General features: G+C 55.4%; 1 protein-coding gene across 1 annotated transcript; it reads left to right on the forward strand.

Annotated features, from left to right (window-relative positions):
* The first annotated feature begins 44,885 nt into the window (after window positions 1-44,885).
* On the forward strand, window positions 44,886-58,547 carry LOC140398680 (keratin, type I cytoskeletal 19-like). The gene is made up of 8 exons (XM_072487661.1): window positions 44,886-45,432; window positions 46,222-46,304; window positions 49,636-49,792; window positions 50,833-50,994; window positions 51,753-51,878; window positions 52,257-52,477; window positions 53,836-53,870; window positions 58,316-58,547. Exons 1-8 carry the CDS (start codon window positions 45,010-45,012, stop codon window positions 58,411-58,413), a joined length of 1,305 nt encoding a protein of 434 aa, XP_072343762.1. The 5' UTR covers window positions 44,886-45,009; the 3' UTR covers window positions 58,414-58,547.
* The last annotated feature ends 3,069 nt before the right edge of the window (window positions 58,548-61,616 follow it).

A 61,616-nucleotide genomic window follows, 5' to 3' on the forward strand; every position in this document is an offset into this window, starting at 1 on the left:
TCTACCTGCTCTCCATCTACCTGCTCTCCATCTACCCGCTCTCCATCTTCCTGCTCTCCATCTACCAGCACTCCATCTACCTGCTCTCCATCTACCTGCTCTCCATCCACCTGCTCTCCATCTACCTGCTTTCCATCTACCTGCTCTCCATCTACCCGCTCTCCATCTACCTGCTGTTCATCTACCTGCTCTCCATCTACCTGCTCTCCATCTACCTGCTCTCCATCTAACTGCTTTCCATCGACCCGCTCTCCATCTACCTGCTCTCCATCTACCTGCACTCCATCTACCTGCTCTCCATCTACCTGCTCTCCATCTTCCTGCTCTCCATCTACCTGCTCTCCATCTACTTGCACTCCATCGACCTGCTCTCCATCTACCTGCTGTCCATCTTCCTGCTCTCCATCTACCCGCTCTCCATCTACCTGCTCTCCATCCAACTGCTCTCCATCTACCTGCTGTCCATCTACCTGCTCTCCATCTACCTGCTCTCCATCTACCTGCTCTCCATCTACCAGCTCTCCATCTACCTGCTCTCCATCCAACTGCTCTCCATCTACATGCTGTCCATCTACCTGCTCTACATCTACCTGCTCTCCATCTACCTGCTCTCCATCTACCCGCTCTCCATCTACCTGCTCTCCATCTACCTGCTCTCCATCTACCCGCTCTCCATCTCCCTTCTCGCCATCTACCTGCTCTCCATCTACCCGCTCTCCATCTTCCTGCTCTCCATCTACCAGCACTCCATCTACCTGCTCTCCATCTACCTGCTCTCCATCCACCTGCTCTCCATCTACCTGCTCTCCATCTACCTGCTCTCCATCTACCTGCTGTTCATCTACCTGCTGTTCATCTACCTGCTCTCCATCTACCTGCTCTCCATCTACCTGCTCTCCATCTACCTGCTTTCCATCGACCCGCTCTCCATCTACCTGCTCTCCATCTACCTGCACTCCATCTACCTGCTCTCCATCTACCTGCTCTCCATCTGCCCGTTCTCCATCTACCCGCTCTCCATCTACCTGCTCTCCATCTTCCCGCTCTCCATCTACCTGCTCTCCATCTACCTGCTCTCCATCTACCCGCTCTCCATCTACCTGCTCTCCATCTACCTGCTCTCCATCTACCTGCTCTCCATCTACCTGCTCTCCATCTACCTGCTCTCCATCTACCCGCTCTCCATCTACCTGCTCTCCATCTTCCCGCTCTCCATCTACCTGCTCTCCATCTACCTGCTCTCCATCTACCCGCTCTCCATCTACCTGCTCTCCATCTACCCGCTCTCCATCTACCTGCTCTCCATCTACCCGCTCTCCATCTACCTGCTCTCCATCTACCTGCACTCCATCTACCTGCTCTCCATCTACCTGCTCTCCATCTGCCCGTTCTCCATCTACCCGCTCTCCATCTATCTGCTCTCAATCTTCCCGCTCTCCATCTACCTGCTCTCCATCTACCTGCTCTCCATCTACCTGCTCTCCATCTACCTGCTCTCCATCTACCCGCTCTCCATCTACCTGCTCTCCATCTACCTGCTCTCCATCTACCTGCTCTCCATCTTCCTGCTCTCCATCTACCTGCTCTCCATCGACCTGCTCTCCATCTACCTGCTCTCCATCTACCTGCTCTCCATCCACCTGCTCTCCATCTACCTGCTATCCATCTTCCTGCTCTCCGTCTACCTGCTCTCCATCTACCTGCTGTTCATCTACCTGCTGTTCATCTACCTGCTCTCCATCTACCTGCTCTCCATCTACCTCTCTCCATCTTCCTGCTCTCCATCTACCTGCTGTTCATCTACCTGCTGTTCATCTACCTGCTCTCCATCTACCTGCTCTCCATCTACCTCTCTCCATCTACCTCTCTCCATCTTCCTGCTCTCCATCTACCTGCTCTCCATCTACCTGCTCTCCATCTTCCTGCTCTCCATCTACCTGCTCTCCATCTTCCTGCTCTCCATCTGCCTGCTCTCCATCTACCTGCTGTTCATCTACCTGCTGTTCATCTACCTGCTCTCCATCTACCTGCTCTCCATCTTCCTGCTCTCCATCTACCTGCTCTCCATCTTCCTGCTCTCCATCTTCCTGCTCTCCATCTACCTGCTGTTCATCTACCTGCTGTTCATCTACCTGCTCTCCATCTACCTGCTCTCCATCTTCCTGCTCTCCATCTTCCTGCTCTCCATCTACCTGCTCTCCATCTTCCTGCTCTCCATCTACCTGCTCTCCATCTACCTGCTCTCCATCTACCTGCTCTCCATCTACATGCTCTCCATCTACCTGCTGTCCATCTACCTGCTCTCCATCTACATGCACTCCATCTACCTGCTGTTCATCTCCCTTCTCTCCATCTACCTGCTCTCCGTCTACCTGCTCTCCGTCTTCCTGCTCTCCATCTACCTGCTGTTCATCTACCTGCTCTCCGTCTACCTGCTCTCCATCTACCTGCTGTTCATCTATCTGCTCTCCATCTACCTGCTCTCCATCTTCCTGCTCTCCATCTACCTGCTCTCCATCTACCTGCTCTCCATCTACCTGCTCTCCATCTACCTGCTCTCCATCTACATGCTCTCCATCTACCTGCTGTCCATCTACCTGCTCTCCATCTACATACTCACCATCTACCTGCTGTTCATCTCCCTTCTCTCCATCTACCTGCTCTCCATCTACCTGCTGTCCATCTACCCGCTTTCCATCTACCTGCTCTCCATCTACCTTCTGTTCAGCTACCTGCTCTCCATCTACCTGCTCTCCATCTATCTGCTCTCCATCTACCTGCTCTCCATCTACCTGCTCTCCATCTACCTGCTCTCCATCCACCTGTTCTCCATCTACCTGCTGTCCAACTACCTGCTCTCCATCCACCTGCTCTCCATCTACCTGCTCTCCATCTACCTGCTCTCCATCTACCTGCTGTTCATCTACCTGCTGTCCATCCACCAGCTCGCCATCTACCTGCTCTCCATCTACCTGCTCTCCATCTACCTGCTCTCCAGCTACCTGCTGTCCATCTACCTGCTCTCCATCTACCTGCTGTTCATCTCCCTTCTCTCCATCTACCTGCTCTCCATCTACCTGCTCTCCATCTACCTGCTCTCCATCTACCTGCTCTCCATCTACCTGCTGTTCATCTCCCTTCTCTCCATCCACCTGCTCTCCATCTACCTGCTCTCCAGCTACCTGCTCTCCATCTACCTGCTCTCCATCCACCTGCTCTCCATCTTCCTGCTCTCCATCTACCTGCTCTCCAGCTACCTGCTCTCCATCTACCTGCTGTTTATCTACCTGGTCTCCATCTTCCTGCTCTCCATCTACCTGCTCTCCATCTACCTGCTCTCCATCTTCCTGCTGTTCATCTACCTGCTCTCCATCTACCTGCTGTCAATCTACCTGCTCTCCATCTACCTGCTCTCCATCTACCTGCTCTGCATCTACCTGCTCTCCATCTTCCTGCTCTCCATCTACCTGCTGTTCATCTACCTGCTCTCCATCTACCTGCTCTCCATCTACCTGCTCTCCATCTACCTGCTCTCCATCTACCTGCTCTCCATCTACATGTTCTCCATCTACCTGCTCTCCATCTACCTGCTCTCCATCTACCTGCTCTCCATCTTCCTGCTCTCCATCTACCTGCTCGCCATCTTCCTGCTCTCCATCTACCTGCACTCCATCTACCCGCTCTCCATCTACCTGCTCACCATCTACCTGCTCTGCATCTACCTGCTGTTCATCTACCTGCTCTCCATCTACCTGCTCTCCATCTACCTGCTCTCCATCTACCTGCTCTCCATCTTCCTGCTCTCCATCTACCTGCTGTTCATCTACCTGCTCTCCATCTACCTTCTCTCCATCTACCTGCTGTTCATCTACCTGCTGTTCATCTACCTGCTCTCCACCTACCTGCTCTCCATCTACCTGCTCTCCATCTACCTGCTGTTCATCTACCTGCTCTCCATCTACCTGCTCTCCATCTTTCTGCTCTCCATCTACCTGCTGTTCATCTACCTGCTGTTCATCTACCTGCTCTCCATCTACCTGCTCTCCATCTTCCTGCTCTCCATCTACCTGCTGTTCATCTACCTGCTGTTCATCTACCTGCTCTCGATCTACCTGCTCTCCATCTACCTGCTCTCCATCTACCTGCTCTCCATCTACCTGCTCTCCATCAACCTGCTCTCCATCTTCCCGCTCTCCATTTACCTGCTCTCCATCTACCTGCTCTCCATCTACCTGCTGTTCATCTACCTGCTGTTCATCTACCTGCTCTCCATCTACCTGCTCTCCATCTAACTGCTCTCCATCTTCCTGCTCTCCATCTACCTGCTCTCCATCTTCCTGCTCTCCATCTACCTGCTCTCCATCTACCTGCTGTTCATCTACCTGCTCTCCATCTTCCTGCTCTCCATCTACCTGCTCTCCATCCACCTGCTCTCCATCTACCTGCTCTCCATCTACCTGCTGTTCATCTACCTGCTCTCCATCTTCCTGCTCTCCATCTTCCTGCTCTCCATCTACCTGCTCTCCATCTACCTGCTCTCCATCTACCTGCTCTCCATCTAACTGCTCTCCATCTTCCTGCTCTCCATCTACCTGCTCTCCATCTTCCTGCTCTCCATCTACCTGCTCTCCATCTTCCTGCTCTCCATCTTCCTGCTCTCCATCTTCCTGCTCTCCATCTACCTGCTCTCCATCTAACTGCTCTCCATCTTCCTGCTCTCCATCTACCTGCTCTCTATCTACCTGCTCTCCATCTACCTGCTGTCCATCTACCTGCTCTCCATCTATATGCTATCCATCTACCTGCTGTTCATCTCCCTTCTCTCCATCTACCTGCTATCCATCTACCTGCTGTTCATCTCCCTTCTCTCCATCTACCTGCTCTCCATCTACCTGCTCTCCGTCTTCCTGCTCTCCATCTACCTGCTCTCCATCTTCCTGCTCTCCATCTACCTGCTCTCCATCTACCTGCTCTCCATCTACCTGCTCTCCATCTTCCTGCTCTCCATCTACCTGCTCTCCATCTACCTGCTCTCCATCTACCTGCTGTCCATCTACCTGCTCTCCATCTACCTGCTCTCCATCTACCTGCTCTCCATCTACCTGCTCTCCATCTACCTGCTGTTCATCTCCCTTCTCTCCGTCTTCCTGCTCTCCATCTACCCGCTTTCCATCTACCTGCTCTCCATCTACCTGCTCTCCATCTACCTGCTCTCCATCTACCCGCTCTCCATCTATCCGCTCTCCATCTACCTGCTCTCCATCTACCTGCTCTCCATCTACCTGCTCTCCATCTACCTGCCCTCCATCTACCTGCTGTTCATCTACCTGCTGTCCATCCACCAGCTCGCCATCTACCTGCTCTCCATCTACCTGCTCTCCATCTACCTGCTCTCCATCTTCCCGCTCTCCATCTACCTGCTCTCCATCTACCTGCTCTCCAGCTACCTGCTGTCCATCTACCTGCTCTCCATCTACCTGGTCTCCATCTTCCTGCTCTCCATCTACCTGCTGTTCATCTACCTGCTCTCCATCTACCTGCTCTCCATCTTCCTGCTCTCCATCTACCTGCTCTCCATCTACCCGCTCTCCATCTACCTGCTCTCCATCTACCTGCTCTCCATCTACCTGCTCTCCATCTACCTGCTCTCCATCTACCTGCTGTCCATCTACCTGCTCTCCATCTACCTGCTCTCCATCTACCCGCTCTCCATCTACCTGCTCTCCATCTACCTGCTGTTCATCTACCTGCTCTCCATCTACCTGCTCTCCATCTACCCGCTCTCCATCTACCTGCTCTCCATCTACCTGCTCTCCATCTACCTGCTCTCCATCCACCTGTTCTCCATCTACCTGCTGTCCAACTACCTGCTCTCCATCCACCTGCTCTCCATCTACCTGCTCTCCATCTACCTGCTCTCCATCCACCTGTTCTCCATCTACCTGCTCTCCATCTCCCTTCTCTCCATCCACCTGTTCTCCATCTACCCGCTCTCCATCTACCTGCTCTCCATCTAACTGCTCTCCATCTACCTGCTCTCCACCTACCCGCTCTCCATCTACCTGCTCTCCATCTACCTGCTCTCCATCTACCTGCTCTCCATCTACCTGCTCTCCATCTACCTGCTCTCCATCTACCTGCTCTCCATCCAACTGCTCTCCATCTACCTGCTCTCCATCTACCTGCTCTACATCTACCTGTTCTCCATCTACCTGTTCTTCATCCAACTGCTCTGCATCTACCTGCTCTCCATCTACCTGCTCTACATCTACCTGCTCTCCATCTACCTGCTCTCCATCTCGCTGCTCTCCATCTACCTGCTCTACATCTACCTGCTCTCCATCTACCTGTTCTTCATCCACCTGCTCTTTTTCTTCTACCTCCCTTTTTGAATAGTGGAGTTACATTAGCTGCACTAATAGAATCCTGGAAGGTGACGACCAATGCATCCACTATTTCTAGAGCCACCTCCTTCAGTTCTCTGGAATGTAGAATATCTGGCCTGTTTTGTTGGCTGTTCGATGTCCAGAAACGAATCTACCCAATGACTTGAGTCTTGCGCAAACCAGGATAATTGGGCAGCACACTGGCACAAGTGGCTCGCATTGTGGTTTCACAGTGCCAGGGTCCCAGTTTTGATTCCCCGCTGGGTCACTGTCTGTGCGGAGTCTTCACATCCTCCCCGTGTGTGCGTGGGTTTCCTCCGGGTGCTCCGGTTTCCTCCCACAGTCCAACGACGTTCAGGTTAGGTGGATTGGCCGTGGTAAATTGCCCTTAGTGTCCAAAGTGTTAGGAGGGGTTATTGGGTTATGGGGATAGGGCGGATCTGAAGGCTAAAGTGGGTCGGTGCTGCCTCGATGGGCCGAATGGCCTCCTTCTGCACTGTATGTTCTATGTTTATTGAAATACAAGTGGCAAGATAATGATCTGTTACAGAGCAAGTTATCATAGTGTTTCTCTGTACTCCTCTGGAACTACATCGAGCACGACTGTCCACCTGTACCTTTTAGAACCATGGCCTGTGACCGGATATGCCCCCACTTATATGGGAGTACTTGTCACATGACCACTGTCTTGAGAACGCACCAGCAACCATCTATGATATTGCTGACAGGCATATCACCACATCCTGCTTCCTCAGAGAACATTAACATTTGTTCACACCCATCAGTGTTATTTTGTCTTTATACATTCATGGTATGTCTAACAATGTGAATACGTTTAACTAGAGTATCCATAAGGATGATATGCCTGGCTAATGCCCGTCTCTTTCGCACAGTTCATGGTGCCTCCCTCTCTGGAAGGCCTGTGTCCGAGATTGCAATGTTTGCATCTCCTGCCACCAGGCTGTTTGATGCTTCTCTTTGTTTCTGGTTGGTCAGTCATGACCCTCATCTTCTTCTTTCCTACTTTTGTCAGTGGGATGAGCTAGCTCTCCCAGTCTGCTCCTCTTTCATCATATTCTATTGACCATGGGATGACAAACACTCTTGTGTTTCTGTTGAGACTTCACAGTCTCTGGTTGGCTGCTGGTCTACACCCTGTGCTCGGGGGTCTGCACCCTGTGCTCGGGGGTCTGCACCCTGTGCTCGGGGGTCTGCACCCTGTGCTCGGGGGTCTGCACCCTGTGCTCAGGGGTCTGCACCCTGTGCTCGGGGGTCTGTACCCTGTGCTCGGGGGTCCGCACCCTGTGCTCGGGGGTCTGCACCCTGTGCTCAGGGGTCTGCACCCTGTGCTCGGGGGTCTGTACCCTGTGCTCAGGGGTCTGCACCCTGTGCTCGAAGGTCTGCACCCTGTGTTCGGGGGTCTGCACCCTGTGCTCGGGGGTCTGCACCCTGTGCTCGGGGGTCCGCACCCTGTGCTCGGGGGTCTGCGCCCTGTGCTCGGGGGTCTGCACCCTGTGCTCGGGGGTCTGCACCCTGTGCTCGGGGGTCTGCACCCTGTGCTCGGGGGTCTGCACCCTGTGCTCGGGGGTCCGCACCCTGTGCTCGGGGGTCTGCACCCTGTGCTCAGGGGTCTGCACCCTGTGCTCGGGGGTCTGTACCCTGTGCTCAGGGGTCTGCACCCTGTGCTCGAAGGTCTGCACCCTGTGTTCGGGGGTCTGCACCCTGTGCTCGGGGGTCTGCACCCTGTGCTCGGGGGTCTGCACCCTGTGCTCGGGGGTCCGCACCCTGTGCTCGGGGGTCTGCGCCCTGTGCTCGGGGGTCTGCACCCTGTGCTCGGGGGTCTGCACCCTGTGCTCGGGGGTCTGCACCCTGTGCTCGGGGGTCTGCACCCTGTGCTCGAAGGTCTGCATCCTGTGCTCGGGGGTCTGTATCCTGTGCTCGGGGGTCTGCACCCTGTGCTCGGGGGTCCGCACCCTGTGCTCGGGGGTCTGCACCCTGTGCTCGGGGGTCTGCACCCTGTGCTCGGGGGTCTGTACCCTGTGCTCGGGGGTCTGCACCCTGTGCTCGGGGGTCTGCACCCTGTGCTCGGGGGTCTGCACCCTGTGCTCGGAGCTGGTCTGCACCCTGTGTTCGGGGGTCTGCACACTGTGCTCGGGGGTCTGCACCCTGTGCTCAGGGGTCTGCACCCTGTGCTCGGGGGTCTGTACCCTGTGCTCAGGGGTCTGCACCCTGTGCTCGAAGGTCTGCACCCTGTGTTCGGGGGTCTGCACCCTGTGCTCGGGGGTCTGCACCCTGTGCTCGGGGGTCTGCACCCTGTGCTCGGGGGTCCGCACCCTGTGCTCGGGGGTCTGCGCCCTGTGCTCGGGGGTCTGCACCCTGTGCTCGGGGGTCTGCACCCTGTGCTCGGGGGTCTGCACCCTGTGCTCGGGGGTCTGCACCCTGTGCTCGAAGGTCTGCATCCTGTGCTCGGGGGTCTGTACCCTGTGCTCGGGGGTCTGCACCCTGTGCTCGGGGGTCCGCACCCTGTGCTCGGGGGTCCGCACCCTGTGCTCGGGGGTCTGCACCCTGTGCTCGGGGGTCTGTACCCTGTGCTCGGGGGTCTGCACCCTGTGCTCGGGGGTCTGCACCCTGTGCTCGGGGGTCTGCACCCTGTGCTCGGAGCTGGTCTGCACCCTGTGTTCGGGGGTCTGCACCCTGTGCTCGGGGGTCTTCACCCTGTGCCCGGGGGTCTGCACCCTGTGCCCGGGGGTCTGCACCCTGTGCTCGGGGGTCTGCACCCTGTGCTCGGGGGTCTGCACCCTGTGCTCGGGGGTCTGCACCCTGTGCTCGGGGGTCTGCACCCTGTGTTCGGGGGTCCGCACCCTGTGCTCGGACGTCTGCACCCTGTGCTCGGGGGTCTGTACCCTGTGCTCGGGGGTCTGTACCCTGTGCTCGGGGGTCCGCACCCTGTGCTCGGGGGTCTGTACCCTGTGCTCGGGGGGTCTGCACCCTGTGCTCGGGGGTCTGCACCCTGTGCTCGGGGGTCTGCACCCTGTGCTCGGGGGTCTGCACCCTGTGCTCGGGGTTCTGCACCCTGTGCTTGAGGGTTTGCACCCTGCGCTCGGGGGTCTGCACCCTGTGCTCGGGGGTCTGCACCCTGTGCTTGAGGGTATGCACCCTGTGCTCGGGGGTCTGCACCCTGTGCTCGGGGGTCTGCACCCTGTGCTCGGGGGTCTGCACCCTGTGCTCGGGGGTCTGCACCCTGTGCTCGGGGGTCTGCATCCTGTGTTCGGGGGGTCCGCACCCTGTGCTCGGACGTCTGCACCCTGTGCTCGGGGGTCTGTACCCTGTGCTCGGGGGTCTGTACCCTGTGCTCGGGGGTCTGTACCCTGTGCTCGGGGGGTCTGCACCCTGTGCTCGGGGGTCTGCACCCTGTGCTCGGGGGTCTGCACCCTGTGCTCGGGGGTCTGCACCCTGTGCTCGGGGGTCTGCACCCTGTGCTTGAGGGTTTGCACCCTGCGCTCGGGGGTCTGCACCCTGTGCTCGGGGGTCTGCACCCTGTGCTTGAGGGTATGCACCCTGTGCTCGGGGGTCTGCACCCTGTGCTCGGGGGTCTGCACCCTGTGCTCGGGGGGTCTGCACCCTGTGCTCGGGGGTCTGCACCCTGTGCTCGGGGGGTCTGCACCCTGTGCTCGGGGGTCTGCACCCTGTGCTCGGGGGTCTGCACCCTGTGCTCGGGGGTCTGCACCCTGTGCTCGGGGGTCTGCACCCTGTGCTTGAGGGTCTGCACCCTGCGCTCGGGGGTCTGCACCCTGTGCTCGGGGGTCTGCACCCTGTGCTTGAGGGTATGCACCCTGTGCTCGGGGGTCTGCACCCTGTGCTCGGGGGTCTGCACCCTGTGCTCGGGGGTCTGCACCCTGTGCTCGGGGGTCTGCACCCTGTGCTCGGAGTTCTGCACCCTGTGCTTGAGGGTCTGCACCCTGTGCTCGGGGGTCTGTACCCTGTGCTCGGGGGTCTGTACCCTGTGCTCGGGGGTCCGCACCCTGCGCTCGGAGGTCTGCACCCTGTGCCCGGGGGTCTGCACCCTGTGCTCGGGGGTCTGCACCCTGTGCCCGGGGGTCTGCACCCTGTGCTCGGGGGTCTGTTCCCTGTGCTCGGGGGTCTGTTCCCTGTGCTCGGAGATCTGCACCCTGTGTTCGGGGGTCTGCACCCTGTGCTCGGGGGTCTGCACCCTGTGCTCGGGGGTCTGCACCCTGTGCTCGGGGGTCTGCACCCTGTGCTCGGGGGTCTGCACCCTGTACTCGGGGGTCTGCACCCTGTGCTTGAGGGTCTGCACCCTGTGCCCGGGGGTCTGCACCCTGTGCCCGGGGGTCTGCACCCTGTGCTTGAGGGTCTGCACCCTGTGCTCGGGGGTCTGTACCCTGTGCTCGGGGGTCTGCACCCTGTGCTCGGGGTCTGCACCCTGTGCTCGGGGGTCTGTACCCTGTGCTCGGGGGTCTGCATCCTGTGCTCGGGGGTCTGCACCCTGTGCTCGGGGGTCTGCACCCTGTGCTCGGGGGTCTGTTCCCTGTGCTCGGGGGTCTGCACCCTGTGCTCGGGGGTCTGCACCCTGTGCTCGGGGGTCTGCACCCTGTGCTCGGGGGTCTGCACCCTGTGCTTGAGGGTCTGCACCCTGTGCTCGGGGGTCTGTACCCTGTGCTCGGGGGTCCGCACCCTGCGCTCGGAGGTCTACACCCTGTGCTCGGGGGTCTGCACCCTGTGCTCGGGGGTCTGTACCCTGTGCTCGGGGGTCCGCACCCTGCGCTCGGAGGTCTGCACCCTGTGCTCGGGGGTCTGCACCCTGTGCTCGGGGGTCTACACCCTGTGCTCGGGGGTCCGCACCCTGCGCTCGGAGGTCTGCACCCTGTGCTCGGGGGTCTGTACCCTGTGCTCGGGGGTCCGCACCCTGCGCTCGGAGGTCTGCACCCTGTGCTCGGGGGTCTGTACCCTGTGCTCGGGGGTCCGCACCCTGCGCTCGGAGGTCTGCACCCTGTGCTCGGGGGTCTGTACCCTGTGCCCGGGGGTCTGCACCCTGTGCTCGGGGGTCTGTACCCTGTGCCCGGGGGTCTGCACCCTGTGCTCGGGGGTCTGTTCCCTGTGCTCGGGGGTCTGCTCCCTGTGCTCGGAGATCTGCACCCTGTGTTCGGGGGTCTGCACCCTGTGCTCGGGGGTCTGCACCCTGTGCTCGGTGGTCTGCAGCCTGTGCTCGGGGGTCTGCACCCTGTGCTCGGGGGTCTGCACCCGGTGCTCGGGGGTCTGCACCCTGTGCTCGGGAGTCTGCACCCTGTGCTCGGGGGTCTGCACCCTGTGCTCGGAGCTGGTCTTCACCCTGTGCTCGGGGGTCTGCACGCTGTGCTCGGGGGTCTGCACCCTGTGCTCGGGGGTCTGCACCCTGTGCTCGGGGGTCTGCACCCTGTGCTCGGAGCTGGTCTTCACCCTGTGCTCGGGGGTCTGCACCCTGTGCTCGGAGCTGGTCTTCACCCTGTGCTCGGGGGTCTGCACGCTGTGCTCGGGGGTCTGCACCCTGTGCTCGGGGCTGGTCTTCACCCTGTGCTCGGGGGTCTGCACCCTGTGCTCGGGGGTCTGCATCCAGTGCTAGGGGCTGGTCTGCACCCTGTGCTCGGGGGTCTTCACCCTGTGCTCGGGGGTCTGCAACCTGTGCTCGGGGGCCTGCACCCTGTGCTCTGGGGTCTGCACCCTGTGCTCGGGGGTCTTCACCCTGTGCTCGGGGGTCTGCATCCTGTGTTCGGGGGTCTGCACCCTGTGCTCGGGGGTCTGCACCCTGTGCTCGGGGGTCTTCACCCTGTGCTCGGGGGTCTGTACCCTGTGTTCGGGGGTCTGCACCCTGTGCTCGGGGGTCTTCACCCTGTGCTCGGGGGTCTGCACCCTGTGCTCGGGGGTCTGCATCTAGTGCTAGGGGCTGGTCTGCACCCTGTGCTCGGGGGTCTTCACCCTGTGCTCGGGGGTCTACACCCTGTGCTCGGGGGTCTGCAGCCTGTGCTCGGGGGTCTGCACCCTGTGCTCGGGGGTCTTCACCCTGTGCTCGGGGGTCTGCACCCTGTGCTTGAGGGTCTGCACCCTGTGCTCGGGGGTCTGTACCCTGTGCTCGGGGGTCCGCACCCTGCGCTCGGAGGTCTGCACCCTGTGCTCGGGGGTCTGTACCCTGTGCTCGGGGGTCTGTACCCTGTGCTCGGGGGTCCGCACCCTGCGCTCGGAGGTCTGCACCCTGTGCTCGGGGGTCTGTACCCTGTGCTCGGGGGTCCGCACCCTGCGCTCGGAGGTCTGCACCCTGTGCCCGGGGGTCTGCACCCTGTGCTCGGGGGTCTGTTCCCTGTGCTCGGGGGTCTGCTCCCTGTGCTCGGAGATCTGCACCCTGTGTTCGGGGGTCTGCACCCTGTGCTCGGGGGTCTGCACCCTGTGCTCGGGGGTCTGCACCCTGTGCTCGGGGGTCTGCACCCTGTGCTCGGGGGTCTGCACCCTGTGCTCGGGGGTCTGCACCCTGTGCTCGGGGGTCTGCACCCTGTGCTCGGGAGTCTGCACCCTGTGCTCGGGGGTCTGCACCCTGTGCTCGGAGCTGGTCTTCACCCTGTGCTCGGGGGTCTGCACCCTGTGCTCGGGGGTCTGCACCCTGTGCTCGGGGGTCTGCACCCTGTGCTCGGAGCTGGTCTTCACCCTATGCTCGGGGGTCTGCACCCTGTGCTCGGGGGTCTGCACCCTGTGCTCGGATCTGGTCTTCACCCTGTGCTCGGGGGTCTGCACGCTGTGCTCGGGGGCCTGTACCCTGTGCTCGAAGGTCTGCACCCTGGGCTCGGGGGTCTGCACCCTGTGCTCGGGGGTCTGCACCCTGTGCTCGGAGCTGGTCTTCACCCTGTGCTCGGGGGTCTGCACGCTGTGCTCGGGGGTCTGCACCCTGTGCTCGGGGGTCTGCACCCTGTGCTCGGGGGTCTGCATCCAGTGCTAGGGGCTGGTCTGCACCCTGTGCTCGGGGGTCTTCACCCTGTGCTCGGGGGTCTGCACCCTGTGCTCGGGGGCCTGCACCCTGTGCTCTGGGGTCTGCACCCTGTGCGCGGGGGTCTTCACCCTGTGCTCGGGGGTCTGCATCCTGTGTTCGGGGGTCTGCACCCTGTGCTCGGGGGTCTGCACCCTGTGCTCGGGGGTCTTCACCCTGTGCTCGTGGGTCTGTACCCTGTGTTCGGGGGTCTGCACCCTGTGCTCGGGGGTCTTCACCCTGTGCTCGGGGGTCTGCACCCTGTGCTCGGGGGTCTGCATCTAGTGCTAGGGGCTGGTCTGCACCCTGTGCTCGGGGGTCTTCACCCTGTGCTCGGGGGTCTACACCCTGTGCTCGGGGGTCTGCACCCTGTGCTCGGGGGTCTTCACCCTGTGCTCGGGGGTCTGCACCCTGTGCTCGGGGATCTGCACCCTGTGCTCGGGGGTCCGCACCCTGTGCTCAGGGGTCTGCGCCCTGTGCTCGGGGGTCTGCACCCTGTGCTCGGGGGTCTGCACCCTGTGCTCGGGGGTCTGCACCCTGTGCTCGGGGGTCTGCACCCTGTGCTCGGGGGTCTGCACCCTGTGCTCGGGGGTCTGCACCCTGTGCTCGGGGGTCGGCACCCTGTGCTCGGGGGTCTGCACCCTGTGCTCGGAGCTGGTCTGCACCCTGTGCTCGGGGGTCTGCACCCTGTGCTCGGGGGTCTGCACCCTGTGCTCGGGGGTCTGCACCCTGTGCTCGGGGGTCTTCACCCTGTGCTCGGGGGTCTGCACCCTGTGCTCGGGGGTCCGCACCCTGTGCTCAGGGGTCTGCGCCCTGTGCTCGGGGGTCTGCACCCTGTGCTCGGGGGTCTGCACCCTGTGCTCGGGGGTCTGCACCCTGTGCTCGGGGGTCTGTACCCTGTGCTCGGGGGTCTGCACCCTGTGCTCGGGGGTCTGCACCCTGTGCTCGGGGGTCTGCACCCTGTGCTCGGGGGTCGGCACCCTGTGCTCGGGGGTCTGCACCCTGTGCTCGGAGCTGGTCTGCACCCTGTGCTCGGGGGTCTGCACCCTGTGCTCGGGGGGTCTGCACCCTGTGCTCGGGGGTCTGCACCCTGTGCTCGGGGGTCTGCACCCTGTGCTTGAGGGTCTGCACCCTGTGCCCGGGGGTCTGCACCCTGTGCCCGGGGGTCTGCACCCTGTGCTTGAGGGTCTGCACCCTGCGCTCGGGGGTCTGCACCCTGTGCTCGGAGATCTGTTCCCTGTGCTCGGGGGTCTGTACCCTGTGCTCGGGGGTCTGCACCCTGTGCTCGGGGGTCTGCACCCTGTGCTCGGGGGTCTGCACCCTGTGCTCGGGGGTCTGCACCCTGTGCTGTAGGGTCTGCACCCTGTGCTCGGGGGTCTGTACCCTGTGCTCGGGGGTCCGCACCCTGCGCTCGGAGGTCTGCACCCTGTGCTCGGGGGTCTGTACCCTGTGCTCGGGGGTCCGCACCCTGCGCTCGGAGGTCTGCACCCTGTGACCGGGGGTCTGCACCCTGTGCTCGGGGGTCTGCACCCTGTGCTCGGAGATCTGCACCCTGTGTTCGGGGGTCTGCACCCTGTGCTCGGGGGTCCGCACCCTGTGCTCGGGGGTCTGTACCCTGTGCTCGGGGGTCTGCACCCTGTGCTCGGGGGTCTGTTCCCTGTGCTCGGGGGTCTGCACCCTGTGCTCGGGGGTCTGTACCCTGTGCCCGGGGGTCTGCACCCTGTGCTCGGGGGTCTGCACCCTGTGCTCGGGGGTCTGCACCCTGTGCTCGGGGGTCTGCACCCTGTGCTTGAGGGTCTGCACCCTGTGCTCGGGGGTCTGTACCCTGTGCTCGGGGGTCTGTACCCTGTGCTCGGGGGTCCGCACCCTGCGCTCGGAGGTCTGCACCCTGTGCCCGGGGGTCTGCACCCTGTGCTCGGGGGTCTGCACCCTGTGCTCGGGGGTCCGTTCCCTGTGCTCGGGGGTCTGTTCCCTGTGCTCGGAGATCTGCACCCTGTGTTCGGGGGTCTGCACCCTGTGCTCGGAGGTCTGCACCCTGTGCTCGGGGGTCTGCACCCTGTGCTCGGGGGTCTGCACCCTGTGCTCGGGGGTCTGCACCCTGTGCTCGGGGGTCTGCACCCTGTGCTCGGTGGTCTGCACCCTGTGCTCGGGGGTCTGCACCCTGTGCTCGGGGGTCTGCACCCTGTGCTCGGGGGTCTGTACCCTGTGCTCGGGGGTCTGTACCCTGTGCTCGGGGGTCTGCACCCTGTGCTCGGGGGTCTGTACCCTGTGCTCGGGGGTCTGCATCCAGTGCTAGGGGCTGGTCTGCACCCTGTGCTCGGGGGTCTTCACCCTGTGCTCGGGGGTCTGCACCCTGTGCTCGGGGGTCTGCACCCTGTGCTCGGGGGTCTGCACCCTGTGCTCGGGGGTCTTCACCCTGTGCTCGGGGGTCTGCACCGTGTGCTCGGAGATCTGTTCCCTGTGCTCGGGGGTCTGCACCCTGTGCTCGGGGGTCTGCACCCTGTGCTCGGGGGTCTGCACCCTGTGCTCGGGGGTCTGCACCCTGTGCTCGGGGGTCTGCACCCTGTGCTCGGGGGTCTGCACCCTGTGCTCGGGGGTCTGTACCCTGTGCTCGGGGGTCCGCACCCTGCGCTCGGGGGTCTGCACCCTGTGCTCGGGGGTCTGCACCCTGTGCTCGGGGGTCTGCACCCTGTGCTCGGGGGTCTGCACCCTGTGCTCGGGGGTCTGTACCCTGTGCTCGGGGGTCTGCACCCTGTGCTCGGGGGTCTGCATCCAGTGCTAGTGGCTGGTCTGCACCCTGTGCTCGGGGGTCTTCACCCTGTGCTCGGGGGTCTGCACCCTGTGCTCGGGGGTCTGCACCCTGTGCTCGGGGGTCTGCATCCAGTGCTAGGGGCTGGTCTGCACCCTGTGCTCGGGGGTCTTCACCCTGTGCTCGGGGGTATGCACCCTGTGCTCGGGGGTCTGCACCCTGTGCTCGGGGGTCTGCATCCAGTGCTAGGGGCTGGTCTGCACCCTGTGCTCAGGGGTCTGCGCCCTGTGCTCGGAGATCTGCACCCTGTGTTCGGGGGTCTGCACCCTGTGCTCGGGGGTCCGCACCCTGTGCTCGGGGGTCTGTACCCTGTGCTCGGGGGTCTGCACCCTGTGTTCGGGGGTCTGCACCCTGTGCTCGGGGGTCTTCACCCTGTGCTCGGGGGTCTGCACCCTGTGCTCGGGGGTCTTCACCCTGTGCTCGGGGGTCTGCACCCTGTGCTCGGGGGTCTGCACCCTGTGCTCGGGGGTCTGCATCCAGTGCTAGGGGCTGGTCTGCACCCTGTGCTCGGGGGTCTTCACCCTGTGCTCGGGGGTCTGCACCCTGTGCTCGGGGGTCTGCACCCTGTGCTCGGGGGTCTGCATCCAGTGCTAGGGGCTGGTCTGCACCCTGTGCTCAGGGGTCTGCGCCCTGTGCTCGGGGGTCTGCACCCTGTGCTCGGGGGTCTGCACCCTGTGCTCGGGGGTCTGTACCCTGTGCTCGGGGGTCTGCACCCTGTGCTCGGGGGTCTGCACCCTGTGCTCGGGGGTCTGCACCCTGTGCTCGGGGGTCGGCACCCTGTGCTCGGGGGTCTGCACCCTGTGCTCGGAGCTGGTCTGCACCCTGTGCTCGGGGGTCTGCACCCTGTGCTCGGGGGTCTGCACCCTGTGTTCGGGGGTCTGCACCCTGTGCTCGGGAGTCCTCACCCTGTGCTCGGGGGTCTGCACCCTGTGCTCGGGGGTCTGCACCCTGTGCTCGGGGGTCTGCACCCTGTGCTCGGGGGTCTGCACCCTGTGCTCGGGGGTCTGCACCCTGTGCTCGGGGATCTGCACCCTGTGCTCGGGGGTCTGCACCCTGTGCTCGGGGGGTCTGCACCCTGTGCTCGGGGGTCTGCACCGTGTGCTCGGGGGTCTGCACCCTGTGCTCGGGGGTCTGCACCCTGTGCCCGGGGGACTGCACCCTGTGCCCGGGGGTCTGCACCCTGTGCTTGAGGGTCTGCACCCTGCGCTCGGGGGTCTGCACCCTGTGCTCGGAGATCTGTTCCCTGTGCTCGGGGGTCTGTACCCTGTGCTCGGGGGTCTGCACCCTGTGCTCGGGGGTCTGCACCCTGTGCTCGGGGGTCTGCACCCTGTGCTCGGGGGTCTGCACCCTGTGCTTGAGGGTCTGCACCCTGTGCTCGGGGGTCTGTACCCTGTGCTCGGGGGTCCGCACCCTGCGCTCGGAGGTCTGCACCCTGTGCTCGGGGGTCTGTACCCTGTGCTCGGGGGTCCGCACCCTGCGCTCGGAGGTCTGCACCCTGTGCCCGGGGGTCTGCACCTGTGCTCGGGGGTCTGCCCCCTGTGCTCGGAGATCTGCACCCTGTGTTCGGGGGTCTGCACCCTGTGCTCGGGGGTCCGCACCCTGTGCTCGGGGGTCTGTACCCTGTGCTCGGGGGTCTGCACCCTGTGCTCGGGGGTCTGCACCCTGTGCTCGGGGGTCTGTTCCCTGTGCTCGGGGGTCTGCACCCTGTGCTCGGGGGTCTGTACCCTGTGCCCGGGGGTCTGCACCCTGTGCTCGGGGGTCTGCACCCTGTGCTCGGGGGTCTGCACCCTGTGCTCGGGGGTCTGTGCCCTGTGCTCGGGGGTCTGTTCCCTGTGCTCGGGGGTCTGCACCCTGTGCTCGGGGGTCTGTACCCTGTGCTCGGGGGCCTGTACCCTGTGCTCGAAGGTCTGCACCCTGTGCTCGGGGGTCTGCACCCTGTGCTCCGGGGTCTGCACCCTGTGCTCGGGGGTCTGCACCCTGTGCTCGGGGGTCTGCACCCTGTGCTCAGAGCTGGTCTTCACCCTGTGCTCGGGGGTCTGCACGCTGTGCTCGGGGGTCTGCACCCTGTGCTCGGGGGTCTGCACCCTGTGCTCGGGGGTCTGCATCCAGTGCTAGGGGCTGGTCTGCACCCTGTGCTCGGGGGTCTTCACCCTGTGCTCGGGGATCTGCACCCTGTGCTCGGGGGTCTGCACCCTGTGCTCGGGGGTCTGCACCCTGTGCTCGGGGGTCTTCACCCTGTGCTCGGGGGTCTGCACCCTGTGCTCGGAGATCTGTTCCCTGTGCTCGGGGGTCTGCACCCTGTGCTCGGGGGTCTGCACCCTGTGCTCGGGGGTCTGCACCCTGTGCTCGGACGTCTGTACCCTGTGCTCGGGGGTCTGCACCCTGTGCTCGGGGGTCTGCACCCTGTGCTCGGGGGTCGGCACCCTGTGCTCGGGGGTCTGCACCCTGTGCTCGGAGCTGGTCTGCACCCTGTGCTCGGGGGTCTGCACCCTGTGCTCGGGGGGTCTGCACCCTGTGCTCGGGGGTCTGCACCCTGTGCTCGGGGGTCTGCACCCTGTGCTCGGGGGTCTGCACCCTGTGCTCGGGGGTCTTCACCCTGTGCTCGGGGGTCTGCACCCTGTGCTCGGGGGTCCGCACCCTGTGCTCAGGGGTCTGCGCCCTGTGCTCGGGGGTCTGCACCCTGTGCTCGGGGGTCTGCACCCTGTGCTCGGGGGTCTGCACCCTGTGCTCGGGGGTCTGTACCCTGTGCTCGGGGGTCTGCACCCTGTGCTCGGGGGTCTGCACCCTGTGCTCGGGGGTCTGCACCCTGTGCTCGGGGGTCGGCACCCTGTGCTCGGGGGTCTGCACCCTGTGCTCGGAGCTGGTCTGCACCCTGTGCTCGGGGGTCTGCACCCTGTGCTCGGGGGGTCTGCACCCTGTGCTCGGGGGTCTGCACCCTGTGCTCGGGGGTCTGCACCCTGTGCTTGAGGGTCTGCACCCTGTGCCCGGGGGTCTGCACCCTGTGCCCGGGGGTCTGCACCCTGTGCTTGAGGGTCTGCACCCTGCGCTCGGGGGTCTGCACCCTGTGCTCGGAGATCTGTTCCCTGTGCTCGGGGGTCTGTACCCTGTGCTCGGGGGTCTGCACCCTGTGCTCGGGGGTCTGCACCCTGTGCTCGGGGGTCTGCACCCTGTGCTCGGGGGTCTGCACCCTGTGCTGTAGGGTCTGCACCCTGTGCTCGGGGGTCTGTACCCTGTGCTCGGGGGTCCGCACCCTGCGCTCGGAGGTCTGCACCCTGTGCTCGGGGGTCTGTACCCTGTGCTCGGGGGTCCGCACCCTGCGCTCGGAGGTCTGCACCCTGTGACCGGGGGTCTGCACCCTGTGCTCGGGGGTCTGCACCCTGTGCTCGGAGATCTGCACCCTGTGTTCGGGGGTCTGCACCCTGTGCTCGGGGGTCCGCACCCTGTGCTCGGGGGTCTGTACCCTGTGCTCGGGGGTCTGCACCCTGTGCTCGGGGGTCTGTTCCCTGTGCTCGGGGGTCTGCACCCTGTGCTCGGGGGTCTGTACCCTGTGCCCGGGGGTCTGCACCCTGTGCTCGGGGGTCTGCACCCTGTGCTCGGGGGTCTGCACCCTGTGCTCGGGGGTCTGCACCCTGTGCTCGGGGGTCTGCACCCTGTGCTTGAGGGTCTGCACCCTGTGCTCGGGGGTCTGTACCCTGTGCTCGGGGGTCTGTACCCTGTGCTCGGGGGTCCGCACCCTGCGCTCGGAGGTCTGCACCCTGTGCCCGGGGGTCTGCACCCTGTGCTCGGGGGTCTGCACCCTGTGCTCGGGGGTCCGTTCCCTGTGCTCGGGGGTCTGTTCCCTGTGCTCGGAGATCTGCACCCTGTGTTCGGGGGTCTGCACCCTGTGCTCGGAGGTCTGCACCCTGTGCTCGGGGGTCTGCACCCTGTGCTCGGGGGTCTGCACCCTGTGCTCGGGGGTCTGCACCCTGTGCTCGGGGGTCTGCACCCTGTGCTCGGGGGTCTGCACCCTGTGCTCGGTGGTCTGCACCCTGTGCTCGGGGGTCTGCACCCTGTGCTCGGGGGTCTGCACCCTGTGCTCGGGGGTCTGTACCCTGTGCTCGGGGGTCTGTACCCTGTGCTCGGGGGTCTGCACCCTGTGCTCGGGGGTCTGTACCCTGTGCTCGGGGGTCTGCATCCAGTGCTAGGGGCTGGTCTGCACCCTGTGCTCGGGGGTCTTCACCCTGTGCTCGGGGGTCTGCACCCTGTGCTCGGGGGTCTGCACCCTGTGCTCGGGGGTCTGCACCCTGTGCTCGGGGGTCTTCACCCTGTGCTCGGGGGTCTGCACCGTGTGCTCGGAGATCTGTTCCCTGTGCTCGGGGGTCTGCACCCTGTGCTCGGGGGTCTGCACCCTGTGCTCGGGGGTCTGCACCCTGTGCTCGGGGGTCTGCACCCTGTGCTCGGGGGTCTGCACCCTGTGCTCGGGGGTCTGCACCCTGTGCTCGGGGGTCTGTACCCTGTGCTCGGGGGTCCGCACCCTGCGCTCGGGGGTCTGCACCCTGTGCTCGGGGGTCTGCACCCTGTGCTCGGGGGTCTGCACCCTGTGCTCGGGGGTCTGCACCCTGTGCTCGGGGGTCTGTACCCTGTGCTCGGGGGTCTGCACCCTGTGCTCGGGGGTCTGCATCCAGTGCTAGTGGCTGGTCTGCACCCTGTGCTCGGGGGTCTTCACCCTGTGCTCGGGGGTCTGCACCCTGTGCTCGGGGGTCTGCACCCTGTGCTCGGGGGTCTGCATCCAGTGCTAGGGGCTGGTCTGCACCCTGTGCTCGGGGGTCTTCACCCTGTGCTCGGGGGTATGCACCCTGTGCTCGGGGGTCTGCACCCTGTGCTCGGGGGTCTGCATCCAGTGCTAGGGGCTGGTCTGCACCCTGTGCTCAGGGGTCTGCGCCCTGTGCTCGGAGATCTGCACCCTGTGTTCGGGGGTCTGCACCCTGTGCTCGGGGGTCCGCACCCTGTGCTCGGGGGTCTGTACCCTGTGCTCGGGGGTCTGCACCCTGTGTTCGGGGGTCTGCACCCTGTGCTCGGGGGTCTTCACCCTGTGCTCGGGGGTCTGCACCCTGTGCTCGGGGGTCTTCACCCTGTGCTCGGGGGTCTGCACCCTGTGCTCGGGGGTCTGCACCCTGTGCTCGGGGGTCTGCATCCAGTGCTAGGGGCTGGTCTGCACCCTGTGCTCGGGGGTCTTCACCCTGTGCTCGGGGGTCTGCACCCTGTGCTCGGGGGTCTGCACCCTGTGCTCGGGGGTCTGCATCCAGTGCTAGGGGCTGGTCTGCACCCTGTGCTCAGGGGTCTGCGCCCTGTGCTCGGGGGTCTGCACCCTGTGCTCGGGGGTCTGCACCCTGTGCTCGGGGGTCTGTACCCTGTGCTCGGGGGTCTGCACCCTGTGCTCGGGGGTCTGCACCCTGTGCTCGGGGGTCTGCACCCTGTGCTCGGGGGTCGGCACCCTGTGCTCGGGGGTCTGCACCCTGTGCTCGGAGCTGGTCTGCACCCTGTGCTCGGGGGTCTGCACCCTGTGCTCGGGGGTCTGCACCCTGTGTTCGGGGGTCTGCACCCTGTGCTCGGGAGTCCTCACCCTGTGCTCGGGGGTCTGCACCCTGTGCTCGGGGGTCTGCACCCTGTGCTCGGGGGTCTGCACCCTGTGCTCGGGGGTCTGCACCCTGTGCTCGGGGGTCTGCACCCTGTGCTCGGGGATCTGCACCCTGTGCTCGGGGGTCTGCACCCTGTGCTCGGGGGGTCTGCACCCTGTGCTCGGGGGTCTGCACCGTGTGCTCGGGGGTCTGCACCCTGTGCTCGGGGGTCTGCACCCTGTGCCCGGGGGTCTGCACCCTGTGCCCGGGGGTCTGCACCCTGTGCTTGAGGGTCTGCACCCTGCGCTCGGGGGTCTGCACCCTGTGCTCGGAGATCTGTTCCCTGTGCTCGGGGGTCTGTACCCTGTGCTCGGGGGTCTGCACCCTGTGCTCGGGGGTCTGCACCCTGTGCTCGGGGGTCTGCACCCTGTGCTCGGGGGTCTGCACCCTGTGCTTGAGGGTCTGCACCCTGTGCTCGGGGGTCTGTACCCTGTGCTCGGGGGTCCGCACCCTGCGCTCGGAGGTCTGCACCCTGTGCTCGGGGGTCTGTACCCTGTGCTCGGGGGTCCGCACCCTGCGCTCGGAGGTCTGCACCCTGTGCCCGGGGGTCTGCACCTGTGCTCGGGGGTCTGCCCCCTGTGCTCGGAGATCTGCACCCTGTGTTCGGGGGTCTGCACCCTGTGCTCGGGGGTCCGCACCCTGTGCTCGGGGGTCTGTACCCTGTGCTCGGGGGTCTGCACCCTGTGCTCGGGGGTCTGCACCCTGTGCTCGGGGGTCTGTTCCCTGTGCTCGGGGGTCTGCACCCTGTGCTCGGGGGTCTGTACCCTGTGCCCGGGGGTCTGCACCCTGTGCTCGGGGGTCTGCACCCTGTGCTCGGGGGTCTGCACCCTGTGCTCGGGGGTCTGTGCCCTGTGCTCGGGGGTCTGTTCCCTGTGCTCGGGGGTCTGCACCCTGTGCTCGGGGGTCTGTACCCTGTGCTCGGGGGCCTGTACCCTGTGCTCGAAGGTCTGCACCCTGTGCTCGGGGGTCTGCACCCTGTGCTCCGGGGTCTGCACCCTGTGCTCGGGGGTCTGCACCCTGTGCTCGGGGGTCTGCACCCTGTGCTCAGAGCTGGTCTTCACCCTGTGCTCGGGGGTCTGCACGCTGTGCTCGGGGGTCTGCACCCTGTGCTCGGGGGTCTGCACCCTGTGCTCGGGGGTCTGCATCCAGTGCTAGGGGCTGGTCTGCACCCTGTGCTCGGGGGTCTTCACCCTGTGCTCGGGGATCTGCACCCTGTGCTCGGGGGTCTGCACCCTGTGCTCGGGGGTCTGCACCCTGTGCTCGGGGGTCTTCACCCTGTGCTCGGGGGTCTGCACCCTGTGCTCGGAGATCTGTTCCCTGTGCTCGGGGGTCTGCACCCTGTGCTCGGGGGTCTGCACCCTGTGCTCGGGGGTCTGCACCCTGTGCTCGGGGGTCTGCACCCTGTGCTCGGACGTCTGTACCCTGTGCTCGGGGGTCTGCACCCTGTGCTCGGGGGTCTGCACCCTGTGCTCGGGGGTCTGCACCCTGTGCTCAGGGGTCTGCACCCTGTGCTCGGGTGTCTGCACCCTGTGCTCGGGGGTCTGCACCCTGTGCTCGGGGGTCTGTACCCTGTGCTCGGGGGTCCGCACCCTGCGCTCGGGGGTCTGCACCCTGTGCTCGGGGGTCTGCACCCTGTGCTCGGGGGTCTGCACCCTGTGCTCGGGGGTCTGCACCCTGTGCTCGGGGGTCTGTACCCTGTGCTCGGGGGTCTGCACCCTGTGCTCGGGGGTCTGCATCCAGTGCTAGGGCCTGGTCTGCACCCTGTGCTCGGGGGTCTTCACCCTGTGCTCGGGGGTCTGCACCCTGTGCTCGGGGGTCTGCACCCTGTGCTCGGGGGTCTGCATCCAGTGCTAGGGGCTGGTCTGCACCCTGTGCTCGGGGGTCTTCACCCTGTGCTCGGGGGTCTGCACCCTGTGCTCGGGGGTCTGCACCCTGTGCTCGGGGGTCTGCATCCAGTGCTAGGGGCTGGTCTGCACCCTGTGCTCGGGGGTCTGCACCCTGTGCTCGGGGGTCTGCATCCAGTGCTAGGGGCTGGTCTGCACCCTGTGCTCGGGGGTCTTCACCCTGTGCTCGGGCGTCTGCACCCTGTGCTCGGAGATCTGTTCCCTGTGCTCAGGGGTCTGCACCCTGTGCTCGGGGGTCTGCACCCTGTGCTCGGGGGTCTGCACCCTGTGCTCGGAGATCTGTTCCCTGTGCTCGGGGGTCTGCACCCTGTGCTCGGGGGTCTGCACCCTGTGCTCGGGGGTCTGCACCCTGTGCTCAGAGATCTGTTCCCTGTGCTCGGGGGTCTGCACCCTGTGCTCGGGGGTCTGCACCCTGTGCTCGGGGGTCCGCACCCTGTGCTCGGGGGTCTCCACCCTGTGTTTGGGGGTCTGCACCCTGTGCTCGGGGGTCTGCACCCTGTGCTCGGGGGTCTGCACCCTGTGCTCGGGGGTCTGCACCCTGTGCTCGGGGGTCTGCACCCAGTGCCCAGGGGTCTGCACCCTGTGCTCGGGGGTCTGCACCCTGTGTTCGGGGGTCTGCACCCTGTGCTCGGGGGTCTGCACCCTGTGCTCGGGGGTCTGCACCCTGTGCTCGGGGGTCTGCACCCTGCGCTCGGGGGTCTGCACCCTGTGCTCGGGGGTCTGCACCCTGTGCTCGGGGGTCTGCACCCTGTGCTCGGGGGTCTGTACCCTGTGTTTGGGGGTCTGCACCCTGTGCTCGGGGGTCTGCATCCAGTGCTAGGGGCTGGTCTGCACCCTGTGCTCGGGGGTCTGCACCCTGTGCTCGGGGGTCTGTACCCTGTGTTTGGGGGTCTGCAGCCTGTGCTCGGGGGTCTGCATCCAGTGCTAGGGGCTGGTCTGCACCCTGTGCTCGGGGGTCTGCACCCTGTGCTCGGGGGTCTGCACCCTGTGCTCGGGGTTCTGCATCCAGTGCTAGGGGCTGGTCTGCACCCTGTGCTCGGGGGTCTGCACCCTGTGCTCAGGGGTCTGCACCCTGTGCTCGGGGGTCTGCACCCTGTGCTCGGGGGTCTGCACCCTGTGCTCGGGGGTCTGCACCCTGTGCTCGGGGGTCTGCACCCTGTGCTCGGGGGTCTGCACCCTGTGTTCGGGGGTCTGCACCCTGTGCTCGGGGGTCTGTTCCCTGTGCTCGGGGGTCTGCACCCTGTGCTCGGGGGTCTGTACCCTGTGCTCGGGGGTCTGTACCCTGTGCTCGGGGGTCTGCACCCTGTGCTCGGGGGGTCTGCACCCTGTGCTCGGGGGGTCTGCACCCTGTGCTCGGGGGTCCGCACCCTGTGCTCGGGGGTCTGCGGAGTCTCTGGTGGATCCTGAAGCACTGACCTGTCATTGAGTTGTGTGACCACGGCCATTTCTGCGGGCTCAACGGAATGTTGGCGCGCCTTGCCTTCTGCTGCTTGGGTGGAGGTTGGCACGATGGCAACAGGTGCCGCCCCTTCTTTGCTCACTGGAGCATCGCTCAATTGCTCTTCTTCACGAGAGATTATGATGCTCTCTGGTCGTGATGACCCAGGCGTTGGGTCATCATGGTCTTGTCAAAAATGTTTGAGTCAGGCAGCACGGTGACACAGTGGTTAGCACTGCTGCCTCACGGCGCCGAGGTCCCAGGTTCAATCCCGGCTCTGGGACACTGTCCGTGTGGAGTTTACACATTCTCCCCGTGTCTGCGTGGGTTTCACCCCCACAACCCAAAGATGTGCAGGGTAGGTGGATTGGTCACGCTAATTACCCCTTAATTGGAAAAAATGAGTTGGGTTTTCAAAATTTATGAAAGAAAAAGAATGTTTGAGTGATCTGTTGAGCAGCATAGTGAGAATGTCATCAGCTCCTCTGCTGTTTCACTTTCACCACTGTCAATCTCTTCCACATCAGAGTCGCTATCTCGTATTCATCATCGATGTCTTCCCACTCATCCTCAATGTCCCCAATGATCTGGGAAATCACTTCAAAGACCTGGAATGAGTCACCAAGTACCTCTGGAGCAAGCTTCTCTAACATTGGGACGCTATCTTCTGTTTCCAGCTTGATTGGTGGCTGGTTCTCCAGGGTATCAGCAGTTTCTATTTTTGAGTGCACCATCTGCGTGCTCCCACTCTTCTCAGTGTCCAGCATGGTGTGGGCGTCCCCCGTGACCACCTCAACATTCCGTCCAAACCACCGGAGTAGCGTCTCTTGTGCCTTTTCATTGAGCCCTTCTTTGCTCCTGCGAAAAAGATCTACAAGCAGTTCATACTGGTCTTCATCTGGCTCACCTTCCACACCATTGCTGTCTGCACCTTCTTCGAAATCTTCAAACATATATTCGTTGTCGTCATCGTCGGATTCATCGTCTGCAATGATTTCTCCTGTAAAATACAACATTGCACACGGAATTATGTGTCCATGCAGGAGGCCGCCAAGTTCAAAGTCAGCCGTGAGTTTGGCTGCCGAACTTCAGCTTAACATTCCATGCTGCGGAACTTCAGGAGGACTGAAGAAATGAAAGGATGGTTCCTTTGGTGCAGTTTTTGTAATTGTTCTGTGAGTGAACATAGAACATACAGTGCAGAAGGAGGCCATTCCGCCCATCGAGCCTGCACTGACCTACTTAAACCCTCGCGTCCACACTATCCCCGTAACCCAATAACCCCTCCTAACCTTTTTGGACACTTAGGGCAATTTATCATGGCCAATCCACTTGTGGGAGGAAACCGGAGCACCCGGACGAAACCCACGCAGACACAGGGAGAACGTGCAGACTCCGCACAGTGACCCAGCAGGGAATCGAACCTGGGACCCTGGCGCTGTGATGCAACTGTGCTAACCACTGTGCTACCGTGTTGCTCAAGTGCTTCGACCTTCGTGCTTCGGTTTTCAAGGTGACATTTTTGCCCTCCCTCCAGTTAATCCTACAGCCTGTGCACCCCATGGTTTCTGGTTCATTAAAGAATGATTTTAGCGGCTGCAAACCTATCTGATGTACTTTTGTGATCACCTCATTTGTGAAATAGTCATTGGGCTCTAATTTAAACTCCAGAGTGGAGCTCCGCGCCTTCCCGTGCACTGTCCATTTCACACTCACATCTTGTAGGTGCTGTAATATGTGCTTGTCATGCTCCTGTATCCTGCCGTTGAGCACATGCACGTTCTTGAAGACTTAACCAGAATTGCAGAATGCTCACCGGCTGTCCGTCTCTTTGTCTGATTTCTCGTCCTCCGTCTGGATTTCTTCTGAATCCTCATCACCGTGCACACTCTGATATCTTTTCGGGATCTGTAGAATTCAGCTGGCCAGACGTCTTCTAGGACACACAGTCCTTCAACTAAGTTCATAGAACATAGAACATACAGTGCAGAAGGAGGCCATTCGGCCCATCGAGTCTGCACCGACCCACTTAAGCCCTCACTTCCACCCTATCCCCATAACCCAATAATCCCATCTAACCTTTTTGGACACTAAGGGCAATTTATCATGGCCAATCCACCTAACCTGCACATCTTTGGACTGTGGGAGGAAACCGGAGCACCCGGAGGAAACCCACGCAGACACGGAGAGAACGTGCAGACTCCGCACAGACAGTGATCCAGCGGGGAATCGAACCCGGGACCCTGGTGCTGTGAAGCCACAGTTCAGGGCCTCACAGGCATCTGCTCCTAGGATGGACTCACGTTTTGTGTTCACAATGGAGAACGGTACAATATGTCCTTTATTTTGCACCCCGACTTCTAGGACACATTCCCCCATCGTCTCAAACTCATTTCCACTGTAGTCGACGCGCAAGGTTGGTGTACAAGGTTGGTGTACAAGGTTGGTGTACAAGGTTGGTGTACAAGGTTGGTGTACAAGGTTGGTGTACAAGGTTGGTGTACAAGGTTGGGACTTATACAGTTGAAGGTGGTTTTTAGAGCACACCTCATAAACGACGAGGATGCGCCAACTCTTTGAGGGGGTAGAGGATGTTTGCGAACGTTATGGGGGGGCCCCCACAAATCACGTTGATATGTTTTGGTCCTGTATTGGACAGAAGGTGTTCAGGGTGATTTCGAGGGTGGAGGTCAGATTCTCCGCCCTGTGCCCTGGCATGGCAGGGGGACCTGCTGGAGCTCTTAACGCTCGAGAAAGTAAAGTCCGAGTTGAGGGGAAGGATGGAAGGGTTCTACAACTCATGGGCTTTGTTTATCATGCATTTTCAAGAATTGGATGATATTGAACATTAGGGGGGTGGGGGTTGGGGGAATCTGAAAAATGAAATGAAAATCGCTTATTGTCACAAGTAGGCTTCAAATGAAGTTACTGTGAAAAGCCCCTAGTCACCATATTCTCGGCGCCTGTTTGGGGAGGCTGTTACGGGAATCGAACCGTGCTGCTGGCCTGCCTTGGTCTGCCCTGTGCTAAACAGCCCCAGTAGGTTATTGGTGATTATGTACTGGGTGATGGTGGATTCTTGATTCTTTTTCTTTTGTTTTCTGTATTTAAAATGTTGGGGGCTGTTTGGGAGTGGGTGGGTTGAAGGGATTGTTGCCCAGGGGATTACCATTGTATTTGTTATTGTTGTTATTTGTTGGTGGGTGTAAATTTGACGAAAATGTGTAAAAGTAGGAGAATAAAAAGATTGAAAAAGAAATATAGCCGGACCTTAGGATTCCGGCATCTGTTTGCTTAACCCGTACTCCATTGTAATGCCTTTCACCTGGCAAGGCTGGGAGGCATGTAACCTCTTTAGCCTTTTAAAACCAACGACATCTAACAGAGCTGTGAGATTTGCCTTCTCTCTCTCTAGCCACCTCCAATTGCAATCAAATGAGCTAAACTCAATCTTAAAAGCTTCTCTACCTTACAAAGCCCCAGTTGCTAAGCAACCACTGCAGGTTTATTTACTCTTCATGCCGTAGCTCTCTCTAAGCACAATAGAATCACAGTTGGAATTGAAACCAACCCCCTCACATACAAAAACCTTGTCCAGCATGAATCTAACAATCAGTTTTACCCTTCAAAGCACAGAAGCATTAATTTAAACCCAATTGAAGATATATGTTTACCAATCCAAATATAAATCCCTATCTTTCCTAACACCACAGGCATGTTTTTAGGCAGGAGGGAGTGTGTAATTGAAGGAACGGAATTCCCTCCGGATTCTTGCCCACTTCCTCCATACAGGGCTGACACTGGGGTGGACAAAGCCTTGGATGGGAATCTCGCCCTTGGCCTAATTGAGGTCTTTACATGGTCAGTTAGTGGCCACATATGGGCTGTTTCCTGCCCAGCCTGAGATTTTATGCTGGTGGGAGGATTGACCTTGCACAGGGGAAACCCAAATATCAAAGAATCAGCAGCCCCACTACCTCCTTCATACTTTTATCAGGACAAGTAAACATGGGTTTGTGAAAGGTAAGTCATGTTTAACTAATTTATTAGAGTTCTTTGAGGAAGTTACAAGCAAGTTGGCTAAAGGGGAACCTCTGGATGTGGTACATTTGGATTTCCAAACAGCATTTGAAATGGTGCCAGATCAAAGGTTACTGCACAAGGTAGGACCACATGGTGTAGGTCACGAATCAGTCCAGCATCGCGCCGCCCCAAAGGTGCGGAATCCTCCGCATCTTGAGGGGCCGAGCCCTCACCTTGAGGGGCTAGGCCCGCGCCGGACTGAGTTCCGCCCCGCCAGCTGGTGGGAAAGGCCTTTCGTGCCCCGCCAGCTGGGGCGAAACTGACTTTGCCGGGCGGCGCATGCGCGGGAGCGTCAGCGACCGCTCACTGCATCCCCGCGCATGCGCTATGGAGGGGGTCTCTTCCGCCTCCGCCATAGTGGAGACCATGGCGAAGGCGGAAGGAAAAGAGTGCCCCCACGGCACAGGCCCGCCCGCGGATCGGTGGGCCCCAATCGCGGGCCAGGCCACCGTGGGGGCACCCCCCCGGGGCCAGATCGCCCCGCGCCCCCCCAGGACCCCGGAGCACGCCCGCGCCGCCTAGTCCCGCCGGTAAGAGAGGTGGTTTGATTCTCGCCGGCGGGACAGGCATTCCAGCAGCGGGACTTCGGTCCATCGCGGGCCGGAGAATCGCCGGGGGGGGGGGCCCGCCAACCGGCGCGGCGCGATTCCCACCCCTGCCGAATATCCGGTGCCGGAGAATTCGGCAACCGGCGGGGGCGGGACTCACGCCAGCCCCCGGCGATTCTCCGACCCGGCGGGGGGTCGGAGAATCCCGCCCAGGATATCGACGGTTAAGGAAGTGGGCAGAAATTTGGCAGATGAAGCATCGTGTGGGAAAATGTGAACTCGTTCAGTTTGGCAGGAAGAATAGAAAAGCAGCAAATGATTGAAATGGAGAGAATGCAGCGCTCGGCGGTACAGAGGGATCTGGGTGTCCTGGCACATGAATCACATAAAGTTAGTTTGCGGACACAGCAAGTGATCAGGAAGGCAAATGGAAGGTTGGTGTTTATCGCAAGGGAAATGGAATATAAATCCCGTACCAGCCTCCCCGAACAGGCGTGGAATGTGGCGACTAGGGGCTTTTCACAGTAACTTCATTGAAGCCTACTTGTGACAATAAGCGATTATTATTATAAAAGTAGGTAAGTTTCACTACAACTGTACAGGTGAGGCCACATCTGGAGTACTCCGTACAGATTTGGTCTCCTTATTTGAAATTACATTAGAAACAGATCAGAGGTTCACTCGATTCGTTCCAGGGAAGGGGGTCTTATGAAGAAAGGTTGGACAGGTTGGGCCTAAATCCATTGGAGTTTTGGAGAATGAGAGGGGATCTTATTGGATTGGATTTGTTTATTGTCACGTGTACCGAGGTGCAGTGAAAAGTATTTTTCTGCGAGCAGCTCAACAGATCATTAAGGATATGAAAAGAAAAAAAAAGAAAAGAAAATACATAATAGGGCAACACAAGGTACACAATGTAACTACATAAGCACCGGCATCGGGTGAAGCATACAGGGTGTAGTGTTAATGAGGTCAGTCCATAAGAGGGTCATTTAGGAGTCTGGTGACAGTGGGGAAGAAGCTGTTTTTGAGTCTGTTCGTGCGTGTTCTCAGATTTCTGTATCTCCTGCCCGATGGAAGAAGTTATTGAAATCTACTTATTGAAACTATAAGATCCTGAGGGGCTTTGATTGGGTAGATATCGCGAGGATGTTTCTCCTTGTGGGCGAGACTAGAACAAGGAGATGCAGTTTAAAAGTAAGAGGTCTCCGTTTTGAGACAGGAAGATGAGGACATTTTTTTGTCTCAAGTGCGTGGAATTCCCTTACCCAGAGGACAGTGGAGCTGGGTCATCGAGTATATTCAAGGCTGAGTTAGATAGATTTTTGATTGACACGGGAGTCCAAGATTATGAGGACAGACAGGAAAGCGGAATGGAAATCACAACCAAATCAGGCATGATTTTATCGAATGGCGAAGCACTTTCAAAAGGCAACAGGTCCCATGCCTGCTCCTAACTTCTATGTTCCGAATAGAATGAGCGACTGTTCCGATACCTCCCCAGCAGAAACATTTCAAACCATGAATCACCTTTAATCCCTAAGGAGAATAAGCCTTTGGACCAATGGTGTAGCGATATCATGGTTGTGTTGTAATTCACCGACTGACCACTGGGAGTCTCATTAGTGTATAAGTAAATGTTAAAGTCACCTGGCCCCTCAGACTGGCTGGAGGAAGTCAAAAAGAGAGGATGCTTGTGCATGATTTTACTGTTTTTTCATTAGTTCTCTTGTATATAGTTTACCCACACTTAATGTTGATAAATCGTGTATAGCTTTAATAAATAAGGCAATCCGGCAAGAACATTACATATGGTTGACAGATCACCAAAGAGGTTAACAGCCCTGGGGGAGTGGCTGAGAAAACCCAACGTTATTGTAATTTGGGGCAAGAAATATGTCACTGGAAAGATATAGGGCTTTCAACTCTGTCCTAATCTGTAAGTAAAAAGTTAAACAGTTTGGTAGGGTGATACTATTGGTGCATTTGAGGTCAAAATGCAAGTTTGAGCTACATGGGCGGGATTCTCAGGCCAGGCATGCCCGGCGACCGGGCATTTCTGCCGAGGTCAATGGACCACCCGGTCCGTGTCCCGCCTGTGGCGATCTTGCAGCCGGCAGGCGTGTGGGGTAGAAGACGGCACGGTAGCACCGTGGTCAGCACTGTTGCTTCACAGCTCCAGGGTCCCAGGTTCGATTCCCGGCTTGGGTCACTGTCTGTGCGGAGTCTGCACGTTCTCCCCGTGCCTGCGTGGGTTTCCTCCGGGTGCTCCGGTTTCCTCCCACAAGTCCCGAAAGACGTGCTGTTAGGTGAATGAACATTCTGAATTCTCCCTCTGAACAGGTGCCGGAATGTGGCGATTAGGGGCTTTTCACAGTAACTTCATTGCAGTGTTAATGTAAGCCTACTTGTGACAATAAAGATTATTATTAGAAAGAATAATCTGTACCTGGGCTTCAGAACCGAAAGAACGTAAAGACCTCTGATGGCGAAACACACGGGAGATTTTGAAAACAATCCAACTCGAACATTTAACTTGGAAACGCTGCTTTGAAAATATTACAAAGCTGTCAGAATAGGCGATCGTATGCAAATCAAGTCACCAAACCTGATCAGCTTTTACTGATCTCAGCACCTGCTCCCTTTTACCTCCAGGCGTGGTCACATTCCCCACCTGCACATTGAGGTTGTTCAACTGCCCTGGTGAGATTTTTATTGAAGATAAATTTTCAAGAATGTGCTGTGGCCAATAATTAGATAAACAGAAAACTATTGTTTTCGGAGATGGGAGAAGCCGAAATAGATGAGAAGGCAAGAGTCAGCTGTTCACTCAGTTCCCTGTCACAGGAACAACAGCAAAATAAAATGTCACATTCTGATACTGACCCACATGTGGAAATACTCAGTCAGGTGATTCAAAACTTGGCCAGATTTTATGAACTGGCTCCTTGACCCCAGATTCTGATTGGTCGATCAGGTTTGTTGTGGGTCTTTGCATCTGTCCTCACAAGTGGCTCACTTCAGACAGAATGAAAGACTTTCATTTATAAAACCCTTTCCACAATATGCAATAACCCCTGGGTGCAGGCTACAAAGTACTTGGTGAAGTTTAGTCACTTTTGTAGTGAAGGAAACAGGGGCAGCCAGTTTTACACACAGCAAGATCCCGTAACGAACCAGCTGACCAACAGCCAGGTATTCTGTTTCAGTGACACTGATCGATGAATATTGGCCAGGACACCAGGGAGGTCCCTCTTGCTCTTCCTCAGAATTGTCCCATGGGATCTTTCACATCCACCTGAGAGAGTAGGTGGGGCCTCAGTTTAATGCCTCATCTGATAGGCAGTACCTCTGGCAGGGTAGCACCCCCCTCAGTACCAGCACCAGGGGTGGTAGCCTGGATTTTAGACTCAGTGTCTCTGGAGTGAGATTTGAACCCACAACTTTCTGATTCATTTTTTAAAAACATTTAGCGTACCCAATTCATTTTATTCCAATTAAAGGGCAATTTAGCGTGGCCAATCCACCTATCCTGCACATCTTTGGGTTATGAGAGTGAAGCCCATGCAGACACAGGGAGAAAGTGCAAACTCCACATGGACAGTGACCTGGAATTGAACCTGGAACCTCAGCACCGTGAGGTAGCTGTGCTAACCACTGCACCACCGTGCTGCCCTAACTTTCTGATTCCTCATTGAGAGCACTACCTATTGAGTCATAACTGACATCAGCCTCTCAGACTCTATCCTCAACCAGGGTCACTGTCTGTGCCCAACTTCCTCAGTTGTTATTGATCGGAATTCATGGAGCTAACTCAGACAATGAATTATTATAAGGGCGGCACGGTAGCACAGTGGTTAGCACTGTTACTTCACAGCGCCAGGGTCCCAGGTTCGATTCCCGGCTTGGGTCACTGTCTGTGCGGAGTCTGCACGTTCTCCCCGTGCCTGCGTGGGTTTCCTCCGGGTGCTCCGGTTTCCTCCCACAAGTCCCGAAAGACGTGCTGTTAGATGAATTGGACATTCTGAATTCTCCTTCTGTGTACCCGAACAGGCGCCGGAATGTGGCGACTGGGGGATTTTCACAGTAACTTCATCGCAGTGTTAATGTAAGCCTACTTGTGACAATAAAGATTATTATTATTAACACTGTTGAAGAAATGCTTTCCCAGATCGCTGATGCTTTTGTTGCTGGTGTGGTGAGTGTCGCGTGTAACTGGCATGACACCGCGGGTTAAACACACCGGAAGTCAAGATGCTCAACTGCACCTTGCGCGCCAGTGGAATATGTGGATGCCGGGATTTGGTTGCGGTGAGATTGGGATGTGTGGGAGTGACCTGCACAGCTGCGGCAGCTGGACGGAGAATGGCTCTGATACAGGGAACAAGTCACACATTGATGGACAGATCATTTCTACAACCAAGTTCTGGACATGATAACACATTCTCAGGCTTATCCGCCATTTCTGTTGCGAGGGGGGATACCGTGTGTTTGGGTTTTTTTTGCAAACATGAGCTGATATAGCTTTGTATTGGCACTAATATGGAACGGTGATGTTTCCTTGTTGTTTAATGGTTAGTGTGATATGTGGAATGTTGGGTAGTTGATTTTCATAATATGCAAAATATTTTGAAGGGGATTCCGTGGGTAGGCGTGCCGTGTCGCAGGCAGGTTTTACTGTCCGCCATCCCAATCAGTCTGTGAGGCCTGGGCACCTGAACCCTGGAGGCTTCAACATCGCATGGCCAACAGCCAATAATCGAACGCCCAAGAGCTTGGAGATACCCCTGTGACCAGAGGGTGGGTATGTGGATTGGGGGGGGAACTACCTGAGCTCAGTCCCAGTGTTGTTCCCGGTGGGGGTCTGGGGCCCTGGCCCCCCTACTGTGGCAAGGGAGCATGTATGGGGTGGGGGACCCAGCAAAACTGGCTCATTGGTTGGCACCCTGAGAGATGGCAGGGAACATAATGGTGGGGAGGGTTGTGGGATTTGAAGCTATTGGGCCGGAAGATATAACTGATTGTTGGTCTCTCACCTCCTCCAATTACAGACATCACATTATTGTGATATTGTGAAGCCTGCAGCAGCTGTCCTCGCGGTGTTGGGGGCAGCCCAGACGACCAGACGCTGGGGTAGACGGCAGCAGCAATCAGAGGCACGGGTGTGCAGCACCACAGCCTGAGGACTCGGCTACCATCAGGCCGGGGAGGGAGCCGGAGGGGCAGGTTGGCGATGGCCCAGGGTGTACAGGCAGTGCTGGTCGTTTGAAGAGAGGTCGGACAGCGTGTGTCACAGCAGGTTCCGCCTCAACAAGGGGATGGTGGGGCATCTGTGCAGTGGAGGCTGTTTAGCTTCTTACGGCACTGAGTGCAGGCCTCCTAGTGACACGCCCCACGCTGCCGGCCGCGGCCAGGCCGCACTGGCTGCCCTGTGACTGACCCTCCGACCCCCTCGAGGGGCCAGGGTGTCCCGTTGTGACTCCACCACATCCAACAATCGAGTCAGGTCGGCATCTCCGAATCGTGGGGCAGGTCTGCACGGTGGCATAGCTGCGCGCTGTCTGCGATCGGTTTAAGTGCTGCTCCTCCTCGCTTGAGGGGAGCTGGCGGGCGCGGTCCAGGAGAATCAGCTCGCAGGACAGCCAGTTCTAGCGTGAAGCACGAGGGGCATTGCTCCCGGGTCTCATTGATGTTAGGTACCAGTGACAGCCTCATCAGGCCCGTCATCAGGAAACACCCGGCCAATCCTGCGCGTACCACACTTTCCAATGAGATCAGGTCCCATCTCTCATTCTTCTAACCTCCAATGGACACAGACCCGACTTGTCTAACCTGTCCCCCATAAAATAACTCCCCTAATCCCAAGTATCCTTTGCGTGAACTTTCTCTGAACTGCTTCCAAAATAATTCTTTTCTTTCTCAAATAAGGAGACTCAAACTGTGCACAGTACTCTCGTTGTTACCCCACCCGTGCCCTGGACAACTGCACCAAACCATCCCTATGTCTAAATTCCATTCCTCTTACAATAAACAACAGCATTCCATTCGCCGTGCTCATCACTATACCTGCTTACCAACATTGTGTGATTCACACAGCAGAACACTCAGTTCCCTCTGCACCTCAGACTTCTGCGTTCCCTCTCCATTTATATAATTTGCTGATTTTCCAACCTTCCTGCCACGTTATACTTCATCTGCCAAATTTGTGTCCACTTTGACGATCTTTCGATACCCTTTTCCTTATGTCCTCTTCACGGGTAATCCTCCGACCTATCGTTCACACCTTCACTTCCAGAAGCGGACACAGTCAATTCATTCCCACTCCCTTTTCCCGAGAGCCATTGAGACCGACACATTCCCACTCCCTTTTCCCGAGAGCCATTGAGACCGACACATTCCCACTCCCTTTTCCCGAGAGCCATTGAGACCGACACGGGACTGGTGGAACCACCAGACAAACGAGGTGGTCACCTCCAGCGAGAAAACCTGCAAAACGCTGAATGAATTAGTCATGAAACTTCATACGTAAACAAATAGGTTACATGGCGAGACACAAAACTTGTCTGTCGCACAATACAAAGTGGGAGACTTTGGGGTCAGTGGTATTGTCACTGGATCGGTATCCCTGAGGCACAGGGTATTGCTGATGGTGGAAATTGAATTTGAACTGAGTTTGATATATTGTCACATGTGCCGATACAGTGAAAAGTATTGTACAGTCCAGGCAGATCGTTGCATACATGAAAAAAACATAGGACATACGATAAATACACAATGTAAATACATGGACATCGGGTGAAGCATGTGGAGTTGAGTGCTACGACAGTAGAGAAGATGCCTCGAGAGATCAGTTCAGTCCATAAGAGAATCCAGGCTCTGGGTCACTGTCCGTGTGCAGTTTGCACATTCTCCCCGTGCCTGCGTGGGTTTCACCCCCACAACCCAAAGATGTGCAGGCTAGGTGGATTGGCCACGCTATAATTGCCCCTTAATTGGGGGAAAAAAAATTGGGTACTCTAAATTTATATCAAAAATTTTTTTTTTTTTAATTAAAAAAAAATAAAAGTTCAGTCCATAAGAGGGTCATTCAGGAACATGAGAACTGGGAGCAGGAGTAGGCCATCTGGCCCCTCGAGCCTGCTCCGCCATTCAATGAGATCATGGCTGATCTTTTGTGGACTCAGCTCCACTTTCCCGCCTGAACACCATAACCCTTAATCCCTTTATTCTTCAAAAAACTATCCATCTTTATCTTGAAAAAGGAATCTGGTAACAGCGGAGAAGAAGATGTTTTGAATCTGTCAGTGTGTGTTCTCAGACTTTTGTATCTCCTGCCCGATGGAAGAGGTTGTAAGAGAGAATAAGCCGGGTGGGAGGGATCTTTGATACGCTGCTCGCTTTCCCCAGGCAGCGGGAAGTGTAGAAAGAGTCAATGGATGGGAGGGGGGTTTGCGTGACGGACTGGGCTGTATTCAAAACTCTCTGTAGTTTCTTACGGTCTTGGGCCGAGCAGTTGCTATACCAGGCTGTGATGCAGCCCGATAGGATGCTTTCTATGGTGCATCTGTCATAGTCATAGAATTTACAGTGCAGAAGGAGGCCATTCGGCCCATCGAGTCTGCACCGGCTCTTGGAAAGAGTACCCTACCCAAGCCCACACCTCCACCCTATCCCCATAACCCAGTAACCCCACCCAACACTAAACGCAATTTTGGACACTAAGGGCAATTTATCATGGCCAATCCACCTAACCTGCACATCTTTGGACTGTGGGAGGAAACCGGAGCACCCGGAGGAAACCCACGCACACACTGGGAGAACGTGTAGACTCCGCACAGACAGTATCACAAGCCGGGAATCGAACCTGGGACCCCCGTGCTGCCCAAAGATTGTAAAGATTGATAAGAGCCAATGTGGACATCCTGAATTTCCTTAGTTTCCTGAGGATATATAGGCGCTCTTGCGCTTTCTTGGTTGTAGCGTCAACGTGAATGGAGCAGGACAGATTTTTGGAGATGTGCACCCCAAGGAATTTGAAGCTGTCAACCATCTCCACCTTGGCCTCATTGATGCTGACAGGGGTGTGTACAGTACTTTGCTTCCTGAAGTCAATGGCCAGCTCCTTAGTATTGCTGACATTGAAAGAGATTGTTGTCATTGCACCACGCCACTAGGTTCTCTATCTCCCGCCTGTATTCTGACTCATCGTTGTTTGAGACCCGACTCACTATAGTCGTGTCGTCAGCAAACTTGTAGATGGAGTTGGAGCCATATTTTCCCACACAGTTGTGTGTGTACAGGGAGTAGAGTAAGGGGCTAAGTACGCAGCCTTGCGGGTCCCTGGTATTGAGGACTGTTGTGGAGGAGGTGTTTTAGTTTATCCTTACTGATTGTGGTCTGTGGGTCAGAAAGTCAAGGATCCAGTTGCAGAGGGAGGAGCCAAGTCCTAGGTTTTGGAGTTTTGATACGATCTTGGCTGGGATTATGGTGTTGAAGGCAGAGCTGTAATCAATGAATAGGAGTCTGATGTAGGAGTCCTTGTTGTTGAGATGCTCCAGGGATGAGTGTAGGGCCAAGGAGATTGCGTCTGCTGTGGACCGGTTGTGGCGGTATGTGAATTGCAGCGGATAAAGGCATTCTGGGGGTATGGAGTTGATGTGTCTCATGACCAACCTCTCGAAGGCACTTCATAATGATCGATGTCGGGGCCACCGGACATAGTCGTTGAGGCACGTTGCCTGGTTCTTCTTTGGCACCGGTATGATGGTGGTCTTCTTGAAGCAGGCGGGAATCTCGGAACAGAGTTGGGAGAGGTTGAAGATGTCCACGCACACATCTGCCAGCTGGTCCACGCAGGATCTGTGGTCACGACCAGGGACTCGGTCAGGACCTATCGCTTTCCGAGAGTTCACTTTCAAGAAGGCCGATCCGACTTTGTAGGCTGTGACGGTAGATATGGGCATGTCCGAGGCTGCTGGGGCAATTGGCAATGGTTTGTTGGTTTCCTGCTCGAACGAGCATAGAATGCACTGAGTTCATCGGGGAGGGGTGCACTGCTGTCGGAGATTCTACTCGGCTTTGCTTTGTAGCCCATTTTGTTGTTTAAGCCTTGCCACAACCGCCGAGACTCCGTGTTGTTAGTCTGTGACTTTAGTTTAATCTGGTATTGTCTCTTTGCATCCTGATGTCTTTGCGGAGGTCGTATCTAGATGTCTTGTATAGGTCAGGGTCGCCTGACTTGAACTGCCTCACCTGCAGACTGCCACGTTTCCTTCGCTTCCTCGGTCGGCAGCTGCTTCTGGGTGGTCCCGGGATCCCATGGGAGAAGTCTAACTTGTGAAAGGTAAGTGGTTGTGTCTGATGGGGTTCCGGGCACTGGTTGATACTTTGGGCTTGCCAGGGGGGCATCTTTGTGATCTGATTAGGCCCCGGGATTCCGCAAGGACCGGCCTACCTTTCGGTGTGTTTGGGCCCTCGCCTAGGTCTTTGCTGTTTTGGCGGTGTTTGGTCTAGGTTTGGGTCACTGGCAGTGTCTTGCTGGGTCAGGTTGGGCCGGGTCACCTGGTCGGTTCCAGCGTTGGTGGGTCAGGTGTTCCTGGGATCGGGCCTTGGAGTAGGCCTGGTCTGGCTTCCATGTCGAATTCAATAGAAACCTGGAATTAAAAAGTCTAATGATGACCAGGAAAACATTGGAAATTGATGTAAAAAGCCATCCGGTTCATTAATATCCTTCAGGGAAGGAAATCTGACATCTTTACCCCATCTGGCCTACAAGTGACTCCTGACCCACAGCAATGTGGTTCACTCTGAAATGGCCGTGCAAGCCACGCAGTTGTATCAAACAGTTAAAAGGTTTGAAACAAATGAAACTAGATGGACATCAACATCGGCACCGGAAACAACATCGCCAAACACAGCCCTGCCGACCTTGCAACATTCTCCTCAATAACATCTGGGGGTTGTGTCAAAATTGGGAGAGCTGTCTCACAAACCCGTCAAGCCTGACATAGTCATACTCACGGAATCATATCTTACAAATAATGCCTCAGACACCACCACCACCATTCCTGGGTATATCCTGTCTCACCGGCAGGACAGACCCAGCTGTGATAAATGGAAGAAATTGTATTCTATGAATCTGGTGCAGTAATGGTTTTGAAAGTCTGGGTTAGAGTGTGTATGTATCTGCTGCAGTATTTTTTATTAAAATCCTGCTTTAAAAGAAAGACAGACACTGTGACTGCAGAAGGTGCAATTAAGATGTTGTAAAAGTGAAATCATCGCCATTTCAAACCAGGCTTATGTTTACAAGGAGAGGCTTAATGGGTTTTGTTATGATTTCTGGGGAGTAGATAATTTAAAATATTGTGTTTAAAAAGTAATTAGGTCATGGGATTTGAATGGGATAAAGATGATGTAGTAATGGGAAGGGTCAGGTCTGTGGCAGTCAGTTTGGAGTTAGTTCTCTGTAAGATATGAGCTGAACAACAGTTTGTGAAAAGGCTGCCAGAGATTCAGCATTAATCTGACAGGATCTGCCTCTCTCACTTCAAGCAGTCTTCCATTTTCTCATCAAGACATCACTTTTACGGCAATAACACTTGGTATACTCTCAGATTCCTCTTCTGTATATGCTTTCTGATATATCTGTTTTATTTCTACATCTTTCTGTTGTAACACCGCCAATTTTCCTGAACTAAAAATATCCGCCTCACCCTCCACCTGTTCTTGTTCTTTTTCAACCATCTGATCAAAAATCATTTCTGATAATTGCACTTCAACTTCATCTTCACTCTTTGATTTCTCCTCTTGTCTTAAACTGTGACTTTGTGACCTTGTTACTACATAATCTGGAAATATCCCAGGATATTTGTCCTTCAACACTTCAGTTGTCTGATTTTCCACTGGCTTATCAACCACAGTAGGCATCACTCCCACCTGCGAACCAGCTATATCATTACCCAAGATAAACTGTATTCCTGGACAAGATAGTTTCTCTATGACTCCTACTACCACTTCACCACTCTTCACTGGACTTTCCAACCTTACCTTATATAATGGAACACTACTCCTCTCACCCTGAATTCCACATATTACCACCTTTTCTGGCAACATTCTTCCCAAACTACATAATTCCTCATCTCTTACCATTAAAGATTGACCAGCTCCTATATCTCTTAAAATTGTGACTTCTTTACCTGCTCCTCCTGATACACATGAGTAAACTTTACCCACACAAGTCAATTCTTTAAAGACATCTGGCACCTTCTTATCAATTACTTCTTGAACAGGCTGTACAATCATTTGCACCTCCTTTGCTTCCCTTGGGTTTTCCTTTACCTCTCTAACAAACCCCACTGTCTTATCCTGTTTTACCACATCAGCCTTCCCAGTGCTTTTCTTCAACCACCAACACTGTGACTTTACATGGCCTAGTTTATTACAGTGAAAACATTTGAAACTTTTCATTTCTTTTCCACCCTCCTGGATTACTTTTTTAATCTGAGGTGCACTCTCTTTATTGTCTCCCATCAGATCACCTTTACCTTTACCACTTGAGTATTTCTCATGTCCCCAGTTTCTATCCCTCACCGGCTGAAACTGATGTCGGAAACCAAGCTTTGATTCATGAACTAATTCATAATCATCTGCCATTCCTGCTGCTAATCTCACAGTTTTAACCCTCTGTTCTTCCACATGAGTTCTCACTACATCAGGAATTGAATTTTTAAACTCCTCCAAGAGTGGGAGCTTCATACGTTTGGTCTATTTTCAAAGCCCTTATCCACCCATCAAAATTACTCTGTTTGAGCCTTTCAAACTCCATGTATGTTTGACCAAATTCTTTCCTTAAATTTCTAAACCTTTGTCTGTAGGCTTCAGGCACTAGTTCATATGCATCTAAGATGGATTTCTTTCACCTCCTCATACATTCCAGATACCTCCTCCGGTAGTAATGCAAAGACTTCACTAGCTCTACCTACCAGCTTTGTTTGAATCAGTAATACCCACATGTCCTGTGGCCATTTCATTTGTTTAACTACCTTCTCAAATGAAATGAAAAAGGCTTCCACTTCCTTCTCGTCAAACCTTGGCGATGCTTGGACATATTTAAATAGATTCCCATCAAACGTTCGACTATGACGCTCTTTCTCACTATCCCCATCACTATCATCTAACTGTACGTTTCCCTTTACGCCTGCCAATTTTAACTGACTGTCATGTTTCATGGCCATTTTCTGAAGTTCAAACTCTTTCTCTTTATCTTTTCCCCTGATCTGTATCTCCCTTTCTCGTTCTTTTTGTTCTGCTAGGGTTATTCTTTCTTTTCTCATTTCTTCTCTCTCCTTTTCTTTTTCCTCTCTCTCTCTTTCTTTTTCCTCTCTCTCTCTTTTGTATTCAAGCTGCTTTAATTCTTTCTCATGTTCCATTTGTTTAATTTGCAACTGAATTTTTGCCATTTCCAATGAGTCAAACTCTATCTCAGGCAACTTTAAATGCTTAACCACCACCATAATTACCTCATATTTTCACATTTTGTCAGGTAATGTTAACTGCAATGTTTTTGCCAAATCTAACAGTCTGCTTTTAGTCTCTGTCCATAAGGTACTGCGTGTGACAGTCTCCACCCCCAAAAACATCTGAGCCTCTGAAAGAGCCATTGTCCACAACACACTTAAACTAAAATACCACACCGGAAAAGCAACAATCCTTCACTGTCTTTAAGTTCACAAAAAACAATCCAAAAGCTACAACACTGGCATCTACCCGTCAATGTGGAAAATTGTCCAGGTATGCCCTGTACACAAGAAACAGGACAAATCCAACCCAGCCAATTACCACCCTATCAGTCTACCGTGAGCACCATGGCAGCACAGTGGTTAGCACTGTTGCTTCAGAGCTCCAGGGTCCCAGGTTCGATACCCAGCTTGGGTCACTGTCAGTGCGGAGTCTGTACGTTCTCCCCGTGTCTGCGTGGGTTTCCTCCGGGTGCTCCGGTTTCCACCCACAGTCCAAAGATGTGCAGGTTAGGTGGATTGGCCATGTTAAATTGCCCTTCGTGTCCAAAAGGGTAAGGTGAGGTTACTGAGTTCCTGGGATAGGGTGGATGCGTGGGCTTAAGTAGGGTGCTCTTTCCGAAAGCCCATGCAGACTCGATGGGCCGAATGGCCTCCTTCTGCACTGTAAATTCTGCACTGTAAATGCTATGATTCTACTCTGCATCATCAGCGAAGTAATGGAAGGAGTCATCAACAGAGCTATCAAGCGACACTTACTCAGCAATAACCTGCTCATTTACGCTCAGTTTGGGTTCCGCCAGGGTCACGCAGCTCCTGACCTCATTACAGCCTTGGTTCAAACAAAAGAGCTGAATGCCAGAGGTGAGGTGAGAGTGACTGCCCTCCACATCAAGGCAATATTTGACCGAGTGTGGCATCAAGGAGCCGGAGTTAAACTGGAGTCAATGGGAATCAGGGGGAAATCTCTCCGCTGGATGGAGTCATACCCGGCACAAAGGAAGATGGTTGTGGTGGTTGGAGGTCAATCATCTCAGTCCCAGGACATCACTGCAGGAGTTCCTCAGGTTAATGTCCGAGGCCCAACCATCCTCAGCTGCTTCATCAATGACCTCCCTTCCATCATAAGGTCAGAGGTGGGGCTGTTTGTGGATGACTGCACAATGTTCAGCACCATTCGCAACTCCTCAGACACTGAAGCGTCCGTGTCCAAATGCAGCAAGACCTGGACAATATCCAGGCTCGGGCTGACAAGTGGCAAGTTACAGTCGTGCCACACAAGTGCCGACAATGACCATCTGCAATAAGACAGAATCAAACCATCACCCCTTGACACGTAATGACATTACCATCACTGAATCCCCACAATCAACATCCTGGGGGTTACCATTGATCAGAAACTGAACTGGACCCAGCCACATTAATACTGTGGCTACCAGAGCAGGTGAAAGGCTTGGAATCCTGTGGTGAGTAGCTCACCTCCTGGCCTCCCCAAAGCCTGTTCACCACACACAAGGCACAAGTCAGGAGTGCGATGGAATACTCCCCACTTGCCTGGATGAGCGCAGCTCCAACAACACTCAAGAAGCTCGTCACCATCCAGGACAAAGCAGCCGAATTGATTGCCACAAATAATCAAAGCCTCCACCAGCGATGAGCAGTAGCAGCCGTGTGCACCATACAAGATGCACTGCAAAAACTCACCAATGTTCCTTAGACTAGCTGTCTCACTCTGCATGGTAGCAGTGGTTAGCGCTGTTGCATCACAGTGCCAGGGTCCCAGATTTGATTCCCGGCTGAGGTCACTGTGCACGTTCTCCCCGTGTCTGTGTGTGTTTCCTCCGGGTGCTCCGGTTTCCTCCCACAAGCCCTGAAAGGTGTGCTTGTTAGGTAATTTGGACATTCTGAATTCTCCCTCTGCGTACCCGAACAGGCGGCTTTTCCCTAGCACTGTGAAGCAACAATGCTAACCATTGGGCTACCGTGCCACCCAACAAGATGCACTGCAGCAACTCACCAAGGCTCCTTTGACAGCACCTTCCAAATGTGTGATCTGCACCACCCAGAAGGACAGGGGCAGCAGACGCATGATGACACCAGTGCCTGCAAGCTCCCCTCCAAGTCACTCACCATCCCAACTTGGGAAATATATCGCCATTCCCTCACTGTCACTGGGTCAAACTCCTGGAACTCCCTCGCTAACAGCACAGTGGGTGAACCGACACCACATGGACTGCGGCGGTTGTAGAACGCCACCCCCTTTTCAAGAGTAATTCGGGATGGGCAATATATTCTGGCCTTGCCAATGAGCTTCACAGACTGTGAAAGAATCCAAACCAGTTATAGGCTGGACACCATTGGATGTCCCATTAGAAGCAGAGCTTTCCGGAAATATTTTCTATATTAACTGGGTGTGTGAGATGCTTCTAGTGAACAATAGTGATGATGATGTGTCCTCATGTTGGTATGTGGCTAGACCTGCTCCCACTTTTCAACATTCTGATCTTTTATTCTGCATTGTCATTTGAGAAAGCCGAAGGTTTACATTCTCCAGTGCCACCAAGAGACGCCCATGGAGGTTTGGGGAATAAATTTCCGAGCATTGGCTGCAGTTGTCACTGTCTGACCCGGAGTGCAGTGACTTTGAGCGGATTGTGAGAATGACTTCCTTGTCCTTACTGAACCGAACGCCCCGCAGGAGCAGCGGCTCCGTTATCCTCAGCTCCTCCAAGTCTAGCAGGCAGAGTGTGTCCTCCGGGGGCAACAAGGGCCGCCGAGCCCTGAGTGTGTACAGCACGCCGTCCCGCAGCACCCGCATCTCCAGCGCCAGCTCGGGCTATGGGGGCAGCTTCTACTCCGGGGGGCACAGCGCCGGCCCCTTCGAGGCCTTCAGCGTCAATGAGAAACAGACCATGCAAAACCTGAACGACCGCCTGGCCCTGTACCTGGAAAAAGTGCGCTCTCTGGAAAAGTCCAACAACCAGCTGGAGGTACAGATCCGCCAGTTCTATGAACAGAGAACAGTGTCAGGAAGCAAAGACCTGGGCACTTATTGGCAAACGATTACTGATCTCCGTCAGCAGGTATGGCAACTCTCAACTCAGGCAGGAAGTTAGTCTTTTAAAAAGGTTTTTGTCCAGGGGCTGTGGGTATCAGTGCCCGGGCCACGGTGTACTGCCCATCATCACCCTCACTGCCCTTGCCTTGGGTCTAGAGTCACATGTAGGCCAGACCAGGTCAGGAGGGCAGATTTCCTTCATTGAGGACATCAGTGAACCTGGTGGGTTTTTATAGCTCTTTCATGGCCAACATTAGACTTAAAATTCCAGATTTCTATTAGAATCCCTACAGTGCAGAAGGAGGCCATTCGGCCCTTCGAGCCTGCCCCCACCCTCTGAAGGGGCACTCTGTCTAGGCTCACCCCCCTGCCCTATCCCCATAACGCCACCTAACTGTTGGACACTCAGGGGCAATTTATCACGGACAATCCACCTAACCTGCACATCTTTGGACTGTGGGAGGAAACCGGAGCACCCGGAGGAAACCCACGCACACACGGGGAGAACGTGCAGACTCCGCACAGACAGCGACCCAAGCCGGAATCGAACCTGGGACCCTGGCGCTGTGAGTAATCAGTGCCACCGTGCCAGCCATTGAATTCAAGTTTGACTATCTGCCGTGGTGGAATTCCAACCCAACTTCCCAGAGCATTATTACTCTGGGTGCTGGGATTGCTGGTCCAGTGACTATTCCACTGTGCCATATAATCCATCTTGTGGAAATGTGTTTGAATGGAGCCGATTCCATTGACCCTTAGTTTTGGGTCTTCCACAAGCAAAGTCATGAATGATATTTAATGTTGTATTTTACAGATTAATGATGCCTCTCTTGCCAATGCCAGGATATTGCTGCAGATTGACAACGCAAAACTGGCAGCAGACGACTTTAAAACCAAGTGAGTCCTTTTTTTGGTTCCATCAACTCATTAAAATTAAGAAGAAAGAACCCCGCCAGAATAGCTGTAGCCTGTGTGTACAATCTTCCCAGCTGCAGCCTGTATCTGTACAATCTTCCCAGCAGCAGCCTGTATCTGTACAATCTTCCCAGCAGCAGCCTGTATCTGTACAATCTTCCCAGCTGCAGCCTGTGTGTACAATCTTCCCACCTGCAGCCTGTATCTGTACAATCTTCCCAGCAGCAGCCTGTATGTGTACAGTCTTCCCAGCAGCAGCCTGTGTGTACAATCTTCCCAGCAGCAGCCTGTATGTGTACAATCTTCCCAGCAGCAGCCTGTATCTGTACAATCTTCCCAGCAGCAGCCTGTATCTGTACAATCTTCCCAGCAGCAGCCTGTATGTGTACAATCTTCCCAGCTGCAGCCTGTATGTGTACAATCTTCCCAGCAGCAGCCTGTGTGTACAATCTTCCCAGCAGCAGCCTGTATGTGTACAATCTTCCCAGCTGCAGCCTGTATGTGTACAATCTTCCCAGCTGCAGCCTGTATCTGTACAATCTTCCCAGCAGCAGCCTGTGTGTACAATCTTCCCAGCAGCAGCCTGTGTGTACAATCTTCCCAGCAGCAGCCTGTATGTGTACAATCTTCCCAGCTGCAGCCTGTATGTGTACAATCTTCCCAGCAGCAGCCTGTGTGTACAATCTTCCCAGCAGCAGCCTGTGTGTACAATCTTCCCAGCAGCAGCCTGTATGTGTACAATCTTCCCAGCTGCAGCCTGTATGTGTACAATCTTCCCAGCTGCAGCCTGTATCTGTACAATCTTCCCAGCTGCAGCCTGTATCTGTACAATCTTCCCAGCAGCAGCCTGTATGTGTACAATCTTCCCAGCAGCAGCCTGTATGTGTACAATCTTCCCAGCTGCAGCCTGTATGTGTACAATCTTCCCAGCAGCAGCCTGTATGTGTACAATCTTCCCAGCAGCAGCCTGTATCTGTACAATCTTCCCAACAGCAGCCTGTGTGTACAATCTTCCCAGCAGCAGCCTGTATGTGTACAATCTTCCCAGCTGCAGCCTGTATCTGTACAATCTTCCCAGCTGCAGCCTGTATCTGTACAATCTTCCCAGCAGCAGCCTGTATGTGTACAATCTTCCCAGCAGCAGCCTGTATGTGTACAATCTTCCCAGCAGCAGCCTGTATGTGTACAATCTTCCCAGCTGCAGCCTGTATGTGTACAATCTTCCCAGCAGCAGCCTGTATGTGTACAATCTTCCCAGCAGCAGCCTGTATGTGTACAATCTACCCAGCAGCAGCCTGTATGTGTACAATCTTCCCAGCAGCAGCCTGTATGTGTACAGTCATTGGCAGTCCCTGAGACTGAGGATGATTTGTTTCTGAGATGGTTGCTAATCCAATGCACAATCTGCAGACTCAGCCACATTTGGGGCAGGTCTTGCTGGCAGGGTTGGGTATTTAGGTGATTTGGAGATCTGGGGCGAAATTCTCCTACCCGCCCCGCCACATTTCAGCCCCGACCGGCCGGCGGGAGTCTCCGTAACACCGGCCGGTCAATGGGGTTTCCCATTGTGGGGCAGCCCCACGCCGTCGGGAAACCCCCGGGCGCCGGCAAAACGGAGACTCCCGCCGGCGGAGAATGATGCCCAAGATGCCTCGACCTTGTCTCTGAGTAAACCTAACTAAGCCTCTCGACATGTTTGGTGCCGTACTGAATAAACCGTCTTCATTTTGGTTATTAACAAGCTATGGTCTCTCACGAGTTGGTGAGGGTGTGTGACCTCTTCAGAGGAGCTTTGAGGACATCCCGAAAGTATCTCCATGTCCTCCATGAATCTCCTGTGCCCCAACTCCGAGCGGGACAATTGCTTCACGAGTCTGGTGTCAGGCGCAGAGCAGCTGGATTTCAGTGATAAGCTCTTCGATGCTGAGCAGGTTGGTTTAGAAGAAAATGGTGCAGTTAGGCTACCTTTCCCGACACCATATTTGGAGGATCTGCCAATCTTGGAGATCCTCCAAGATTTGTTGAGGGTCGTCAAGATGTTACACAGAAAGCCAGATAGAGAATGGGAAATAGGCAGAAGTACAACATGTTAAAGGGGTTGCTTGAAAACAGGTCTGTAGAAATCATACAATTAAACAGCACACAGAGCATTCAGCCTAACGTGCCTGTGTGGACTATTTGAAAGAGCCGTCCAATTCATCCCACCCGGCCCTGCTGTGTCCCTATAGCCCTGCAGTTACTTTCAAACATTTGTCCAACTCTTGTTTGAAAGTTATTATTGAATCTGATTCCACTGCCCTTCAGATCAGAATAACTCATTGTATAAATAACGTTCTCCTCATCATACCAACAAACCCACCCCCTTCCCCTCAACAGACCCCCCCCCCCCGCCACCCCTCCCCCCCACCCCTCACCCACCCCTATCAACCCGCCACACACCCAGCCTTTTGATGGACTTCAATCTGTGATCTCTGGTTAGTGACCAATGGAAAATGTTCCTGTTCAGAAGGAAGGACCTCCGAGGAGGTGGGGTTTGTTCAAAGCTCCAACACAGAGGGAAAAATTCAACTTAACTTACAGATCTAGGAAACTCCTTAGCAAATAGGTATTTGTTAGGATTCCAAAACCTACTGCCCCCCCCCCCCCCCACCCACCCCCCCCCCCCCCCCTCCCATGGCTTTCATGGGAGAACAAACTTAACTGGGAAGAGATTCCAAGGGTTTGTAACTTCCTGTTCATATCTACAAAGCCCGTGGTGTCTCCGAGCTTAGTGGCATTGACAAACATGGATTTATGACTCGCCATCCCGTCAACAAAATCATTGATCTCTCTGGGGAAACGCCAATCCCAAAGTTAGGATTTCAACTTTCCATAGCCTCCCAATCAGAAGACATTCCCTTTATCCTTACTTCCCATCTCCTGCCTCCTGACCAATCACCAGCCCACGTCATTAGGTCATCTCCAATTCCGTGCACTTTCTCTTTCGCTGAACGTCAGACACCTTCGGGATGTCCATGTAGTCAGCATCCAGAGACATTTGCCTATTCAGAGTGTTAGTGGCCTCCCCAGAACTTCCAACTAGACCAGCCTGACATTTGAAATAAAGACAGAAATTACTGGAAAAACACAGCCGGCCTGGCAGCATCTGTGGAAAGAGAAAATAGAGATAGCGTTTCGAATCCAATGTAACTTCTTCAGACATTTATTGGGGCCCATTGTCACAGCTGGCTCTGATCATGTGCTGCCCTTTAGGCCTGTAAACATTTTTGAAACAGTTTTTTAAAAGGTATTATGGTTCATGTCTATCTTATAGATATGAATCAGAGTATGCCATAAGACGTGGAGTGGAGATGGACATTGGAGGTTTACGCAAAGTGCTGGATGAAATGACCATCACCAGGGCTGACCTGGAGTCGCAGATTGAACGAGTGAAGGAAGAGACAATTTACTCCAAGAAAAACCATGATGAAGTAAGCAGCTTCTGAGCAATCAACAACAAAATACGCTTTGTTCTAATTTTAGTAGAATGTCATATGATTGGCGGGTGGGGTAAAGAGCTTAAAGTGGGGTAAAGGGTAAAGTGTCTACATAGCATGGGACTGGAGCTTTAAGCAGGGGAGGCTGCATAGAGGGGGAGGGTTCCCTTTACTGAGGAGCATTTCTGACCCAGTTAAGTAAGTTTTTATGTTAATCTGATATGCTCCATCGTCAATATTCCGTCAGAATGATTAGATTCACTTTCACAATGAGCCCTGGGGGGAAATGGAAAAATAATAGAAGATCCAGCCTGGAGGAGCCCCATCTCTTGCACCATCCACAGTTTCCATGACCCAGAATTCCACGTGCTAGCTGCAACCTGTAGATTTATTTCTGTAAATCCATTAATTTTCCTATTCCACTGTTTGCCCAGTAACTTGTTCCTGAACTCATCACCCTTTGGATCAAGAAACAGACGACTAGGGGACTGGTGTCTCCAGCCCAACATCTGCTCGTACGTTAATCCACTGTAACTCCTCCAATAACGGAATATCCTGGAATATCATTAAAACAGGAGACAGATACTGCACGCAGTGCTCCCGGTGTGGTCTAGCCAAGGCCTTTCGGAGTTTATATTGCTTGCTTTTCATCCCAGAATTCCAATACATTTTTCCAACAGTCCAGGGATATTGTCAGGTTAGCTTTAGTGACATGTTCATTATACCCATGATTCCTGTCCTGCTTCAATAACTCAAATATATTCACATTTCAATACATAATTCACAGCAGCCACCTTGCTGGCAAATCTTATTATCTTACAGTAAAGTGCATCCGCTATTTGTCTGCTAATGATTGGGTTTGTCAGAATCCTTGAGAATTTGTTCACATTGATATCATTTTTTGCCACTGCTCCCAATTAGAGATTGTCACCTTCAGGTTACTGCTCCCCTACCATAACCACCAGGATGGACGATCCATGCGCTTGTAACCCAAACACCCTCATCGCTCTTTCTTTCTCTTTCTTTCTCCACAGGAGCTGAAGATTCTCCGCAATCAACTACGCGGCAGAGTCACAGTGGATGTGGATTCTCTCCCAGGCGAAGATTTGACCAAAGTTCTGGGCGAAATAAGAGAAAAATATGAACTAGTGGTCGCGAAAAATCAGAAGGAAGCAGAATCCTGGTACAGGGAACAGGTAATGAGATTGACCAATTAGGGCTGTGCCACAGGCTGCTATGTAAATATGGGCGGAATTCTCCAGTTTTTGGGATTAACTTTTCCCGCCGACAGCATTTCTGTAGCATTTTTAACTTTAAAATGTCTCAAGGTGCTTCACTATAATTTGACACTGAGACACCAGGAATATTCAGGCAGGCAAAAAAAACTCTGATCAAAGAGCCTGGTTTCAAACGAGACAGACAGGATTAAGGAAGGTGTTCCACAGGTTGCAGCCCAAATGGTTGAACACATGCGTCCATTAGGCTCAACCGAGGTATACAGCACTCCAAAACCCAGTGAGCCCATCTCCAATAGTCGTCTTAACTCAAACCTTACCATGGAACGCTGAGATAGCCTGTAGCTGGAAACCTTGTCTGCATTTTTGATGCATCTTTTTATTGCGATTCCATCCTCCATTCCGCTTTTTTTCTGTAGTTGTCACAACCAATTACCTCCAGAAACTAGTCAGCAGCTATGACTGGAGTCCAGAGCGAGAACACTGGCCATACTCTATCCAGTAGAAATATTGTAATGCGCTTACTGAAATTCCAAATCCATCCATTAACTTGGCACAGATCAGGAAGACCTTGGACCTTGTAGATCAGAAGCCACTGGATCATCAGAAAAGGAGACAGAGAAATGATTATATTTGAAATAATTATAAGTGAGACTGGATAAAAACTGAGTCGCTCTTTGCTTACACTTTCAAAACTTTGAACTTTTTTTTAATGACAGTGTGCGAATCTACAACAGACAGTGTCTACGACTACCCAGGTAGTCCAGTCAGAGAATTCACAGCTCACAGAACAGAGACGGAAACTGCAGACATTGGAGATTGATCTTCAGACATTACTGAGTGTGGTGAGTACAGTCCTGGGTTACATCCTCAGTAATCAGATTTGTACTTCCTCAACTTATAAGTTCATAAGATATAGGAGCAGAATGAGGCCATTCGGCCCATCGAGTCTGCTCCGCCATTCGATCATGGCTGACCCCATCCTGGCCTCAACTCCACCGTCCTGCCCGTTCTCCATAACCCTTCAACCCATTCCCAATTTAAAATCTGTCTAACTCCTCCTTAAATTGACTCACTGTCCCAGCATCCACCGCACTCCGGGGTAGCGAATTCCACAGATTCACAACCCTTTGGGAGAAGTAGTTTCTCCTCAAATCTGTTTTAAATTTACTCCCTCTTATCCTTCTTCTCCATTGGTTACTGATTGTTAATTTCTGATGTAGAAAATGTCTCTGGAAGACAGTCTCCTGGAAGTGGAAGATCGCAACGCTCTGGAGTTCAACAGACTGCAGGGCCTCCTGAATGACCGCCAAGAAGACTTGGCGCTTATTCACGCGGATATGCAGCGAAAATCCCAAGAATACACACAGCTTCTGAGTATCAAAATGAGGCTGGAGATGGAGATTGCTACATATCGCCGCCTCCTTGAGGGAGAAGAAAATAGGTGAGGAAATAACTAAAACTGCCTCCACGCAACACACATTCACTGGCTCGCTCTCAGCCTTTCCCTTTCCTGAAGCTTTAATAACCCCAGCTTGATGGAAACACTAAGGGGGCTGCTTTGCTGAAGGTGTGAACACAATTGCTGTGTTAATAACACATGCCTGTTTGTAAATCTGGGTTCAGCTTTCAATTTTGGAGCTCATCGATCATCATAAAGATAGAAACATGCCTGTTGTTGCTGAATCAGAACTCAGGCACAATGTTCCTGAAGGTGTGGAGTGGTCTGGCTGTCACAACAGCTGTCAGGGTAAAGAGAGAATGGACAGCTTCTCAGATGTAATACTGGAGGCCTTGGAGGAAAGGAGGGATGTCCCCTCGTACTCCTGTCCGCTTGTCACAGTTCCCTCCTCTGGTATCGTTCAGCCTGGTCCCATGTCCCATTCCTACTGCAGACTGATGGGGTTCCTTAGAACAATGCTGATGACCAAAGAGCTCCCTTTGTCCTGATGACTCTGAGAAGGTGGAGGAGCACTAATTCTGTTCAGGTGAAGCCCTCAGAGACTTTCTGGCATATATGTTGCGAGAATGTTGTTGAATTATCGACAAAGTGATCCAAGTAATCTCTTTATGCGCCTCCAGCAGCGAAACCTCAGCCTGAGTTTACTCCTTTTCAGCATTCGCCCCCACACTGCACAGGCAGTCTCATTAACAGGTGCTAGCAAAGCAATTTTGTCAATCGGATTCTTTTAGAGTACCCAATTCATTTTTTTCCAATTAAGGGGCAATGTAGCGTGGCCAATCCACCTACTCTGCACATTTTTGGGTTGTGGGGGCGAAACACACGCAGACACGGGGAGAATGTGTAATCTCCACTCGGACAGTGACCCAGAGCCGGGGTCAAACCTGGGGCCTCGGCGCCGTGAGGCCGCAGTGCTAACCACTGTGCCACCGTGCTGCCCATGTCAATCGGATTCTTAACAATCCTCATAGAGGCCGTTCGCAACATGCATTCTCCTTACCGAGTTTGTGTTGTGTGCTGGACCAATGCCACAGTTTCAGGATCCAGCCGGATTCTGGTCACCGAGAAGGCACATTGTCACCTTTGGAATTCAGGGGCAGTGACTGATTTATTGGAAGATGCCGAATGTCTCTAACTCCTTCGCTGCTTCTCCACTTTGATCTTTACAGCATCCTTTCCGACTCCACCCCAAATATCTCACTTTCACGCTCCAGCGCTGTCCCAGCTGAGAATCCTATTGGTCCAGTGCACAGTCCCGATCCTAGCCTTCCTCTCTCAGATAATTTTAATTGACTTTCTCTTGCTGCCTAATTATGAATTATTCTTTGTTTCTCTTACAGATATGTAACAGAAATCAAGTCAGAAGTTGTCGAAAGTAAGTAATTGGAGTCAGTGGGTGTCAGTCGGGATTTTGTCAGGGTCTACACTACACGGGGAAGCTGGGTAGTGAGAGAGATACTGAATCCCACACAATCTGTTCCATAACGTGCTGGGAAATATAGTGGGGGAGAGAAAGATGGCTTATTGGTTCATTCTTTTGACTTGAGCGGACGGCAGGCAGGACGGTGGGTGCATGTTCAATCTGCAGGGTCTCTCTCACAGTCAGCCGCTTCAACTGGAACAGATTTGTGTTGCCAAACAAGGCAGGAATTCTCAGTGTTGGTTAACCTGATATTACGGCTCAGCTCCATTTAGTATTGCCTCAAACTGCTTGAGTCTGACCACATGTACACTCAGTGATGATGGTGGGCAGCACACCCGGCTCTGATGCCAACATTTTCCAGAAGCTCACTGTGACCTAATGAAGGAGCATCAATTTGCTCAGTAACGCAAACCATCAGTAACGCAAACCATCAGTAACGCAAACCATCAGTAACGCAAACCATCAGTAACGCAAACCATCAGTAACGCAAACCATCAGTAATGCAAACCATCAGTAACGCAAACCATCAGTAACGCAAACCATCAGTAACGCAAACCATCAGTAACACAAACCATCAGTAACGCAAACAGAAGCAGAGATTGGGCCAGAGCCAGGTGAACTGGAGCAGATTTTGCCCCATTACTTAGACATTTTCACTGACTCTTCATCTCAAATAGATTCACCCTGTACCTTGCTGATTGGGAGACTTGATCACAGTGCGTTGATCATTCTGAGGGAGCGCTACACTCTGAGGGTCAGTACTGAGGGAGTGCTGCACTGTCAGAGGGTCAGTACTGAGGGAGTGCTGCACTGTCAGAGGGTCAGTACTGAGGGAGTGCTGCACTGTCAGAGGGTCAGTACTGAGGGAGTGCTGCACTGTCAGAGGGTCAGTACTGAGGGAGTGCTGCACTGTCAGAGGGTCAGTACTGAGGGAGGGCCACACTGTCAGAGGGTCAGTACTGAGGGAGTGCTGCACTGTCAGAGGGTCAGTACTGAGGGAGTGCTGCACTGTCAGAGGGTCAGTACTGAGGGAGGGCCGCACTGTCAGAGGGTCAGTACTGAGGGAGTGCTGCACTGTCAGAGGGTCAGTACTGAGGGAGTGCCGCACTGTCAGAGGGTCAGTACTGAGGGAGTGCCGCACTGTCAGAGGGTCAGTGCTGAGGGAGTGCTGCACTGTCAGAGGGTCAGTACTGAGGGAGTGCTACACTCTGAGGTTCAGTACTGAGGGAGTGCTGCACTGTCAGAGGGTCAGTACTGAGGGAGTGCTGCACTGTCAGAGGGTCAGTACTGAGGGAGTGCTACACTGTCAGAGGGTCAGTACTGAGGGACTGCTGCATTGTCAGAGGGTCAGTACTGAGGGAGTGACGCACTGTCAGAGGGTCAGTACTGAGGGAGTGCTGCGCTGTCAGAGGGTCAGTACCGAGGGAGTGCTGCACTGTCAGAGGGTCAGTACTGAGGGAGTGCTGCACTGTCAGAGGGTCAGTACTGAGGGAATGACGCACTGTCAGAGGGTCAGTACTGAGGGAGTGCTGCACTGTCAGAGGGTCAGTACTGAGGGAGTGCTGCACTGTCAGAGGGTCAGTACTGAGGGAATGATGCACTGTCAGAGGGTCAGTACTGAGGGACTGCTGCACTGTCAGAGGGTCAGTACTGAGGGAGTGCTGCACTGTCAGAGGGTCAGTACTGAGGTTGTGCTGCACTGTCAGAGGGTCAGTACTGAGGGAGAGCTGCACTGTCAGAGGGTCAGTACTGAGGGAGTGCTGCACTGTCAGAGGGTCAGTACTGAGGGAGAGCTGCACTGTCAGAGGGTCAGTACTGAGGGAGTGACGCACTGTCAGAGGGTCAGTACTGAGGGAGTGCTGCACTGTCAGAGGGTCAGTACTGAGGGAGTGCTGCACTATCAAAGGGTCAGTACTGAGGGAGTGCTGCACTCTCAGAGTCAGTACTGAGGGAGTGCTGCACTGTCAGATGGTCAGTACTGAGGGAGAGCTGCACTGTCAGAGGGTCAGTACTGAGGGAGTGCTGTACTGTCAGAGGGTCAGTACTGAGGGAGTGCCGCACTGTCAGAGGGTCAGTACTGAGGGAGTGCCGCTCTGTCAGAGGGTCAGTACTGAGGGAGTGCCGCACTGTCAGAGGGTCAGTACTGAGGGAGTGCCGCATTGTCAGAGGGTCAGTACTGAGGGAGTGCCGCACTGTCAGAGGGTCAGTATTGAGGGAGTGACGCACTGTCAGAGGGTCAGTACTGAGGGAGTGCCACACTGTCAGAGGGTCAGTACTGAGGGAGTGACGCACTGTCAGAGGGTCAGTACTGAGGGAGTGCTGCACTGTCAGAGGGTCAGTACTGAGGGAGTGCTGCACTGTCAGAGGGTCAGTACTGAGGGAGAGCTGCACTGTCAGAGGGTCAGTACTGAGGGAGTGCTGCACTGTCAGAGGGTCAGTACTGAGGGAGAGCTGCACTGTCAGAGGGTCAGTACTGAGGGAGTGACGCACTGTCAGAGGGTCAGTACTGAGGGAGAGCTGCACTGTCAGAGGGTCAGTACTGAGGGTGTGCTGCACTGTCAGAGGGTCAGTACTGAGGGAGTGCCGCACTGTCAGAGGGTCAGTACTGAGGGAGTGCTGCACTGTCAGAGGGTCAGTACTGAGGGAGTGCCGCACTGTCAGAGGGTCAGTACTGAGGGAGTGCCGCACAGTCAGAGGGTCAGTACTGAGGGAGTGCCGCACTGTCAGAGGGTCAGTACTGAGGGAGTGCCGCTCTGTCAGAGGGTCAGTACTGAGGGAGTGCCGCACTGTCAGAGGGTCAGTACTGAGGGAGTGCTGCACTGTCAGAGGGTCAGTACTGAGGGAGTGCTGCACTGTCAGAGGGTCAGTACTGAGGAAGTGCCGCACTGTCAGAGGGTCAGTACTGAGGGAGAGCTGCACTGTCAGAGGGTCAGTACTGAGGGAGTGACGCACTGTCAGAGGGTCAGTACTGAGAGAGAGCTGCACTGTCAGAGGGTCAGTACTGAGGGTGTGCTGCACTGTCAGAGGGTCAGTACTGAGGGAGTGCCGCACTGTCAGAGGGTCAGTACTGAGGGAGTGCTGCACTGTCAGAGGGTCAGTACTGAGGGAGTGCCGCACTGTCAGAGGGTCAGTACTGAGGGAGTGCCGCACTGTCAGAGGGTCAGTACTGAGGGAGTGCCGCACTGTCAGAGGGTCAGTACTGAGGGAGTGCCGCTCTGTCAGAGGGTCAGTACTGAGGGAGTGCCGCACTGTCAGAGGGTCAGTACTGAGGGAGTGCCGCACTGTCAGAGGGTCAGTACTGAGGGAGTGCTGCACTGTCAGAGGGTCAGTACTGAGGGAGTGCCGCACAGTCAGAGGGTCAGTACTGAGGGAGTGCCGCTCTGTCAGAGGGTCAGTACTGAGGGAGTGCTGCACTGTCAGAGGGTCAGTACTGAGGGAGTGCTGCACTGTCAGAGGGTCAGTACTGAGGGAGTGCTGCACTGTCAGTGGGTCAGTACTGAGGGAGTGCTGCACTGTCAGAGGGTCAGTACTGAGGGAGTGCCGCACTGTCAGAGGGTCAGTACTGAGGGAGTGCTGCACTGTCAGAGGGTCAGTACTGAGGGAGTGCTGCACTGTCAGAGGGTCAGTACTGAGGGAGTGCTGCACTGTCAGAGGGTCAGTACTGAGGGAGTGCTGCACTGTCAGAGGGTCAGTACTGAGGGAGTGCCGCACTGTCAGAGGGTCAGTACTGAGGGAGTGCTGCACTGTCAGAGGGTCAGTACTGAGGGAGTGCCGCACTGTCAGAGGGTCAGTACTGAGGGAGTGCCGCACTGTCAGAGGGTCAGTACTGAGGGAGTGCCGCACTGTCAGAGGGTCAGTACTGAGGGAGTGCTGCACTGTCAGAGGGTCAGTACTGAGGGAGTGCCGCACTGTCAGAGGGTCAGTACTGAGGGAGTGCCGCTATGTCAGAGGGTCAGTACTGAGGGAGTGCTGCACTGTCAGAGGGTCAGTACTGAGGGAGTGCCGCACTGTCAGAGGGTCAGTATCGAGGGAGTGCCGCTATGTCAGAGGGTCAGTACTGAGGGAGTGCCGCACTGTCAGAGGGTCAGTACTGAGGGAGTGCTGCACTGTCAGAGGGTCAGTACTGAGGGAGTGCTGCACTGTCAGAGGGTCAGTACTGAGGGAGTGCTGCACTGTCAGAGGGTCAGGTCTACCCAGAGAGTGATGGTCAAATTTATGCCTTAGTTAATATCAAAAACAGATTATTTATAATATTGCTGCTGATGGAATCTTTCGATGCTCAAATTATCTGCCACATTGCCCCGGCTGTGGGATTCCTGAGGGTATGAAAGGCACTCTATAAATGCCAGTTCTTTCTGCTTGTTTATTTTCATTGCTTTTTAATTTATTTCTTACAGAGCCAAAAGTGGTGAGAACCAAGCAGGTTGTTACCATCACTCAGACGCTTGTCGATGGGAAAGTTGTCAACACAGAGCAGGTGGTTAATGTGAAGTAACCAAACCCCCTCCTGCGCAGTTTTGGTCTTGATGATCGTCAGGAGATTCTAAAATCTAATAACCATTCTATAATGTTTTGTTCTTTGGGTTTTCCCTGTTCTTTAATAAAGTAGTTTGGAGTGTTGCATCACAACTTTCTCTGTTTTATTGGTGTTAAACTGGTTGACCAGTGATTGGGGTAATCTGTAATCATCATAGATTATCATCATAGAATTTACAGTGCAGAAGGAGGCCATTCGGCCCATCGAGTCTGCACCGGCTCTTGGAAAGAGCACCCTACCCAAGGTCAACACCTCCACCCTATACCCGCAACCCAGTAATCCCACCCAACACTAAGGGCAATTTTGGACACTAAGGGCAATTTATCACGGCCAATCCACCTAACCTGCACATCTTTGGACTGTGGGAGGAAACCGGAGCACCCGGAGGAAACCCACGCACACACGGGGAGGATGTGCAGACTCCGCACAGACAGTGACCCAAGCCGGAATCGAACCTGGGACCCTGGAGCTGTGAAGCAATTGTGCTATCCACAAGGCTACCGTGCTGCCCAGTTGCTGACGTTGGTGCAGAACCAGCCAAATTAGCCGGAGGGTTCCGGTTCTGATCTCCAGCCTGTGTGTGATTGGCTAATCTGAAGCAAAGCATCATTAGGGATGTGTGAACACAAGTGGAACAACCTCACACTGAGCGCTGTGTCGTAGTCCTGTCCCGAGAAAGCACAACTGTAGATGTTTGCACAGAACAAGAATGGATTTCTGTCTGACCATCCCAATAACAAGTTAGGATTGAAATCGGGTCTTTAATGTAGTAAAATGCCCGAAACTGCTTCACAGCAACATTGTCAAAGCAAAGTTAACAGTGAACAAAAAAAGGAGACAAGACAGCTTTGTGAAAGGTGAAAAAGATCAGTCAAACTCCCCCGTGAATAAATTGAATGACCCCGCCTCCATTGCTCTGTGTGTGAGGGAATTCCTCCGGCTGGCCACCCTGTTTGAGAAAATACATTTCCTCATCTCCATTTGAAATGAGAGACTCCTTCTGCGGGCTTCTCCGTCGCCGGGAGTCTCCGCCAGCAGCGCCCCCACGTCCCCGCGTCTCTCGACGGCGCGGGGTGCCCTTCGATTGGAAACCCCATTGGTTGGCTGCAGGAGGGGGGAGTGCTGGAAAACGGGGCTGGTGGACTGAGAATTCTGCTTCTTATTTTTTTTTAAATAAACATCTTATTGAGGTATTTTTGGTATTGTAACAACAAAATAAAGAGTGTACAAGAAACTATAAACATAGTGCAAAAGCCGTCTCCCCCCCCCTTACAGGTCCCAACTTTACTAACCCCCTACTCTAAGCTAAACTAACCCCCACCCTTCTGCTGACGATTAATTTTCCGCGAAGAAGTCGATGAACGGTTGCCACCTCCGGGCGAACCCTAACACTGACCCTCTCGAGGCGAACTTGATTTTCTCCAAACAGAGAAAGGTAGCCATGTCCGATAGCCAGGTCTCCAACTTAGGGGGCTTTGAGTCCCTCCAAGCTAATAGTCTCCGTCTCCGGGCTACCAGGGAAGCAAAGGCCAGAACGTCTGCCTCTTTCTCCTCCTGGATTCCCGGGTCTTCCGACCCCCGAAAATCGCCACCTCTGGACTCGGTGCCACCCTTGTTTTTAACACCGTGGACATGACATCTGCAAACCCCTGCCAAAATCCCCAAAGCTTCGGACATGCCCAGAACATGTGGACATGGTTCGCTGGTCCTCCCGCACATTTTGCGCACCTGTCTTCCACTCCAAAGAATCTGCTCATCCGGGCCACTGTCATGTGAGCCCAGTGAATGACCTTAAATTGTATCAGGCTGAGCCTGGCACATGTTGCGGACACGTTGAATCCACTCGCGTCCGCCCATAGACCATCCTCTATCTCTCCTCCCAGCTCCTCCCCCCACTTGCGCTTCAGCTCCTCGGTCTGCGTCTCCTCCGACCCCATAAGTTCCTTGTAAATGACTTCTGCTTGTAACCATGGAGTGATTGGTCACATAAAGGGCTGTTCCTGTTCAAAGTCGCAGAAAAGGGCTCTTTTTACCCAGATCCGGGTGGGATTTTGATGAAAAGGCCTAGGTGACTGTTAGAGGAGTAGTTTACCCCTGGAATGGGAAGTCTCCTGATCACCGGACTCGGCAGAAAACAGGGAGAGGTTTGGCTGGAAAGTTGAAGCAGTTTTGTGCTTCACAGACAGTCTCTTCCAGCATGCAGGCAGGGGAGGGGCAAGCTGTAAGGCCCCAGGTACAGGAACTGATGACTTTTAGCAAGGAGGAATTCCATAAACAGAGGAAAGAAATGCATGAGGATCTTGCAAAGGCCACTGCAGAAGCTGTGGCACCCCTGAAGAGTACTTTGGGGCGGATGGAGAGGTGTTTGGAGGTGCAGGGGTCACAGATTGGGGAGATTGAAGCAGTGATCTCGGACCACAGCGATCGTGTGGTGGCTCTGGAGGTGGAGGTGGGGCTCCTAGGAGACCTTTGTAAAACGCTGAGGGCAAAGGTGGAGGAGCAGGAGAACGCCTCGAGAAGGCAGAACCTGCGAATAGTGGGCCTGCCTGAAGGAGTGCAAGGCGTGAGTGCCACGAGGTCCGTCTCGAGGATGCTGACGGGACTGGTGGCAGAAGGGGTGCTAGATAAGGCACCTGAAGTGGACCGAGCCGAGAGGTCTCCGAGGCAAAAGCCTCGAGCTGGGGAGCCGCCGCGGGCGGTGATCGTGAAGCTTCACAAATTTGAAGAGAAAGAGAAGATTCTGCGGTGGGCCAGGGAGAAGCGTAGCTGCGACTGGGAGGGGAATAGGGTCCAAATTTATCAGGACATCGGAGCCGAGTTGGCAAAGCGACAGGCAAGCTTCGACAAGGCCAAGGCGGTGCTGTACCGGCGGCAGATCAGGTTTGGGGGGCTCTACCCGGCGGAATTATGGGTGACGTTCGGAGTATTATTTCGAGACACCAGAAACGGCCGAAGACTTCATTAAGGAGCATAAACTGGGGGAGAACTAGTGGACAATGCTTGGGAACCGGGGTGCTGGCACTGTAATGGGCGGGAGCATGTTTGAAGTGGATGTAGGATTGGGGGATTGGCACCTTTTTTTGTGGGGTGTTCAATGTTTAGATTGTAAGGAGTTGTAGGGGTGAAAAGTTTATGTGGGGGTGGATGTTCCCATCCCCCCT

The sequence above is a fragment of the Scyliorhinus torazame genome, chromosome 21 (genome assembly GCF_047496885.1).
Source record: "Scyliorhinus torazame isolate Kashiwa2021f chromosome 21, sScyTor2.1, whole genome shotgun sequence".
Taxonomy (NCBI): domain Eukaryota; kingdom Metazoa; phylum Chordata; class Chondrichthyes; order Carcharhiniformes; family Scyliorhinidae; genus Scyliorhinus; species Scyliorhinus torazame.

Coding starts and splice junctions, on each gene's coding strand:
- LOC140398680 (XM_072487661.1), top strand. CDS start 45,010: ATGACTTCCTTGTCCTTACTGAACCGAACGCCCCGCAGGAGCAGCGGC. Junction 46,305..49,635: donor GCAGACGACTTTAAAACCAA/GTGAGTCCTTTT, acceptor TCTATCTTATAG/ATATGAATCAGAGTATGCCA. Junction 51,879..52,256: donor TTCAGACATTACTGAGTGTG/GTGAGTACAGTC, acceptor TTTCTGATGTAG/AAAATGTCTCTGGAAGACAG.